The 72,089-nt window shown below is 46.9% G+C and overlaps 1 protein-coding gene across 1 annotated transcript; it reads right to left on the reverse strand.

Annotated features, from left to right (window-relative positions):
• Window positions 1–16,647: 16,647 nt before the first annotated feature.
• LOC146857268 (uncharacterized) lies at window positions 16,648–25,466 on the reverse strand. Its single transcript, XM_085647778.1, has 2 exons — window positions 24,929–25,466; window positions 16,648–18,935 (listed from the first exon to the last, which is right to left on the reverse strand). The coding sequence occupies exons 1-2, from the start codon at window positions 24,959–24,961 to the stop codon at window positions 17,580–17,582; spliced, it is 1,389 nt and encodes a 462-aa protein (XP_085503904.1). The 5' UTR covers window positions 24,962–25,466; the 3' UTR covers window positions 16,648–17,579.
• Between the last annotated feature and the right edge of the window lie 46,623 nt (window positions 25,467–72,089).

A 72,089-nucleotide genomic window follows, 5' to 3' on the forward strand; every position in this document is an offset into this window, starting at 1 on the left:
GCTAGATTAATTTAATTTTTTTTAAATGATGGAGGTACGAGTGAATGAAAAGATGCATGAAACAAAGATGCACTTGTCACAATTAATCTTCGATCTAGTGTGAGAACCATTGTCATATTGGATTAGATGGGATCTGCTGTTTAAAGGAATTCAGTAGAATAGTGCACATCACAACATAACATCCCTAAATGCAGTTGATAGTCTCCTTTATGTGGTGGACCCCAGGTACTCTGTATATAGACTGATTAATATAACAGGGGAGTTTGGTAGGTTTGGGGGATTTAAAAATCAAGTGGTCTAAATCAGTCCTATTCCAATTACATCCTGCTTGGCTTGCAATCTAATCCCTTTCCAGTCTAAAAAATAAAACTTTACATATCTGGGCATTCAGATGACAAGAGGTACAGAATTTATTGAACTGAAACGTTGGAAAACACTGAAATTTTTTATAGCAATGTGATAGATTGGGGGAGGGCATTTTCCCTAATGGGTAGCGTGTCATTTTATAAAATATGAACCCTCCCAGGCTTTTTGCATATATTAGAAAATATCACATTGGGTGCAAGAGGTCGTCTTTAAAAAGACAGATGAGACACTGCATTCATTTCTGTGGAATGGTGGTGCACCTAGAATATCACTCATGACTATCGGAGATGGGGGGATGGAGGCATAATACCATTGGGTTGAGCAGCTATTATTGGCTCACTCAGATGCTGGAGGTGAAGTAGTGGGAGTCTTGGCCACAGCAGAAAACCTCCTTTAGAAAAAAATTGTCATGCATTGAGATAAGGAATTTCCTGCAGCATGGTATGGTAGAAGGGATGTGCATCGGCTTCAGCAACATCAGACTCACCCAGCTCATCACAGAACCAACACACACAGCAGAACACACACTGGACCCCAACTTCATCAAAAGCAACAGCATCAAATACAACTCCACCACACAACGTGCATGGAGCGCCCACTCCATGATCCACTTCCAAATCAAAATACCTCAAGTCAACACCCCTACCGTTTTCAGCACTCCAAGCCTCAGCTGGGCCATATTCACAGAAGCAGACTGGCTCAGCGCCCTCAGCACTGATCAGCTTAGCCCCACAGACAACTTTGACAAGGACATCAATGTTAGAAGGGCGCTCTCCGGGGAGTCAGATGGTGTCAGACTGACCACCCCGAGAGCCACCGTTCCGTAGGAAAGTAGCCGAGCGCCGCTGAGAAGCCTCTTGGGCGAGGTCCTCCCCCTATGATCGTACCAGCCAAGCAACCCCCACCACCACAAAGGGACACAACAAGTGGATCAATTCTCATAAGTCTTTATCGGTAATAAAGGCAGGTCTCCGTGGCAATATTTACAGGCGGATTGAGGGATCCAAAAGAGTCTCAGGGTCTTTTTAGGAATGGGGTAGCGGAACAGTCTCGGTACCAGCCCCGTACGGGGACACCCTGCGCCCGGCTCTCAATCCTCGAGCTGGGGGGGTTCCGGGAACCGGGACGTCGTCCGCAGGGCTCGAGGGTGTGCTTCGGTGAGGTCGAGCTGCGACAAGGTCAGCAGGGCTCCGGTGGTTACTCCCGTGAGGTCGAGCCGCGACGAGGTCAGCAGGGCTCCGGTGGGTACTTCAGTGAGGTCGAGCCGCGACGAGGTCAGCAGGGCTCCGATGTTCCGTCCGTGAGGTCGAGCCGCGACGAGGTCAGCAGGGCTCCGATGTTCCGTGAGGGTCTTCTTCTCAGCAAGGGGGAGCCGCGACGCGGTCAGCAGGGCTCGAGGGTCCACGTTCCAGGCAATGAGTCTCTCCCCGTAGGGTCAGCCGCGATCGATCAGCAGGGCTCTTGACTCCAGGATACAACTACCGTCCTGGTTTTGGGCTGCCCCAGATATAGGTCTGGAGCCCTTTGATGTCCGGACCCTCGCGCCTGGGGGGGGTCGGAGGGGCCGGGAGGAGAGCGTCCAGACACCCAGCGGGGGGTGGAGCCAGCGCCCAGGGAGGCCGGAGGGCGATCGAAACCCGGCGTCGGGGTATGGCTGGAGGCCCCATCGAAACTCTCCTCCTCCTGGATCTGTGGAGTGGCCACTCGACCCCCTCCGGTCAGGTCTGGGCGCCTTGAGGTCAGGGCTTCGCTGGGACCGAGGCCGGGGGCGGGTCGTGTCGCGAAGGCTGGAGGGTAGCGGGGTACCATCCAGGGGGACCCCGAAGGGTTGGGGTAGCCCCGTTTAGTCTGGTAGGAGGGTTCGGGACCACGCCACGAGGCCGGGTCCAACAATCAACAACTGGATCAAGAACTACGTGGACTCCCACGCACCCATCTAACCCAACAAGCATAGTAGATAAAACAAGCAGGCCAGCTGGTACACAGAAGACCTTTGAGACACCAAAGGACACTGTAAACAGCTAGAAAATAAATGGAGAGCTACCCGTGACACCACTGACAGAACTACCTACGAGGCTGTGCTCAGACACTATCACCTGTAAATTAGAGATACTAAGAAAAAAGCACTAGTAAACCGCATCGAAGGAAGCTCCAACAGCTGTAAGGAGATCTTTTCGATCGTCAAGGATTTCACTTCATGCTCAGTCCATGTCAACAACATTACTGCCTCCCAACAACTCTGCGACAACCTATTTAATTCAACTTCTTCCACAGCAAAATAGCAAACATCTTCAGCAACTTCACACACCAACCCAACCCCAGGAAACTCATTTCCAACCTACCCACCACCAGCCAAGATGGCCACCTGACCGAATCGTCAACCCCCACCAAAAACAACACAGCGACAATTATGCAGACCATTCACTCAGGGGCCCCATGTCCCCACCACATCTACAACATGGGAACATCACTAATCAGCACCACATCAACACCTCCATCACGTCCGCCACTTTCTTAGATGAATGAAAACTTGCAGAAAACAACACCCTCCTCAAGAAGCCCACAGCCGGCCTCAATCAACTGAGCAACTTCCGACCCATATCCCTGTCCCTTATCCAGGCAAAGTGACGGAAAAGGCCTTTAACAAGCAGCCCATGAACCACACCGAACTTCCCCATCTTCTACACAATACACAATCAGGATTCAGAAAGTACCATAACAGTCATCGTGGCCACCGGCAACATTCGAAACACCCTGAACCGAGGAAAACCAGCAGCCCTCATCCTGCTCAACCTCCCCGCGGCCTTCGACACTTTCTCCCACAACACCCTCATCAGAAGTCTCCACCAGATTGGCTTACAAGGACCTGCTCTCACATGGATCTGTGCCTCCTCACAGGAGGTACCCAAAGGGTCAGGCTACCACCCTTAACATCAGAGACCAAGAAACTGATATGTGGTGTCCCCAATTGATCATCCCTCAACCACAACCTTTTCAACATGTACAAGACACCACTTGCCAACATCATCCGATCACAAGACATGACCATCATCTCCTACGCTGATGACACTCAACTCTTCCTCTCCCTGACGGACAAGACAAACACCACAAGAACCAACTTCACCAACTGCATGACCATGGTAGAACACTGGATGCTAAACAACTGAATGACACAACTCCAAGACGGAAGTACTGGCCTTCGGCAACAAGCTCTCGCTATGGGAATCCACCTGTTGGCCACCAGAGCAAGAACCAACACCCACACCCGCAGACCATGCAAGAAATCTAAGAATCATCTTTCTTAGATGACAAGCTCAACATAATGGCTCAAGTCAACGAAGTGTGCACCTCCTGCTTCCAAATCCTATGCATGCTGCGAAAGATCTTGCCTCTGAACATCAGGCAGACCCTCACACAAGCACTCATCAACAGCAGGCTGAACTACGGCAACACTCTCTACACCGGAATCTCCAAACAACTCCTACACAGACTCCAGATCATCCAGAACGCAGCAGCAAGGCTCATATTTGACCTCTCACGACGCACTACATCAGACTGCACCTCATAAAGCGCCACTGGCTCCTCATTCACATGCACGGTAAATTCAAACTTCTCACACACATATAAAGCCCTATACATCACAGAACTAGAATACCTGAACAGCTGCATACACTTATACCAACCTACCAGACACCTACCCTCTGCCTCACTCTCACACACTCCCCACACCCGCAAAAGCAACAAAATAGGTTTCTAATTCTTCTATATCGCACCCAAGACAAGGAACGATCTCCTTCAACACCAGACCCACCTCCTCACTTCTTGAGTTCTGCCAGAAGCTGAAGACCTTGCTCTTCATATAAGCACCTTGGGAACAAACACCAAGCGCCTGGATAGCCTCATGGGTATTGGTGCACTATACATATCAACATAACACAGCATAACTGATCAAACTCTCATTGGTAAATAAAAATAAGAAAAAAGCACATCATTTTGCAGGCAAGTGCATGCAAATTAATCACACCACTGGCAATCGCTCAGGTCGTATCCCAATCTGTCGTTTTTCGCCCGCCATGCCACCTCAGTTGGGACCGAGCCATAATTAAATCAGTCTTGACCCTGTTTGTCATGGGAACAGTCCAACCTGAACTGCCAGGCCCTTCCTGAACAGGAACACAAGCAACCTAGGGACAGGTTTTGCCCTAGTTATGGGCAATTCGGCCGTGTACAGTTTGTTTACAGTGACACAGTGTGCACAGGACCCACGTCTGGGTAGACCCGTGCCTATACCTGGCAAAAAAAGTCCAGTCCTGGATTGCTTGTGTTCGGTTCAGGGAAGCCCTGGCCTGGCAGATCAGGCTAGACTGTTCCCTTGAGGAACAGGGTCAAGACTGGTTTGCATATGGCTGGTTCCAAACTACATTTATTAAAGGACAGGTTTGCACCAATAAAAATGTGTTTAGACTTAAAGGGCATTAGTGAAAATAAGGTGGCAGGTTAAATGGCCCAAATTTGGAAACATTTGACACTCAAACACTGGCGATGGCAGCAGCATGATTTTTTATAGGAGCGCTTTGGTGGTCCTCTAGACAACCAATTAAAATGGCCTTATTTATCCACAAACCGGCGTTGAATAAACGTCTCTTTCCCGTCTACGTTGAGCGAAAAGGCATGACCAGAGAGGGAACATACAAGAGGGCCGTTTGCGATTGTTTGTGATGTGTTAATTATATTTCCCTCGAGGATTTGAGTTATGGAATTGTGGATATTTTAACAAGGCAAACACACACCCTCCACATACAAATAACAGACATCTTGTCCTTTTACTCCAAAGTTGTTATGGATATATTTTCAATGTTGTCTTTAAAGAAAATCAATGTACACATGAGTTTTTTTTTTTACTTTCGGCAGTAAAATCGCTGAAGAGTACACCCAAGTATTAACCTCTAAAGAAAGTTCAGAAGCGTCGATTTAAATAGCTGAAAAATATTAAATCTCCGCCCTAAAGAAGATTTGAAATCTATATTGAGGGCGACTCATAAAAGATGGAAAGAAAGTTGGTGGTAGCTCGTTTGAAATCTCCGACCTCCTTTCTGCACCAGGGACAGTTCTGCGAACTATTGTAAATAAAAGAGCAGCAGATGTTCAGTGATTGAAGAATAAAGCCTACTTAGCACCATTGCTGCTCCCCTCACCAGAGGCCCCTTGAAGAGGCGACGCCCTCCGCCCCGCCTCACCTGAGCATCGCTGCTCCAGGAAATCCAGCACTGGCGCGGCCCATAGGGGGCTCCGCAGGAATCCGAAGACGCTCTCTACCACCCATTCTTCAATATCCGCCATGGTGGTTACTCCAAGGACCGGGCGCTGCCCTGCAGCTCGTAAGAGGCGCAGGGACAGGAGGTAAACAAACCCCACACGCGCCTCTGCTCACAACCACTCCAGCCCAATTGGACTGCAAACGCTTGATTGGGTCGCTACGGCAACGGACATCATCGAAGGGCTCTCGCGTCACCGAAACGGTTTATTGGCTGAGAGAGTGCAGACTGCAGAGCATCAAGTATTAATACAGCGCATGCGCGAGCCTACTCTACGGCTACATTATTTCAGGTTTTGACCTGCACGCTGGAGTTGTTTTCAGGGGGTGTTTGTGGTGTCTAGAAGATATTTGTGTACAACATTATTTTACGGCTTAAGGGTAGCTTTAACCAGGGTTTGGACAATCGGCATTGTGCGAAGCGTCTCCGGCTTGCGCTACATGTGACTTGTTCACCTCTATTTTTGAATCTGAAAATCTTTCAAATTAGAAACAAGGGTCATATCGGCCTCAGGGGCAATCTGGCAGTACCCTAAGAGACAAGCACACCGCCGCCTTTCTCCGAGGTGAAAGCATAAATGCCTCGGAGAAAGGCAGCGGCATTTTCGGATTCGGGGGCATGTTTTCGGATTCGGGGGCGTTTAAACACACCCATCGAAAAGTAACGAAAAACACGCCCCCGAATCCGAAAAGGACAGGGCCTGTTCGGAGAGACAAAGCCTCTTCTCCAATGGCTGGCCAGCATTTAAGAGGCCAGCCAATGGAGAAGAGGAGAGAAGAGGGGCGGGTTCAAGCCCCTCTTCTCCAAAACATTAAATCTCCGGACTTCCGGTTCTGCCTTCGGCAGACCGGATGGTCCCGAGACCTAAAAATGGGGTTTTGAAAGCTGACCACATGCTCGTGCGTGTGGTTTTGCTTTTGCCGGCATCCATTGGGTTTTGCGTGTTTTAAAAAAAAAAAAAAGGCACGCAATTGGGCGAAGGCGGGCGCATGTCCCGCCTTTGCTCCGCCCATTCCCGTCCGTGTCTAGCACAGCAGCAGCGCGCGTTCACCTCGCTGCCGCTCTCTCTCACCCCAGCTCCTCTGTGGTGCGCACTCACCACTGGTTTCCTTAGTGTATCTTGTTTTCCTCACTTCGACCACTGGTTACAGGACATGCAACTTCAGGGCATGGTGTCATGTGGAGGCAGTAACGTGTATTCACTGGACAGGCTGCCACAAGGGAGGGAGGAAAATGCAGTAACGGGAGAGTGACTCAGGGAGGCGGCAAAGTACAGCCTCAGGAAAGGGTGTAACAGGGTGTCTGGGCAATGCAGCCACATGGAAGGTTGTCTTGGGGAAGGAAGCAAGTGTGTGCAGCTGAAGAACAGAGTGGCAGAGGGGGGCAGGGGGCTTGCAGCTATAGAAGAGAATGTCACACCGACGTAGAAGTATACCGCTATGGGGCAGGGAGTGACCAGAAGCAAGGGGTATGCTGTCACAAGACATGCTTGCACATGGATTTGTGCATGTCCCATAGAACATCTGTAATTCCATAATCAGTTTAAAGTTTTTAAGTATATTCCCAGGGATCCAGTCCTTTGTTCTTGCCATTTTACTAACAGTGCACCAGTCTGCAGCTCGGCGCGCGAGTGATATATGAACGTCACCTTGTGTCACCGCGTGCAGCATAATTTAGTCAAACGTGCTGTATAATTGCAATGGACGTGCTTATAATGTAATGAGAGAGTGTAGCTAATGAGGATGACCTTCTCAGGGAATATTTGGGTGGATGGGGACACGTTATATGCGTGCCTAGTAGGAAAGATGTGTTCCCTCAGGGCTGTTTGTTAGCCAGGATAGCTGATGACTCCTTCCTCCATATACCCCTTGAAGTGGCCTCTAGGTCCCCAGCCTACTTTGGGGTAGGGAGTTAAGATGAGGGGTGTTTCTGTGGCCTGTATCGCCAGTCCACTACTGTAAGGGATGCCCGGAGTTCGAGGCCGTAAAGGGCTTGAAGCTGCTCTGTACTCTTGCAGCCATCCTGCTAAGATACTGCTTCCTGCTACGTCTGCACCAGTAACCGTGGACACATTCAGACATCAAGAGCATAGTACCCCCAGGGGCACCCCGCTGTCCCCCCTCCCCCAAATTAGGTTACCCAATGACACACACGAGACAGTTGGAGTTGGGTAACAATGCTGCAGGTTTATTACATAATTCCAAGATATGTAATGGGTGGGTTATCTTACGGGCGATCCAAGGGCAGGCAACCAACTGGGTCGCCTGCCCGCCTGATGAGCCGGTCAGCGCGGGAGCGATGCCCGCCAGTGCTGCCCTCCAGGTGATTCTTTCTACGATCACGTGCCGTTGGTAATTCTACTCACGCCCCCCCTCTCGGGGCGGAGCGTCGCATAGCAAGCCCCCGGTTGTTCAGGCCCACAACCGCCCGCAGGACTAGCGGGGCGCCGACACGGCTTCCGGGACCTCTCTGGAGGCTCCTCGTTTTGGCTCAGGCACCCCCTTTGGTGCCGCGCAGAGGTACCCTTTGTACCGGCCTGCTTCCAGATCGCCCTGTAACTCCGCCACAGCCCTGGAGGCGGCTTACCGTCGCAGCCAGGGCCCCCCACCAACCCGCTATAGTCTTACCTGCAACCTTTCCTATCTAGGGCTTCCTGCAACTAGCTGGAAGGGAACCATCCTAGCAGAAAGAAGAGTTTGAAATTCTGCCACCTCATAGACAGTGTGACAGCGCTAGCGGGACTCAAACCCTGTGGGATCCCTTATGTCCACAGGCCCTAGACTTACCAGTGAGCTATAGCTCCTGGTGTTGTAGATGGCCCCATCTAGGTCCCCAAGGCCCCAGTCGCTATCCTAACCGGATAGGGTCCGCTGCAAGAGAGGACCCGATGGGCCTGGGGAGATGCGCCAAGAACTATACGTGCCCCATGCGGGCAGGTTACCCTCTTCACAATTCTGGGCCTGCCCTCTATGGCTATGAAGGCGAGAAGGGTTTTCATTAACCTTTGGCCAGTCCCCTCTGATTGCTCAACCTGGAGCACAGGAGTGCTCCTGGCTGCCAGCACGTGACCATGGGCAAGGGGCGACTCTTGCCCTTGCCCACCATCCCTTATTCCTTATGGGAATTATGCCCCTACAGATCCCTCAGTGATGAAACCCCCTAGGTATACCAGCTACGGGAATCTGTCTGGCTTTAAGCATTGCGCGCTGTCGGTAAAGTTCAAGCCTTGAGGATTGAGTAAGTCCTACTACGCCCCTCCCATCATGCTTCCCAGTAGGAGGGTGGCGGGGGGGTGCCCCCCACTAACCCAGAGCATCCCCAGCGGTGCCAAATTCCTGCTCCATTGAAGTAGAGATTTAGTGCACCCTGGCCGTGACAAATGTACTATTGACATAATGTCCCCTTGTGTTTGCCCCGCAGACACCCCAGTTATTGGGATAGCAGCACCCTATGTTGGCAGGCTGCGCCCCTAGCGCGGTAAACGTGCCCGTAAACCCGGATCCCAGACTCCCACCGCTACAGTACGCGACCAGTGAATCCGGTGGGGGGTACCCGCAACCGCAATGGTCCCCTAGACATCCCAGGGAACGGAGTTGCTGGAGAGCAGATGCCTGTTACCCACACGCTGATACTTTATCTGTTGCTGACAACAACGACACACGAACCAAGCCCCCCTTCAGCAAAAGGTTGGAGACGAGGGACACGTGGTCACGTGTGGTCAGGATCGGACAGCGCGACCCTTGCCGTGAATAGCACTTTTATATGCGCGAACTCGACCCGAAGGTATAGGAGCGCTGTGCATAAGCACCATATTTACACCCATATTCGGGCACTGGAGTGAGATCATATGGCGATATTCACTGATTTACTCAGCGTCACCCACCCAGCGTGAACTCGATCCGGAGGTAATGGCGCGCCGTACGTGAGCACCGTATATACATACATCATCGGGCACGTGGATATTAATTAACTTATCTGCCCGGAGTCACAGCGTGACCCGCCCGAAGGTATTGGATTGCAGTACATGAGCCCCGTATTGGCATACCTATTCGGGCACGGTGGATTAGTGATTAGCTCCAACCGTAAAGCGCGCGAAATTATTAGAGCGCCGGACACTAGCACCGACCAAATAACCCATTCGGGTGCAGGGGGTGTCGTAATGCCCGGAATCACCTGATGCGCGCGAATGAGGGCACGAGCAAATTAATACCTGCACTTGTATCATGGACTTCATTATAGGAAGCCAGCCCATACACGTTGCATATTTATCTAGCGTGAACTCGACCCGAAGGTATTGGAGCAAAATCTTGTGCACAATGCCTGCTCTTGTATCAAGTGTCTGCCGTATAGGAAGCCAGCAGATACACGTTGCTTAAATATTTGTATAGCGCGAACTCAACGCCAAAGGTCTTGGAGCGCTTTACATGAGCACCGTATCTACATTACACCATGCAGGCACGGGTAGCGTAAGCGATTCGTACCATATAACACAATCCCTGTGCCAAATCACGCGAACACCGCACCCGATTAACCATTGAGGTGCGGGGGGTTTAGTAATGCCTGCAATCGCGTAATGTGAACAATGCATGTACTTGTGTAATGTATCTGCCTTATAGGAGGCTGGTAATTACATGTTGCATATTTATCTAGCGCGAACTCGACCGGAATGTAATGGAGGACTTAACATGAGCACCGTAATTACATTACACCTTCAAACAGGGGGTGCTTAAGAGAATCGTACCATATTACACGCTCCCCGTCCCGGATCACGCGAGCACCGCACCAGATTATCCATTGAGGTGCGGGGGGTTTAGTAATGCCCGCAATCGCGTAATGTGAACCATGCATGCACTTGTATCATGTATCCGCCTTATAGGAAGCCAAAAATACAAGTTGCATAAATATATAGCGCGAACTCGACCCGAAGGTATTGGAGCGCTTTACATGAGCACCTTATTTACATACACCTGCGGACGCGACCTCAAGGGGCGGAACCCCACTTCCCTAAACCAGCGTTCAGCTTGCAGTCGTCGGACTACCCCACCTCTGCAGGTCACCCCACCTACGCACGCAGCCCACTGCATGCCCCCCCGCCCTCAACGGCAGCCTAGCCGACGGGAGGGGGCGATAACCTTATCCAGGGAGCGCCAAGGGGGTGCACCGCCCGCGATCCACGGGGACCCAGGCAGCTCCCAGCCTTGCAGTGCTGGTGTATTAGGGCCGTGAACCGACGCTAATCTCCTAACGGCTCCCCCGGCGCGGGGCGTGCGGCTTCTTTGCCGTCGCACCCCCATTCACTTACTTTGCTTGCGAGGGCCGCCGCCATTGAGAAGTATGCCCCGCGGGCGAAAGGCCGACGGACACACGATACAGTGTGCAATGAGCGTTCTACCCTACACTGAATCACGCTGCGGCGACGCTTGGGCAGGGGAAAGTTTAGACCTTGCCCGCGAAACCCCCTGAACCCTAGTTCGATGCGGCCGCCAACCATTATCTCGCTGCGGCCGATGCATAGGCAGGAGGAGGTCTGGAAGGCATTGAATTCATTCAACCGTCCCGTGCGTTTCCTCACCCTTCTATCCTCCCCCCGCCTTCACCCCGCAATAGCACTTCCTCAAGCATGCCCACGTATATAGCTCCATCTCAGTGCGCCCTGCCAACGGTCCCGAGGCGGAGGGGAAGTGCCGTAATGTCCTGGGAACCTAGTGCCTCCCCCCCCCCCCAATATTATTTATTTCATGTAGGTTTGAATAGCGCGAAGGTATGACGGCGCTTTACATGAGCATCGGTTACAATATTTATTTAATGTAGGTTTGTACAGCGCGAAGGTATGATGGCGCTTTACATGAGCATCGGTTACATTATTCATTTAATGTAGGTTTGCACAGCGCGAAGAAATGACGGCGCTTTACATGAGCAGCCATCAAAATATTTATTTAATGTAGGTTTGTACTGCGCGAAGGTATGACGGTGCTTTACATGAGCATCGGTTACCTTATTCATTCAATGCAGGTTTGTACAGCGCGAAGGAATGACGGCGCCTAAAATGAGCACCGGTTACATTCCGACGCGGGGAGATTAAGTGATTCACCCAGAAGCACAGGATGTGGAGTCGACCTCTAGGCTCGAACCTTGGTTTCCTGCCCCAAAGTCGAAAAACCAACCGTCAGACCACAATCGCTCTCCTACAAGGCACGATGCGGACGCGGGCCCGAGACTCGAAGACCCCGCCCCCCGGATTGAAGACATGAGCCACGGCCCTTGTAAAGGTTTGCTCTCTAAGCCTTTATTCGTTATCGAGCCGCCGCGCAACCCGAAGACATTGTAGCGCACAGCCCCGTCATTAAATCAATATTTAGGCACGGGATTCGCCCCGAATCACAGAATGCGGACGCGGGCCCAGGATTCAAACGCACCAACCCGATTGAGATCGAGAACCTGAGCATGCCTGTATTCGTTATGTAGCGGGAAAACAGGCCGCAGTTATTGGAGCGCAGCAGCAGCGTAACGTATTAAACATACATCTTTAAACCGGGGGAGATTAAGTGATTTGCCCCGAAACCCAGAATGCGGACGCGGCCCCGAGACTCGAAAACCCCGACCGGATTGTGTTTGAGGACCTGCACCTCAGACCTTGCAATCAGATTCCTTATCATTGTTCATTATCCAGCGGGCACTCGACCCGAAGGAATTGTAGCAGCGCCGTATCTACCTATATATTACTCCACTGGGAGATTACGTGATATGCCCCGACTCACAGAATGGGATGCGAGCTCGCGGTTCGCCCCCTCTTTCTTTCTGCACCAGAGGTGGCCGCGCGGCCGACGGACCACATCCCTTTCCCCTTCGTTTCCGGTAATAACAATCGTCAGCATCACCAGCCTCAGCAGCTCATTGGACGCAACCCCCCCCGGTGGGCTGCGCTTCCCCCGATGCAACGAAAGGACGCGACCCGAGGCCCGCCCCAAGGTCTCCAACGCCCAGGAGCAAGCAGGCCGCAGGGGCCAAACCATCGACACAAGAGGCCGGGGCCGCAACTCAATGGCATCCGCCCCACGAAACTGCCCCATGCGTGGCCCGCACTCCCCAACCTCCGCAACGGTCCGGGCGAAATCAAAACAGCGCGCTCTTTAGCCCAACCCCGCCTCCCCAACCCCCCATGCCCCCATCTTGCATCCCCTCCGCCCGTGGCGATCCTCGCCACAGGGCCCCGTCGACCTGGTACTGTCCAGGGACAGGGCCGGGGCGGAGTGGGTGCTGCAAGACTCACCAGAACAAGAAGCGTGAAGGCGACGACGATCAACAGTGCCGCGGGGGCCGGAGGCGCATGAGGACGGCGCGGACCGATGCTGCGAGGTGAGGTCAAAGGCGAGGTGGGCGACAAAGAGGTCGCCAGTGAGGGTGGGGGAAGGCTAAATAGCCTCCCCCTCACACCTGGGCCAGGAAGTGACACGCATTGCGCGTCACTTCCGGCCCTGCCAACGGAGGGGGGCTCTGGTCTGCGTCCCCGCCCCCCCCACAGGGAGGGGGTGGGGAGGGGTGACCGGTGCCCCGGGGCCACTAAGGCGCCGACCGCCGAGTGGCGGTCAGCGGCAGAGTGCTTGGAGCCCCCCTCAGGGCAGACTACTTATGGACATGGCACTCCTCAGTTAGAGGCCCACAAATGTGGACTGCCAAAACCCCTTAAATGAGAAAAAGAGACAAGTGATACTAGCTTCTGTCATCGGACAGGTGAGTCAGAACTACCCTCCGTATGTAGAGTAACGACAAAAATGATTTGGACAAAAGTACCTGGAATTTGTAAAATAAGAGCGTGACTGTAAGCCTTAATATCATTCCCTCGCTCCAGTACAGTCCAGGTAGAATTTGAGATTGTGTGAAGGCACAACAAAGGCCCCTTTGCCTTTAGCACCTCTTTCAATAGCCCATCACGCACCCCTTTAATATGTCATGACTGACCTTTAAGAGTCAAAGTTTGCAACATTTTACCCCCGTTAAAAAAAAACTCTGTGTGGTAAACCTCCCCACCCCCTTCCGAATTCCCTTCCTCCTTGCACTCTCGCTGCAGTTAGACTCTGGACATTGGAGGGTATCAGAAAGGCAAGTGGGTGGAAGCGGTAGGAAAGTGGGTGGCAGCCTCCATACCATTCAAAGGACACCTTCCAGTACTGGTAACACACTTACAGTACCTCTCAAAAATAATAAGTCTTTGTCACCATGAATGTGCTGGCTCTCAAGTATCATTTATTTTGTACTAATTAACCAACTGCACACCTTTACATCTCTTCAGTCAGCAGACATCATGGAGGGAAGGCCTGTTTCTTCATTAGCTGCCTGTCTCTCCTTTCCCTACACAGTACAGGAGACTCCTAAGCCCTAACCCCCCCCCAGCCCGCCCCCTCCCCATTCCCTTTCAGTCTGAAACAACCTAAGCTCAGCATTAACAGTTCAGGTTGTTTTCTTTTTAACAAAAATATTTGCAGAACTGGACAGTGGAACCAAATTAGCCCTGGCGAAAACCTACCCATCTCCAAGACCCGCACAATGTTTTTCTCTGCCACAAACAAAGCCTTGCACCTGGTGGTCCACAATGATATGAAAAATCACATTCCCATTTTGCCTATCATCCGAGGGAGGATTCTAGAGGAAGTGAACAGTACTAGCCATCATCGAATGCCTAAAGTGTAATGGCAAATGCAGGAGCTTTGTGGCAGTACAAATCCACTTATCAATACCACTGTGGTGGATGAGGAAGTGAATAGAAATCAGGGTAATTAGGACAGGCTGGGCGAGGGAGAAATTCAGGGACGGAAGGTGTAAGGAAGTTAGTAAGGCATGGCAAGTTGTACCTATGGTTGCTACACTCGCTCGAAGGACTGATCATCTGCACTTATAGTTCACCTTGCAAATAGCAGACACAATCGGAGGGAACATTAGAACAACATTTAACACAATTACACGCCTAATAACCTGTACTTTAGCCTTTACAGCCTTCACTGTCTTGCAAAGACCACTGTCTGACTTTGCCAGTGGTTATGTGCCTTATGGCCTGGTCAAAAGTGCACATTCTGATGTAATAAAAAGGTTATCAGGGCTTCAGGTATGGCATGATTAAGTCATTTCAAGCCCTGTCACCATCAATGGGCTTCCTGTAAAATGCAAATAGACATGGATGTACCGATGGGCATCAGAAGGGGTCAATGGAGTCTGCAGACTATATTTTGGGACACTCTTTTGTCCTTTGCCCCCTGGTAAAGGCTGTGACCACGTGTCAAATCAACATAGACTCTATCCTCTACAAAGATAGTGAAATAATTAACACATTAGAAAACAAGCATTTGCAATGCAATACGACTCGCATTATTGCTAAATAATGCAACACCAATAGCTCAAACTTTAATAATGCAAGACCTATTGCATTGCAAATGCTTGTTTACTATTCTCTTTTCTGGGGATACAATTGATGAAAAAAGCTGACTCAAGGCCCAGAGTCCACGCTCAGGCAGAGTCCACGCTTCTGCCTGTAACAAGAAAAGTAGCAAAGAACACGCTATGGGGCAAAAAGACCACTGAAAGGATTGACGCACCCTTCAGATTCTGGGCTGCAATTCAACTCCAGGGTCCAGATGGATATGCAACAAAATTCTACAAATAATGTAGGGGCATGTTTGTTTATTTAACCTCGAGCAAAACATTTGTACTATTTACGCCTGACCGATTCTATTAGATCTACAGATTAATACACCTTCTTAATGGCAAAGTCTGGTAAGGACTCAACTCGAGCCCAAATCACATGTGGGATTTTTTTAAACACCGAGTTAAAAATAAACAAATTCTTCCTTCCAAATTAAATATTAGAAGGCATGCAGAGGCATACAGTAATATTGTAAGAGTCAAACCGTTGAGCCCGGATGCAAATTCACCAGTCAAACCTTGTGCAATTTGTTCCTGCAAAAAGACTGGTGTTCAGGACAATTATTGGGACTACTAATGATGCCTGAATGTTATTCCCTCTTTCATGTAGGGGTGGTGGGGCTTTAATTCCACTGTATTACTACACCCTGGAATTGCAGTTACCAGGTGCGATGATAGGGATGCTGTTTCCCGTGCAGGCTGGAAGGTGTATTCTGTGTAGGGCAGGTAGACCTGGGGTGCTGTAATGGCTGGATTTTCTGTTTAGATGGGATCAGCCCCCAGGGGCCCCTGTGACCCAGCCAAAACGTACTCACCTTCCCTTCTTAGATCATATTTACAATGGGTAGATATAAAGATGAATATACAGGTCGCACCTAAGAATGGGGAATGACAATATACATATATGGATTTTCTACAATATCTTATTCACATTAGTTGGCCTCGCGGTCGCCCTGACCCAGACCGTTCTACCCTAGGGCAGATTTGACACGCAATCCGGCGTGTCTACACACGGGCCTGCAGAACCCAATGCTCCCTTTTCCCAAATTGTTCGCGATCCTGCGAAACTTACACGGCGGTATCCCTCCCGCCGCTCTCACTTACACACGGGCTGCAATCCGGCAGTCCTACACGCTGGTAATCCTCCCCAGCGCTCTCATTAACGCCGCATATCAACGACGACCACATTCCTATGAAACGTTATTAGGATGATATCTCAGCGATCTACTTAGGATAAAACTAAAATAATAACTTTGGATATGGATTCAGATTGTATAGTGTACTCCGTGCTTACGACATCAAAGGTCCACTCACTCCCTCCTTATTTGATAACTATTCGTCTGATCGGGATTTCTCATCCGTTCGTCTAAACAGTGCTCAACTAGGAGCATCATTTACCAAGATTGAACACAAGAACCAGGTACACGATAATTCTATATGAATTAGGGCATTTATTAACCATAAACATAAATCACATTACTATGCAGCATTACATTTGCACAAGAAATAAAAGGGAAAGATTAGGGTGCACGCACTATAAGAATCAGTCGGACTTCACCTGGTTAATGGGAAATCGGGACTCGGCAGTCATCTAGGCTCCTGTCTCGTCTCTGGGTCCTGGCTCGCCTTGCAGTCACCCTCAGCCGTCACAAGTACACGTCTGCACTGATAGGCTCAAACTCGTCTGCTCTCCCTCAGGACCTCGGAACCTTGCTGTTAATTAGCTACCGTCTCTCTCTCTCTCTGGGTTAGTGCGCTCCGCGCCACTTCTCGTTCAGTCTATCTTCAGAGAGTTTCGGTCTTAAATCTTTCTCCGACTTCAAAGATGGCGACTTGTCCACCATGAAAATGAATAATGGCAGAGATGCTAACGGCTAGATGCCGCCTACGGACTAACTGACTGAAAGACTAACACCTTTGCTAATATCACAAGCCCGTTCCTTCATGGAAATTCACGGCCAGTAACCTGCCGCCCACCAAATTCTTGTACCTCCCCGTACCAAGGACACTTTCCCAGCTGGCCAGCCTGAAGTTGTGTCTTCGGAGTGGAGAAAAATACATTCCTTCGATAAGGGTCAGCCTGAACCGGTTCTCTCCAAGCGAACAACAGCTTGAAACTAAAACATCACTTTTAACCTAGAAAGCCTTCTCGAGCTACCAGGCAGAAAGCAAAATGGAGTCTGTCTCGCTTAAGGCCTACGGAGCCCATAATATGCATAGCTCCATGAGAAACAGATCGGCATGTTAGCAAATGAGTAAATCATGACTAATACTTATATATCTAACCCCTCACTTAAATTCATAAGCCTTACTCTAAGAGAAATGGCACGAAAATGCCCTTATATCTGTCCCTGTTTATCGGCCTAATCCCTATGCTATGGGGTAATAGGCTGGAGTCACTCTCCATCATTCTCCTTCTCCAGAGAGCTGGCAAAAAGACGGCCATAACATTACACCCCTTGACTCCAGTCTATTAACCAATAACTAAACGGAGCGAACGTCAGTAGATGAATAATATGAAACAAAACTAACTGATCTACGATTTTTCGTAAGTTTAAAAAATTGTAACAGGGAGGGGACACACTGGATAAAGCAGCAAATCGCTATAAGGATGCAGACAATAATAATAACCCCTCCCAAAATTTGTCGTAAAAAATGCATGTCAGGGAGCCAGTTAAAAAGCCAGTCAAAGAAACCCTGATCTATGTGTTCCTTAATTTCTGCAGTCAAGTCGTGGAGTTTATTAATATGGGACTGGATATCTTTAGAATGGTCAGACAAATTAAAACAGCATAGACCTTCAAAGTCAGAGCAGTCATGCCCGTGTTTTAACAGCAAATAATCGATGGCCGCACGATTTTGCAAAATAGCTCTACGTTCACCTTGGGAATCTAACAATAAGTCTGACAAAACAGTAGAAGTTTGGTTGATCGACTTGACCATCCAGCAGGCCATCTTGCCTATTGTTTTAGCATTATAAACGGCCAATGCAGGAACACCAATAATAGAAAAAGCTAAACCAAGATATTCTGAACTGGAAAAAAGATGAACAGAGGAATCACAATCTTCATGTAAGGACATCGAGTCACGAACAATACGGGAATGTGAAGGAGGATGTGAAGAAAACATTAGCAAACTTAATCTAGTGATGGCACACGGGCCACCAGAGATATTCGCAGGAATATAGGGCCAAGAGGAATTCCCGCATGAAAAGAGCCATCCAGCTGGTAACAACATTGAACGATAATGGCTAGTGGCAACAACTAAACTTTTGCAAGTCATATTGTTCTTCACTGAAAAACATGAATTAGGAAGTCTTTTTGTACAGAGCAAACGTTGATGAAACGAAAAAGTAGTAGCGGCTTGGAGTTTCAACCGCAGACATTCAGAGATGGCCTTAGGATTGCAGGTCATCATAAAGCAAAGGTCACCAGGGGCAATATTAAAAGTAGTAATTCTGGAATTAATAAGGACATCCTGGTCTGGAAGAAGAGTACATGAGGGGCAAAATTCATGGGCCAAGAAGTCGCCCAAAATGACATTAGGTCGGGCATTGGACACATTAAATACATGATGAAGGGTTTCAGTAGATGCAGGGACAGCAACCAAACAGGTCGATAAAATGTCTGTAACTGATTTCATGGGGGTAAGGCAAAAATGCGGAGAGTTCGTCACTCGCTTCGCGAGTGTGATCCAAAAATTGGAGGACTTCTGCCACGCGGATCGCGTGGCTCTTGTTATCCCATCACTCGGCGTCGGTAGATGCTCTCCTCTCCCGGCGTAGCAAGCCAAAAGGAGTCCAACGACGACACATCCTGCAGCAGCAGTCCAAAGAATGATCTGAAAGAATACAAACACAGGCCTTAATTATTCTCGTAAATAACATTTGTCAGCCGGGACAGTTTCCCAGCCATCTTTCCCTGGCTTCATCACCAGAACGGTGTTGTCATGACCGGTCGCAATAATATCAGCCTGTTCAGGAGGATTTTTAGGCGATTGCACCCATATTTTAGCTCCAGGAAGATCAGATGATCCGAAGCCGTGTTGTCCACGTACAGTTAGCAACGTTGGGGCAGAGCCTTTTTTGATCTCACCACTGAAGACAGGCATAATCAATAGCTGAGCAACACGGTCAGACTTTTTGATAAACAAATCCATCTCACTGCTATTAAGCAAGAGAATCTTAATCTCTCCCTGATAATCACTGTCGATCACACCACCAAGGACTTGAACACCTTTCAGGGCCAGGCCAGATCTAGGGGCAATTAATCCAAAACTACCGGCAGGTATAGAGACACCTATGCCAGTTTCAACAATTATTCGATCTTTTCCTGGGAAGTGTACATCATTTAAAGCATGCAGGTCGAGGCCTGCGGAACCTGGGGTTGCTCTACAAGGAGCCAAAGCACCGGGGGTAATTTCCCAATATGTGACAGTGGTAGCAACAGAATTAGGTTTCGCATCAACACGTGGAGGAAACAAACGCATCAAAGGAGATTCAGCATGCAACAAAGGACGGTTATTCAGAATTAATAAAGCTTGAAGTAGGACATCTCTCCACTGGCTGTAACGGTCATCAGTCAACTTGCGCAACTGTTCTTTCAACAAGCCATTCATTCTCTCAATCAGTCCTGAAGCTTGTGGATAATATGGAACGTGAAATACCCAGTCGATATTGTTTTCCATACAGAATTCCTGCACCAATCTTCCACGAAAGTGGGATGCATTGTCTGATTGAATTTGGAAAGGGACACCATAATATAAAATAATCAGCTCCAGGGTTTTAATGGTATTTACTTGGGTAGCATTCTTGCAAGGAAAAGCGACCAAAAGGCCACTATAAGTATCAACTACTGTACAAATGTATTGACAATTTCTGCTCATAGGGAGCGGACCAATATAATCAATCTGCCAAATTTGGGCGGGCAATTTACCTCGATATAAGTGACCTCGAACAATTTGAGGCACCTCTTTCTTTCTAGAGTGTTGGCAAATGGGACAATGTAGAATGGCATCTTTAATTAAAGAAAAGGGAATATGAATTCCTCTATCAGCAGCCCACCTGTTAGTGGCTTTCTCTCCAAAATGTCCTGCCTTCTGATGGGCCCATTTCGCCAATCCCGCCAAATCAGAATCTTGCATGTCAACCACTGCCTCAGAAATTTTAGACTGTTCATCTGCAATGTTATGGAAAAATTTGTCAAGGGAATCTATTGGAGTATGAGCATCCACGTGAAAGATTGTTACAGTACTGTGCGGAAGCAGTTCCCAAATGTCTTGCCACAATTCTTTACCCCACAATTCCTTGGAGTGCAATTCCCAATTGTGCGAGTGCCATGTAGGCAACCACACCGCTAGTCCATTAGCAGTGGACCAAGAATCAGTGAAAATATGACATGTACCTGGTAACTCCTGTTTCAAAACTTGGTAAACTGCATAGAGCTCAGCATACTGACTACTCTTACCGTCTCCAGTTGTGCTCAATAATTTTTGTGTAATCGGATTGTAGGATACTGCTTTCCAATGTCTTTTGTCACCAATAAATTTCGCAGAACCATCCGTAAACCACACATGTTTTCTATCCTCCACGGACAGATCATCAAATGATTTACCCCACTTCACAGGGGACTCCTGCACTACGGGAACCGAACACTCACTTTCAGCCTCATTGGAGGGCGCCTGCGCCACTCGCTCATGTAAAACCGCCACACCTTTCGGACCCACACGTGCCCTGTCCTGAATGTACCATTTCCATTTAATCACACTAGCCTCCTGAGCATGTCCAATTCGATGGGACTTCGGTGAACTCAAAACCCATTGCATGATGGGAATTTCAGGCCTCAAAACCACAGCATGGCCTAAAGTCAATTGCTCGGTATCCACCAGAGCCCAGTAACAAGCAAGCAACTGTTTTTCAAAAGGTGAGTAACGCTCACCAGCCTCTGGCAATTTTTTGGACCAAAAACCTAATGGCACTTTTTGTCTGCCCTGCTTTTGCCATAAACTCCAATTGGCATACAGACCTTCCACGGACACATTCAAATCAACATCACCGTCACTCACAGGCCACAAATCCAAAGCATACTGAATAGCTTCTTTAGCCAAAGTAAAAGCAGTCTGTTGAGGTTCACCCCACTCAAACGCATTCTTTTTACGAGTGACTCGGTACAGTGGAGCCAAGATTTGACTCAAATGGGGAATATGTTGGCGCCAGAATCCAAACAACCCAATGAAGGACTGCGCCTCTTTCCTATTTCTGGGAACAGCAAAATCAAGTATTTTACGTTTAACTTGTGGGATCACCTCTCTGTGACCCTCATGCCAATTTATTCCTAAAAATTTTACAGCTTGAGATGGAGTTTGTAATTTGTCAGGATTGATTTCCCAACCCTTTGCTCGCAAACAATCAATAATCTGATCCAAATGAGACTGTACCTGGTCTCGTGTATCACCTTGAATCAAAATGTCGTCAATATAATGACAAATCTGAACTTGGGTATTCGTGGGCACTTCAGACAAATGTTCCGCCACCAGCCGGTGACAGATCGTAGGACTGTGTACATAGCCTTGAGGAAGACTTCGGAATGTCATTTGACGTCCATTCCATGTAAAACTGAATTGTTCCTGGCATTCGGGGGCAATTGGAATCGAAAAGAATGCATTAGCAATATCGATAGAAGCATACCATGTACCTGGATGCTTTTGAATTCTCTCAATCAATGTGACAATGTCAGGCACTGCCACAGTCAATTTAGGTGTATGTTTGTTCAATTCTCGATAATCAACAGTCATGCGCCAAGAGTTGTCACTTTTGCGCACGGGCCAAACAGGATTATTCCAAGCAGATGTGACCGGAGTAATGACTCCTGCGTCAACCAAATCCTGAATCGTAGCTGTAATTTCTTCATGACCACCTGGGATGCGATATTGTTTTTGAGAAATCACTTTCGTCGCTAAAGGGATCTTAATAGGTGGCATGCGTAGACGGCCAACCCGTACGGGTCTGGTCGAAATGTACTGTCTAGTACCAAACTGATAGTAACCATCATCCAAATGCAAAGTCATACCTTTCAAAATGTCAATTCCAATAATATATTCCAAGAGTGGCACAACCAACACAGAGTATTCTCTACGAGGAATCCTACCAATTTTAATCTCAAGTGCAGTTTGAACTGCGGGTGTTTCTTTGCCACCCAGGCCGGTAATTGTGAAAGATTGTCCATGAAATTTCTTTGACTTACCATGAATTAAAGTGGCCTCCGCCCCAGTATCAACTAACGCTCGGGCCCTTTGGATATTACGATGTTTCCAAAAAATCTCAATATCTACATATGGTCTGTAATCTCTGTGGGCCCACCTGCGTACCGGAGCTTGACCTATTTCCTAGTCATTTTTCCCGCGTTCCGTCAACCAAGACAGATCAGGGTAGATGTTTTCAGTTTTCTTCGGTATCAGGATTTCTTGTTCATATCCGTCTCCAGTACGAAACGGATTAGTATCATGTGCAAAAAGTTGTGAATTACGGTCAGAGGGTCTATTACGATCCTCCCTCCTTCGTATATCAGGGGAATAACTCCTTGCATCCCTATGTCTGCCAGAACCACGATCATCCCTTCCCCTGTCACGATCATCCTCTCTCCCCCTCCCATCACTACGACGGGGGGAACCACCACGTTCTTGGCGCCGGTCATCACGGCGATCAGAATTCACACGTCGTCTCTCATCACCACTGTCATCCGAACCACGATCATAATCATTCTTTCGCACACGACGGGCACCTTCCTTCCGATCCAAACCACGCTTACGAAACATATCCCATAGGATATTATTAGGTTCACCATCGATCTCTACTCGTTTGACACCATCAGCAATGAGAGCAAGAAACATGTCACGTCTAGAGAACTTATAGTCCCCTCCAGTACGACCCTCAGGTCGGGGTTGTCTTTCAGGTTTAAACCATTCACCCAGCTCACCAAGCTGACGAACAGACTCAAGCACAGCAGACAAAGGATTGCCAGTTTGATTAATCAACAATGTCATCATGACCTGCTTGTAAGCAACAGGAGAAGTACGTATAATGCGGTTACGCACGGAAGATGTTAACAAACCATCCAATAACCTGTCAGCAGTACTAAGGAAGATACACGTCTTCATGACTTCTTCCTTTAAACGTTGCGAAGCATCGCGCAGAGTGTACCACGGCTTTTCGTCAGAGGGCCAATCAGACTCCGTTGGATATTTATGATTACAGCCATCAGACGCAAGCTGGAGCAAAGAAGATTGGACATTACCATTAAAATTTCGAAAATGGTCCTGAATAGTAGAATCAGAACTCAAAGAGCAAAATCGTAAGCAATCAACAGCATCGAGCATAATACCGGAAGCGCCAAGCTCATAAAGACGCACCATCCAGGTAAGCAAGGCCTCACCAGGCCGTTGTTTAAATCGTTGCAGGATATCACTAATCTCCTGCTGAGTAAAATCTTCAAGACAGTCAAGAGCGATACCACCCGGATTACCAGGGGCTTGTTGTAATTTCCGTCGAAAGATCGGATGAGCAGAAACTGCGGGAAGAGCTTCCGAGGAAGCCCGCATCTTAGATTTAACAGAACAATCAGGGCAAGCTACGTCATCCGCACGGGAAGAACGAGCACGGTCAGAATCGGGAGTCAAATCAATGCATGAAGCAGATTTACAATCACGTCCGGAGCGAGAAGACTCGCGCTTGTCACCCTCCTCCGCCGAGGAGTCAGAAGTATGAGAATCCCAGATATTACCGTCCCACTCATCGGGGTTCCAATCCATTCCAGCTTTCGCTACAAGCATACGCACTTTGCGGGACGACACGCGCCCACGACGATGTTTATATTTATATCGTGCAATACGGACCGCAGCTCTTTCGGCAATGGTCTGATATGTTTCAAGTTTGTCGGCAAGCAGTTTATTTTGACAACGTAAAAGAGTATGCGCATTTTGCAACTCAACACACCGTACTTCCGTATCTTTAAATTGTTTCTGTAGTCGAACAAACTTCTCATGTAAAAGTCTGTATGCATTAAGAATAATCCATCCTCTGCGTCCTAAAATAGGAAGCTCATCGCCTTTCACTATTGGCGCCTTCTGTAGGCATGAAATCACATCGGCAGGCTCCGCCTGCTCCAAGCATGAAGACCAATTTTCACTCAAACCAGTAGAATCAGCCCACTCACGGGCTAAAGCCTCATAAGGCGTAGACTCCCAGCCGGGAATCTGAATCGGTAATTTGAAAACCGACGGAGATTTTTTCGGAAACATATTAACACGCAAAAACAACAAAACAACAAAAAAGTATATACACAATTATAAACAAAATTTTATACGTACAAGCCGAGCGCAAACCAACAAGATCAAAACAAAACAATGCACACAGGCTTCGTAAACAGTTCGTGACGCCAGATGTAATGGCTGGATTTTCTGTTTAGATGGGATCAGCCCCCAGGGGCCCCTGTGACCCAGCCAAAACGTACTCACCTTCCCTTCTTAGATCATATTTACAATGGGTAGATATAAAGATGAATATACAGGTCGCACCTAAGAATGGGGAATGACAATATACATATATGGATTTTCTACAATATCTTATTCACATTAGTTGGCCTCGCGGTCGCCCTGACCCAGACCGTTCTACCCTAGGGCAGATTTGACACGCAATCCGGCGTGTCTACACACGGGCCTGCAGAACCCAATGCTCCCTTTTCCCAAATTGTTCGCGATCCTGCGAAACTTACACGGCGGTATCCCTCCCGCCGCTCTCACTTACACACGGGCTGCAATCCGGCAGTCCTACACTTCACCTGGTTAATGGGAAATCGGGACTCGGCAGTCATCTAGGCTCCTGTCTCGTCTCTGGGTCCTGGCTCGCCTTGCAGTCACCCTCAGCCGTCACAAGTACACGTCTGCACTGATAGGCTCAAACTCGTCTGCTCTCCCTCAGGACCTCGGAACCTTGCTGTTAATTAGCTACCGTCTCTCTCTCTCTCTGGGTTAGTGCGCTCCGCGCCACTTCTCGTTCAGTCTATCTTCAGAGAGTTTCGGTCTTAAATCTTTCTCCGACTTCAAAGATGGCGACTTGTCCACCATGAAAATGAATAATGGCAGAGATGCTAACGGCTAGATGCCGCCTACGGACTAACTGACTGAAAGACTAACACCTTTGCTAATATCACAAGCCCGTTCCTTCATGGAAATTCACGGCCAGTAACCTGCCGCCCACCAAATTCTTGTACCTCCCCGTACCAAGGACACTTTCCCAGCTGGCCAGCCTGAAGTTGTGTCTTCGGAGTGGAGAAAAATACATTCCTTCGATAAGGGTCAGCCTGAACCGGTTCTCTCCAAGCGAACAACAGCTTGAAACTAAAACATCACTTTTAACCTAGAAAGCCTTCTCGAGCTACCAGGCAGAAAGCAAAGTGGAGTCTGTCTCGCTTAAGGCCTACGGAGCCCATAATATGCATAGCTCCATGAGAAACAGATCGGCATGTTAGCAAATGAGTAAATCATGACTAATACTTATATATCTAACCCCTCACTTAAATTCATAAGCCTTACTCTAAGAGAAATGGCACGAAAATGCCCTTATATCTGTCCCTGTTTATCGGCCTAATCCCTATGCTATGGGGTAATAGGCTGGAGTCACTCTCCATCATTCTCCTTCTCCAGAGAGCTGGCAAAAAGACGGCCATAACAGGTGCTCAATCTAGGAAGCCCAGATCTCGCCAATTTACAGGGTAATCGTCAGCTATGTTAAATGGGTCACATTTACATTCACTGTGTGTTGACTGATTTTATGTTCTGCAAATTTGGCACAGATCCAGCCCACCTTCACTGTACATCTCAAAGGCAGATGCACAGCGCTTCTTAACTCTGATGATGCAAAAAAATTAAATATTGAAATGCTTGACCAGTAGGCCCGAGAGTGTGCTGCCCACGGTACTCAATCTCCACCAGAGTGTGTTTGGTCAGGCACGGAAACACTTTGATAAAACACAGTAATCAGTGCCATTCACTGCAGCTGTGACAAGCCCAACCCATTCATTATCTTAGGTTTAGACACTAAGAAGTTGGTGGATCACATGAATTAAAAAAGATGTAAAACTGATGCTTCAAGTTTGGATTTGCTGCCAGTTGTTCTATAGATACCCTGGAAATTGTATCAGTATTAATATAGTCTTTAGGTTGAGAACCTCCCCCCTCAAAGTTGTCTGACAACTACCCGACAGGAATGCCTACTGCTATATGTATAGCTTAATGTGCCAATGCTCGCCACTTTGCGACTCTTCCTGCACCATGGGCTCCGAAACTTCCCCTAAGCTAGGGTTCTTCGCTCCCAGATTGGTCCACTCTTCACCATCCCGCACTGGTGGAACCGCCTTCTCAGTTCAGACAGCAAAGAACAATAAATCGATCCCTACTAGAGTAAGAAAAATTGACACCCATCTCCAATTCTGGAGTGGATAACAAACCTGTCTCTACCCACGCAGTAAGTGCTCTGTTCTAGCCAGCTCCTATATAAAGTGTAGGTAGTAGCATGAGCATCTATTCTCACACTATTCACTAACAACTCAAGTTTTGTGCAGCCATGTCCCCACACTGTTCTTAGAGCACGGCTCCAAGCATCACCTGAAGTACCTCATCCGACAGCAACACCATTCACCCATGCACTCTGAAAGGACACCCGAAACGCATGGCAAATGGGAGCACTGCGCGGTCCATCAGCGATTTGAAGTGCTACATATACGTTACAATGTAATACAAAATCATCACAAGGTGATGCGTAGATTGTATTTGACGCACAGCAAAATTAATTATATTTTTCTCTTACACTAAATTATGCTGGAGAAAGTGTAGTGTAAAAGGTCCCATGGTTCAACTCAGGTGCATCTGCCACAGAATAATTAGAATTCTGGTAAGAGATACTTAGCCTACTCCTACTAAACGATGTAGTGAGGCTTCAACAACCAGTGACCTTAAAAGTAATCATCCTGGGGGATAACAATCATGATGTTAGGTACTCACTACTCTGCAGATCAAACACACATAAGTTGCAACTATTGGTGGCTGTCAATATTTCAATAGCTTCCTACTAGAGAACAACAAGAAGGAACCGACATTGTTTGGGCAAACAAAAAGTGAGGGATGGAAAGCTTGACTTAATCGCATCCATTAGTAATTATTCAGGGGCACATTCCAGTCTGGTTTTTAATTTACTTATTCTGCTAACCCAGACAGGCAGCAGGCATATGCAAATCAGACTTGCGCCTGCTCTAGTAGGAACAGTCCAGTCCGAACTGCCAGACAAAGTCCCCTCTAGACAGGAACACAATCAATCCCAGACTGCTTTCATATTGCAAAGGGATTGGTCCATATTTGTAAAGTAGAAGATCATGACTTCCGTCGCCAATAACTAACATAATAATCCTAACCCCTGAGTTTACCTTAATGCCAGTGATTTCACGTCCTCCCTTTATGAGACACTTTGATTCACTGAATGTGGCAAGTCTGCATTTAATGCACAGAATTGACCAAAGCTGAATACTAAGATAGTACACAGGCCTAGCTTTACTAGTCAACTGGGGAAAACCAAAGACACCTTGCTTCATAAACTGCCTGCTTTGCATCCGCTGTCTGCATTATCTGACCTTATACAACCTTTTTACCTCTGGTGTTATTCAAAACAATTTTGTATTTTAATACAATTATATGTATAATTAACTAATTTATAGGGGCTTTCTGCCAGCCATCTTAATCCATTGATATGTTATCATGTTTCTCACATTTTCTTGTACCCACAACAGCAAAACGTATGGGGCAGTGGGCCAGCCCACTTCAGCCACTGGCTGATTTCACTGTGAGTGACAGCATTTTGACCTTTTACAAGCAGCACATCCACATACAAAATAGTGCCAGGAAATAATATGGCAATGTATGCCTTTTAAAGCCAAAACAAATGTTTACTTTTAGTCAATTTATTTAAGATTGATGAGGACCCAGCAGCATCCCACATAATAAAGTTTAGCAAAAACAATGACAAAACAAGCATTGACAAAGTCAAAAGGCTGGTGGTTAAGGCCGACCTATTGGCTTTCCCTATGCTTGTTTATTTGTGTACCAACTCTTGTAGCAATATTAGACCACTTAAATAAATTCATGAAATGTGAATCTTAAGCAATGTTTGCATATATCACTTTAAAAATAATAAGAATATAACTAATATGGTTCTGTGTTTTCCAAAATACCAATCAGAGTACCTTCTCCTTAGCCCTTCAATCCTTTGTAAATCTATGCCTCTTGGGCATCAATTCAGAAAATACAATTGGTTTAGAAGCACTCTTCAGCAGGCCAGCGTAGTAAATGCTGAGGGTTTTTTCTCTGGGGTTTCTAGCAAACCATTCCAATTCACCCAAAGTGCCTCTTTTTCAGTGGCAGGCATATACCTGTTGTTCCCCTCCCCTAACCACAGGTCCTGGAGGGAGAAAATAATGGAGTTTAAAGTGTTTGGGGAATGCCACATAGAAATTAGAACATTTACCCTACAGATTGCTGCATATTGTGTTAGGCTTTTCACCTTCAGAGGTGTCCTGCTGGCAGCAGGTGAAATTTCCAGGTGAAACACTACAGTTACAGTAATCCAGCATCATATCATTCCGATGGGGGTAGCAGTAACTTCCGCTACCGCCCCTATCGGAATTATCAGGCCGCTCGTTATGAAGGCCCCAGAGTCTGCCACTGTCTGTAAACCTCTTTCACCACCTTGACCATCATGAGAAAGCGATCCCCTCCATTTACAGAAAAAGATTCAAACAAACTGACAAAAAGTCAATAATATTATCCACATCAACCATGACTCGAAACATCGAACCATTTTAAGAAGACCACCATCCATGTCTCATCCTGGACGTGCGCAGGCACCAAGGCCGAACTCAGCAACAATCCAATGTCTCCAGCGCCGCTCAATAGTGCCGATATATGCAACCTCCCCCCTCAAAAAGAATATAGCATGCACAGCAATACAATAAACACACAAGACATGTTTGTTGGAAAAACATTTTGCTGCAGGTTTTATTTCATACAAGAAATATATGCCAACGTGGTGGGTTAACTTATGGGCGATCCAAGGACAGGCAACGGTGACTAAGCTAAGCTGCCCTGCCCACCTGATGACCTAACTGCACCGTGGCCAACCCAATCGGTGCTACCATTTTGTGGGGATTATCCCCATTAAATACCGTGGACCACCAGCCCATCTCTTTACTCACACCTTTTTAGGGGCGGAGCATGTCCAGGTAAGTCCCCGGTTGCTCAGGCTTACAACCGCCTGAAGGACTAGCGGGGCGCAGTCGCTTTCCTCCAGGGTCCTGCCATAAAGACTCCTGGGGTTGTTTGGCTTCTGCACCCCTATTGTGCTCCTGAAGAGGGTACCCCTATGTACCATTCAGCCTCCGGAGAGCCCTGTAACTCCGCATGCAACACAAATGAACAAGTTAACAAACAGTGTGACCAGGAGGAACCAAAAGGACAGCCAGATGGGCGGGGGCAGTTATAAGTACATCGCCCCAAACCTCCGATGCGCCGGAAATGACGCAGAATATGTGCCAGACTTTAGACACTTCCCGGGGGTCCACACGACTGGATGTGGAGATGTGCCTAATGTGGCACTAAGGTGGCTGCCCTTTTGAGCGGGCACACTGCATGTGCTGCGGGCAGTCTCACGCCGAGTCTGACTGCCAGATCGGGAAAAGAGATCTGAAATTGGTACAAAGGTGTGGAAGATTGAGGGATTTAAGCAGCGGCGTTGCCAGGTGTGATGATGGACTCATATGCTCCAGCTGCATCCCTCTAGGTCTGTTCGTAGGCCCACACCACAAGATGGCCGCTATTACAGAGAATCAGTGCTTGCTAATGCAAAGACTCTTGAGTAAACATCGAAAGAGTACAAGGAATGAGGTTAACACCATTACACTTTCCCCTGATGTTCTCAAACCATAATCAGATATAAATAAATCTCCAGCCACATAAGGCAGTGAAGTGGGATTGTTGCAGGATGACTGCAATGTATTCGATTTCATCTATTATCTTACAACCTGTAGAAGCCATGTGCAAAAAAAGTTACTAATCGCAACGGACATTAACGACAAAGCTACAACAAACATTACAGAATAAAAACATTGATTAGTCACTGCAAACACATCCACATCATTTCATATATGTAATGTAGCCAATGAAAAAAGGATCCGCCAAAAAATGTAAAGCCAATGCAGTGAAATGCCTGGTGTTTCATCCACTCTTTCCTGAAGTTACCAAGGCTTACTCCTCTGTCACCTTAGCAGAGATACTATTGTTTTATCCCTTAAATGCAAATGGTATGCCCCAGAAAGGTTTCCAAAGTTATACAATAGAATGAAATATCACACATATATTTCTCCTTTTTTTTAAGCCTCGACAAGAAGCAGCAACATATATGACAGTCTCCTCCTGGAAGCTGCAGAGCATGCACTGCGGATTTTACTTGGCATGCAGCCATTTCCTCATGACTGCGAAAATACCCACTTGTTGAAGGATGAAGCATAAGCTGTCCAACTGGATGTCACTCTCTAGCTGCACCAAACTCCATCCTGCCCGTCATCTTAGCTCTTTGTGATTCGCACAAGTTTCAGACGATTGCTCCTATTCAGATACATCAATGCTCCCTCAGCTTTATAAAGCTGGATAAACACTAATTTGTTCACTCTGTTCTCAACCCCTCACAAATTCGTTCTCCCCAGGTTCCCTTCCAATGACCTTGGCCTATTGGGAGAAAAAAAGCACAGCCCACGAGTTTAGCAGAAGGTCAGCTTGCCTTTTTTCTAAAGAATCAGTAACCGCCCCATTAGAAGGAAAATATCCAAAATTAGGTTTACTTGATGGCAGAGCATTTATTGCACTGTTAAAAGGTTGAGCAGCGTAAGCATTCTTAGGGCTCGAGTTACAAGACGCAGCAACCTATGTGACATTCCACAGAGGCCTACTTTCTTTAGACGTTAATGCCCTTCCTCCGCTGGAGGGGAAGACAAGTTAGAACTAACAGTTGATCATTGTACCTGGTCAGGTTGAAGCTTGTTTTTACTAATTGTCTAGGACACATGGTCTTAGCAATCAAAAACTGAATTTGAGGCATCGTTTTCCCAATTTTAGCCTCCCTGTGGGGGGGGGGCGAGAAGAGAGAGAGAGAGAGAGACAGAGAGAGAGAGAGAGAGAGAGAGAGAGAGAGAGAGAGAGAGAGAGAGAGAGAGTATATGTATATGAATATATCTGTGTATATATATATTAGCTATAGGTAGGTAGTTATAGTTAGGACCTAGTTTCCATAGGAAAAGCATTTTTATTCTGCTAGTAACGTTGCCACCGTTTGATGAATCTCCACTCACTTTTCAAAACTAGTGGGCCAGTCACTTCATATGCTGTCTGGAAAGTTTCAGGGTGATTTGTCAAGCTGGGGCAGAGAAAAAGGGAGGGTCCCAAAATATGTTTTCACAATGCGAGTTCCCATAGGGATATTAGACACAACCACAGCCCGAACCACTGAACAGAATTACACCAAACTCAGTAGAAAGCTAGATCTTGGTCAAGAAACAGTGCATTTTGTAATTTGGTGTACATCTGGTCACTTGTTTTGGAGCTCTTAAAGAAACAAGATTTATGTATATTAAGAGACTGGATCAACCGCGGATCCACCGCAGTGGATGCGTGGATCCACATGCCAACAGCAATGCCGTGAGTGGCTGGCCGCTACATCAGAGAAAAGTTGTGGTTGCCATGTTTTGAATTGTGACACAGTTCCCAGGGTGGAAATAAAGTATAAATAACATATAAGGGGTCAGGATAGAGGTATCATGACCAATCTTCTCTCTAATTTTTTTCCTCTGTGTGTGGCAGTGTGAGGTCTCTGTGCGCTCCAGCCACAGCAATGTGTGCCAAGAACCCGACCGCATGTGTGGGTGCAGCAACAGGGGTTCTGACACTGGAGTTCCTGTTTGATTGTGCAGATAAATGACCTAGGTACTGGAACGGAGGAGGCCTGTTTGATGGGGCAGGCAGGGCCGGACTGGGAACCCAAAGTAGCGCTGGCAATTTTGCCACACTGGCTCCCACCAGAGGTGGGGTGGAGGGGGGGCAAGTGTCAAGCACTACTGCTTAAACCCGGCCCCCAGCACTGGTGCTTTTGTTACTGAGGGCCCTAATTGCAGCATCGCTGCAAAACTGCCCCCAGTAACACAACTGGCCCCCACTGCTCCATAACTGACCCCCAGCCTTCCAGGCAAACGCCTGATGCCTGCTAAGGCTTGTCCAGCCAGGGGGGTGGCCTTCATATTGGTGACTGGCGTACAATGGTTGTGTTATGTTTGAAATGAGAAAGTGCAGTGCAGAGCATATGCAACCACGAAAAAGCTACACTAATAAATATATTAGGAAAACAGGGCAACTGGCCTCATTCCACAGTACCAGTGAACCTCTTCTTTACTAACTAACTACACAGTGGCAGCTCAGGGATATCTTAAGGACTTTGTGCGCCCTCGGCCAAACGTATTTTGAGGGCCTCTGTGCAGATCAGCTTTGAATTTATGATCCAGTTTAATCTTTCTCGTGTCCTTTTGGCCAGATCACAAACAGTGCACAGACACACTGGTTCAAATTCCAAATGTGTTTATAGTTAATATTCAGGGATAGTGATGTATTTTTTCAATATTGTAACACAGTAGAAGCCCACTAATACTACTGCAAATAATCACTGACATCCTCCCATTTCTCATATCCGAGATCCTGTTTAAATCTAAAATAAACATTTTTTATGGATGCTGCATGAAACCAAACCACATTTGTCAAAAAAATTCTATAATACAATCTCACACATTACCCAGATTAAATAAATGAAAGGAGAATGCTTTTTGCAATAATCTGTTTAAGAATTATTCAAGGTCATCAGAGCAAGATTCTGCAGAACAGAGCTGGCTCTACCAAGGCGAGGGTTACTCCACTCTTTAAAACTGATAATCATAGTTCACTTATCCGCTCTGAAGATGGTTTCTTGGATACGCAGGGGGGAAATGTACACAGATGTCCACCATGTGTGAATTCTGAGTCACTAATATATGTTAGTGATTCTGAAAGCACGCATGGTGCTTTTAGGCCGGCTTAGGGCTTTAAGTGGGATGAAAAAACTGGGGGGTCACTCAAAGGGACATGCCTGATGTACTTAAGGCGTGGCGTAAACACGTAAGCTAAACATCTTTGCTTAGCATAGTGTGCCGCCCGACCGTTATTGTGCTGCCTCTATCATTGCATCCAGATATATAATACAATAAGTAACATTATACCTACAACAACCAAGGACTATTGACTTTGCAAATGGTTGTTAGTTGCATAGGATTAATAAGCAACAACTACAGCTTTGTTAAGTATATTGAAAATGCCTCAGTTCTAAAATGATCTATAAAAAGTCCTCTGAAGTTACACTAAAGGCTTTCAGCAGTTGAGATTTTTTTTTACCCTAAGGGTGAGGGCAAAAAATGAAGAGCCTGATTGGGACCTGTCAGAGCACTGGCTTAAAAACTCAGCATTAGCAGGACCCAGCCCACTTAAAGCCCTGGGCTTGCTGCATGCTTTTTGTTAATAGAGTGTGGCTGAGGGCAGATTGTGTGCATTTTTGAAAGTATACATGTTAATTGCAACAATTAACATGAATACTTTAAAAAATGTACACAATCTTCCCGCAGCCACGCTTTATTAACAAAAAACATGCAGCATGTCCAGAAGCAGGATGTGTGCTTTCAGAATCACTAACATATCTTAGTGATTGTAAAATCACACGTTATGTTTTTAGGTTTGCTGCATGTCTTTTGTTAATAGAGGGCGGCAGATTACGTGCCTTTTGGAAAGTGTTCATGTTAATTGCAGAGCCTGACATACTAATGCACGGGACTGCATTTAACATGAGAACTTTCAAAAAGTCACACAATCTGCCGCGCTCTATTAACAAAAGGTGTGCAGCAAGCCTAAAAGCACAATGTGTGCTTTACACGTTGTTCTTTTGTGCTGGCTGCATTTTTTTTCTTAATAGAGCACGGCAGGGAGCTGTTTGTGGACCATTGTGAAAATATTCCTGTTAATTGCAGCACCGTCATGCGCTGCAATTAACACAAAATATTTTCACAATAGCCCACAATCAGCCCGCAGCCAAACTCCATTAAGAGAAGACCTGCATCAAGCCCAAAAGAACGACGTGTAAAGCACACGCCATGCTTTTGGACTTTCTGCATTTCTTCTCTTAAAGGAGCGCGGATGCGGGCTGGTTGTGGGCCATTGTGAAAATATTTATGCAATTAACAGGAATATTTTCACAATGGTCCACAAACAGCCCCCAGCTGCACTCCATTAAGAAGGAAAAACAGCAAGTGCAGGAGCGACCACAAGCCGGAAATTACCATTTTTCGCGCCGCTCCTGTTCTAAAAGCGGTGACGCGAATGCTCTCCTGAGGTGTGCTGTGGATGCGCGCTCTACGCGAGGCACTGCGTGCTCGGGGGTTCAGACGTGGGCGCGGGCGCGCACGTTGCTGGGAACACTGATCATGACCCCATGGGACTGATTGAGCGGTTTGAGGGGGAAGCTCATAGGCAAGAAATGTTCCAAAAATGTTTTCTTTTTGGCACACAAAAACCTTGGATCCACAGCGGCGCTTATCACAGTCCCCCATGTGAATCCACAGCGGATCTGCTGATCCAAACCCCAATTAAATCATGCATACAACCACTCACACATTAACACAACCACTCACACCCACTCACACATCCATACAGTCACTCACACCCCCATACAGTCACTGATACATCCACTCTGAGACCCAGAGAACCACTCACACTCACTCACAGAACTTCAAAGGCACCCACATCCCACCCACCCACAAACTCACACACCCACTTACACACCCACACAATCACTCACACACCCATGTATCCACTCACACACCCACTCAGAGACCCAGAAAAACTCTCACATGCCCAACTCAGACACCCATAGACCCATTTACATACTCATACAACCACTCACACACCCACTTACACACCCATACAGCCACTCACAAATCATCAAAACCACTCACACACCTACTCACACCCTCACACACCCACTTACAAACCCACACATTCACTTATACACCCATGCAGCCACTCACACACCCACTCACAGACCCAAAAAATCACTTCCATGCCTTCTCACAGACCCACGCAGCCACCTACAGATGCACTCACACATCCACACAGCAATTCACATACCCATACAGCCACTCACACACCCACTCACAGACCCACAAAACCACTCACAGACCAACACAGCCACTTGCATACCCAAACAACTACTCCCTCACTCACCCATACTGCCACACCCACTCACAGACTCATGCTGCCACTCACACATGCACTCACACACCCACTCACACACCCACTTACAGACCCAAACAACTGCTTACACATCCACTCACACACCCATACAGCCAGTCACATACCCACTCAGACCCACAAAACCACTCACATGCCTACTCACAGACCCATTGTCATGTGTTCTATACAGGGCCCATTTTGGTTTTCCTAATGTTAGCTTAACTGTGCACGACACAGGCCGCATCAGCTTTGCACACATTACTATATAAACATGTTTTGCTTCTGTGCCCTATTATATTTTGACACAGAACCTGCAGTTGTTTTCTCATTCTTTTCTTCCCTTGGATTTAGTCTGAACAGCAGACAAAGTCAAATAACAATGTCCCTGGTTATTTTGTTCGGGTCTAGCACTCGCACCTAGACACAATAACAGAAATGCAGCTGTTGTTTATGAACATGTGAACCTTGTCATATAGGTTTGCACAGCAACATAACACAGAAAGAGAGAGATAGGTTTTTCCTGAGAGAAGATCATGGCTGTATCTGAGATTTAGAATATTCATCTGTGTATGCTAAGGTACAGGGTCCGCTACTAAAACCTGAGATCTTTGCTGCATAATCAGTTTGCTTTTGTAGAAGTTGTGTGGGGTTATGCTATTCTGCCTTATATTATGACAGCGCTTTTCATAATATACGGTTTATTGACAATGTTGATGGCATTTTTGCTAGGCAGTTGTTTTCTGATTGTGGCACATATACTGCATTCTAGAACACAATAGTTTAAATAAACATTTCAAACATCCTTTGTATCTCTTTCATATCTTATTGTGGATGAGTATGAGTGTGTGAGCGGAAGGGAGTGTCCTTTCACGGCAATCCCTGAGATTTTCAGTAGTGTTGTGTTCTAGGGTGCCAATTCACTTGTTCCTCTGGTTAGGAGTAGGAGGGCAAGTGAGACACTATAGCTAGTCAGACTTGGGTTCATGGTACTGAGATAGTATGGTGACTCAGTCCCTGTCTCCTGATGTTCTATGGTCCCAAGCATAGTTCTGTTCTTGTGCAGGAACACCACACAACCACTCACTTATGCAATCACTCACCCACTTACAAACCCACACAGCCACTCACACACCCCTTACACACCCATGCAACCACACAATCACCCATAGAGCCACTCACGCACAGATCCACAAAACCAGTCACGCCAGCTCACAGACTCACACAGTTGCTCACACACCCACTCACACACCCATGTAGCCACTCACAGACCCCACAGCCACTCATAGTCACTCACACAGCCACTCGCACATCCACTTATACACCCACATGACTATGCACACACCCAGTCACTCACACACCCACTCACAGACCCACAGAACCACTTACACACCCAGTTACCCACACAACCACTAACAGACCCACTCAAACTCATACAGCCACTCACACACCCAGTCACAGACCCACAGAGCCACTACAAACCCATAAAACACTCACACATCCATACAGCCACTCACACAACCACTCACAAATCCACAATCCCACTTACACACCCACACTGCCACTAACACAACTACTCCCACAGCCACTTCCACCCCACATATAGCCACACAAAAACCCAAAAAGTCACTCACACAGCCACTCACACAGGCAGTGATACACTTATAGAAATTAAACTAGCATATTTTTGCATTAAATATGTTGTTGTTTTAATTTTGAATGTGTGCTTTTGTTTAGAAATGCATCTGCGGATCCATAAAGTGGAAACAAACAAAGAAACACTTAGTACATTGCATTTATAGAAAGACTACATAAGTTACCATACCTTCAGTTTTTAACTTTTAGTTTTAAAATATATAATATGAATGAATGTGGGAATAAAATGTACTTATAAACTTCTGAAAATTTATATCAGTAAATTGAACTTATGGGTCAAATTGTAGTACAATTTATATTTTAAAAAACTGTGAAATTCACAAACAAAACCGAAGGTTACAGAGATTTTATAGTTAGGAAACAGCATTAAAAAGTAGAAATTCAATAAAAATAAAAAAAAGGTTACAGGAACGTTAGAGTTAGGAAATAGAAGTAAAAAAACTAGAAATTCACTGACAAAAAACAAAGGTTTCAGGGACGTTATACATAGGTTCAGATTTAACATACACAAAACATAAAAAATCATTAGTTAGAGTTACCTGAGCTAACTATAACTTACACCCCCCTGCAATATACTGCTTATGACCTCATATATTACATCTCTCATGACATAGTCAGTGACATCACTGATGACATCTTAAATGACATTACTGATGACATCACCCAGCAAATTAAACTTCATTATAGTTAATAAAATACCATTTAACATTTGTTTCAAATAAGAAAATGAGAAAGCTGAAATACATACAACAGAGTGGTCACCTCAACCTTATCAACTACTACACTCACTTATCACTCAGGAGAGAATTCTGAGTGGATAGTCCTCTCTCTTCTAAACCACTACTCTAAACACTAACGAACAAAGTACAGGCTAGTCTATCGCAAACTGCAGCACTCAGTAGTACAGAAAGAATTGTAATTTAACCTATGCAGAGGCTCAGTATATATCTGTCAGTGTCAGAAACTTTTATGAAGCATTCACACTTACTGGATGATGTCATCAGTAATGTCATTTGAGATGTCACCAGTGGTGTAATCAGTGACGTCACTGACCATGTAATGAGTGATGTAGTATGTGAGGTCATAAGCAGTGCATTGTGGGGGCAGTATTTATAGTTAGCTCAGGTAACTATAACTGCTGAATTTCTATGGTTTTGTGTGTGTAAAATCTGAACCTAACTATAATGTCCCTGCAACCTTTGTTTTTTCCAGGCAATTTCTAAGGTTTTTAAATTAAATTTCTTAACTGTAACGTCCCTGTAACCTCTGTTTTTTGTCATTGACTATATATATATCTATTAACTGGAAAAAGGCTAAAGTGACGTTAAATATAAGTCAAAGTGTCAGTTAAAATGTAACATTTTAGAGTCTAAAAACAACAGTCACCAGTTATAGTTAACCATAATATCTATACCTCATGCCCCAGCAATGCATGGTGTTGTCATCAATGATGTTATTTTAGATGTCATTAGTGATGTTAACAATGATGTCATAGAACATGTCCTGAGTCATGTAATATGTGCGGCATAAGTAGTGCATGGCGAGGGAACGAGTTATAGTTACTTTAATTAAGTATAACTGGTGAATTTCAGTGGTTTTTAGGCTTCAAAATGTAACATCTTAACTGAGAATTTCAACTAACTATAACAACATTTTTATATTAGCTTTTTTTCAGTGAATTTCTGAGGTTTTTTTTAAATGTAAAGTAAGATATTAATACCATACCTAATTAGAACGTTACTTTAACCTTTGTTTTTATCAGTGAATTTCCGATTTTTTAAAGATTTAACATAGAGTAACAATACAAAGGGGTGTCATTTTAAGTAAGGCAGACATATAGGTTTTGTTAAAGAGCCAGAATGCTAAAATATAAAAGGTAGGCCTATTAGGTTTATCATCGGGTGGGCACATCAATTTCAACATATATTAAGTAGTCCAATTGACTTTGTCAAAAAGTCACCACAGTAATTTATCAATAATCATAATCCAAGGCATTCCTTCTAAATACAAACACTACAATGCAACAAAAATATTTAAAATAAAGTATTTTATTTAAAGCAACCATAAACATGCTCTTGAGTATTTCTTTAACACACTTCAGACCACAAAATGCAGCCATGAGACCAATCACAAAGGGTGCCCATGATCCAGCTGAAGAGTATACAACTCCAATTCAGAGTGATTCAAAATTATGGTAAGGTCTCCTAGGGTTATGCATTTAATGACCCAAGAGACTTTAAGGGTTTTATTTAACATTTCTGGGAGGCTGCTGCATTCCCTGCTGCCCCTCCCAACACTTTTGTAAATCTTTGGAAGAGCCCTTGCCCCTCTTTGGAGCACCACAACAACTGCAACGTTCTATACAAAGCCCATGCAGAGCATCATGGAGCGCTCCCAGGGGAAAGCAATGAAAATGTATGTGAGGGGGCTCGCTGCTTCAATATTGAAGTGGTGAGGCCACAACCCTTTTTATTTTTATTCTGGTTGCCCTGGTCCTTCCCAGGGCACTCAGAGGCAAGCTCTCTTTTTCTTTTTTGAAAGCGGGCTCCTGACATACACCTGACTGGAAGTAGTGCTTTTTGTGGCCGATCTTAAGCTCTGACCGGGGTGTGCCATTGAAATAGTTTTTGATAATCAGTAGGCCCACCCCCACATAGGGCTTTGTGAACCAGGCAGAGTGCTATGAACTCTGTTCTCTGTTTGACGGGGAGCCAATGTAGTGTTCTAATGGCACCAGAAATATGACCATTTTCAGGAATGTTTAGCAAAGTGCATGCCGCTGCATTCTGTAAGGATTGAAGTTTAGAGAGCTGCCATTTGTCAATGACTAGGTACAGGGCATTACAATAGTCTATGCGGGAGAGAATAGGGGCCACAACAACTGTTTTCCTCAGGTCCATAGGTTAAAAAGGCAAGATTTTATGCAGCATCCTTAAAAGAAAATAGCAAGCAGATGTAAGCTGGTTAATCTGAGCTGAGAAGTTAAGCTTGGTGACACACAAGAAACCAAGGTTTCTCACCTTAGTGGCCGCTGATGCTGGCCACCAAGATTGGGACCAGATAAGGGGCTCGTCCCAAATTCCATGACCTCGGTCTTGTTGGCATTCAATTTGAGGTAATTCTTATGCATCCATTTCATGATGTGGCTTAGACAGCTATGAAATCTGTCTGCCACCGAGTTGGTCATCGTTGAAATGTAGATAATAATTTGGGTATCGTCTGCATACGATACAAGTGAGAAGCCATGGTTCCCAATGAGCTTGGCTAGTGGAGTAACATATATGATGAACAGAGTAGGAAAAGGGCGGACCCTTGTGGGACTCCCCCAGGAAGATGGAAATTTCCTGATTCTAGGGTGTCCCAGCACACCCTCTGTTCTCTAGCTGAGAGAAAGGAGGAAAGAAGGGTGAGTGCGGAGTCCCCAATTCCCACTGCCTCCAGCTATCACCTAAGTATGGCATGATTTACCGTATCGAACGCGGCTGCTAGGTCAAGTAGGATTAGGATGGCTCTGCCCCCCTTATCAATTTGCTGGTGAATTTCCGCAGTAGCCATAACTAAGGCAGACTCCGTGGAGTAGCCATGGCGAAAGCCATGTTGTGTTAGGTGAAGAAGATTATTGGTGTCTAAATATTCCATGAGCTTTAAGTTAATGGCTTTTTCCAGAACTTTGGCTGCTAAGGGCAGACATGCAATCGGGCGGTAGTTTGTAACTTCGAGAGGGACCAGGGAGTGTTTCTTTAGAATGGGTCTGACGCATGCTTTCTTCCAAGACGTAGGCAAGACACCCGTATTAATAACATTGTTCAGGATGGGGGCGAGCGTAGAACTGACTTTGTTCGAAACCCCATGGATGATGTTTGTAGGGCAGGGGTCTGTTGGGGAGTCTGACTTGATCGCCAGTAATATTTCATTCACCCTGTTGATAGTCTGTGGGGAGAAACAGTTAAGGTGACAGGTGATAGGTGGAGGAATTTCTGAAGCAGATGGCTGAGGTGAAGAACAGCCAGCATTCAGCCTTTCTTGCTCCTGGTATATTATTTGGACCTTGGACTGAAAAAAGGTGGCCATTTTATCAACAAGCCCTTGATCAGGAGAGAACCCACTGCCCTGTTGAAGTTTGGCTAGTGCATTGACAGACTTGAAGAGCTCTCTAGCTGAGCTTCTGAACACCTCAATTCTCCTGGTGTGAAAGTTATTTTTTGATCTAATAATGGCTGCTTTACAGTCTGTCAATGCTAGATTGTAGTTCTTTTTGGCCGACACACTATAGTCCTTCCGTCATTCAAGTTCTAAATGTCGACACGTGGATTTGAGCTCGAGACTATACCATGGGGCAGTAGGCTTCTTCCTGCGTTGTTTCATTAATCTTTCTGGGGCCAATTGATTAATAGCTGACCTGATCCAGTCACCATAGCTCTCGGCTGCCACGTTTGAGTCAGCAGTTAAGTTGGGCATATTGTTATCCAATAGTTCTGTAAGCATCTCAGAACTAACGTTGAGCCAGGACCGCCCCTTCATTGGGGGAGGGAGAGGGGGCGAGGAATTATAGTTAGAATTAACATTTAAGTTGAAGAAGATGGCCCTATGGTCAGACCAAGTAAGCAGCAGGTTTCTATTGATGCTGATGGAGGGGTTATTAGTGAAAATCCCATCTAGCATGTGGACAGCCTTATGGTTAGAACCTGATACAATCTGCGTCAGGCCAAAGGCTTCAACAGTGTCTATCAGTGCAGCACTATAGGCATCTTCCCTGAGTTCTAGATGATAGTTGAAATCCTCTAGTATCGTAAATGTTGGGGAGTCTAAACATGATTCCAGCAGGGACTGTAGATCTTGCGCAATCAGGGATTTAGAACCTGGCTGTCTATAGAGAAGAAGCCCAGAAAAGGCTAACACATTCTTGACTTTGATGTTTGTTAGACCTGGCACCTTGGCGTTAGTCTCCCTTCCACTTTTTGTTGCTGTGCCTCATGTGTTTTGCTGGTGTTAGCTGCTCAGAGCACTGTGCCACTGCCAACCAATGCCACAGTGCAAGTGCTCCCTGTGTAAATTGCTATGTTGATTGGATTCCATGATTGGCTTATTTGGTTTACTGTCAGACTCTAGTACAGTGCACCAGGAGTGCCCAGGGCTTGTAAATCCAAATGCTGCTTGTGGGCTTGCAGCACTGGTTGTGCCACCCACAGAAGCAGCCTGGTAAAAGGTGTCTAAGGTCTGCCATTGCAGAACCTGCGTGCAGTTGGATATTGTCATGCTGACTGGGCAAGTGCACCCACTTGCCAGTCCCTAAACCTTCCCTTTACTTCATATAAGTCACCCCTATGGGAGGCCCAAGGGCAGGGTGCATTGTAAGCATAAGGTAGGACAAGCCCTGATGTGTGTGGCATGTCCTAATAGTGAATTACAGCCATTTTCGTTTTTCACTATTGCAAGGCTACCTGTTCTCATAGGCCAGAATGGGCTGTTAGAATTATTACATTCTATGATCCTAACAGACCCAGAGAACATGGTAGAAACTCGAGTTTAGTATGCCTGAACTCAGAATAATAAAGTACATCTTTTAGTAAAGTTTATTTTAATATTCTGTGTTTGCTAATACCACTTTTAGAAAGCTGGTATTTGTTTGCCTAACCATTTCAGCCCGCCTCTGCTATGATGTGTATCTGCTGTCTGGTTTCTGTGAGTGACAGGGCTGGGGGATCCCAGAGGGCAGGGCTAGGTAGCCTGGTGGTGAATAGAGAGATTTACATCCAGATGGGTGGGAGGAGTACACCTGGACTCTGAATAGGGCTGTGCTCTGCCACCACAATGCTGGCTCCACCTCCTGTGGAGCGTCTGATGTCTCTGCCCTGCACCCTAAATGGAAAGTCAGAGACATGTCAACAAAGTGCTCAGGAATTGGTTCTGGCTGGGCAAAGGCCCCTCTACCCTAGAGGAACAAAGGAATTAGGGGTATAAGTATTGGGACCCTGCTCCCAAGAAATTAGATGCAGATTTGCCAAGAAGAAACCTCTGCCTGAAAAGAAGGAACTGGGAAAGCTGAAGGAGGAATACTGTCCCTGACCTGGGGGATTGGCCTGCAGTGGTTGCCTTGCTGCTGAAGGAGAGGAGAAAGACTCAAAGACTTTACTTTTAACTTGTGCCAAAGATCTCCAAGGGCTTGTGAGTGAGCTTGCCCCCTAATCGAAGTCCCACGACCAGTGGACTTCAACCGCCTTGAGGAGAGCTGCAGGAAATGCTGTTTTCCCCATAGCGCTGAGGCAGGGAGCTGTGTGCACCTCGTAAGACCTGCCCGAACTCTGTGAAACCCCGTGCCACGCCGTCCGCCTCAAACAACGCGACTCTGAGCCCAGCACACCCGGCCGCTGATGTCAAGCCTACACTCGCGCTGACAGGTGAAGTACGGTTCGCCCATCCGCGTCGTACTGGCTGCCTCGCACCGCGCCGAAGGACTGACAAGCACCCCTCCCAAGGTACGGCTCGTACGCCGCAACATAACAAGATCGCACCGCACCAGGCACCATCCCCTCAAGTAACACGGCTCTGAGTTCCCAACGACTGCACTGAGGCCGTCTACAAGCCGTAGCTTGCACCATGACAGGAGGACATCACCGCGTGCACCTCTTTCTTTTACATCGTCCCATCCATGCCGGACACATCCAAATTAAGGTACTGTAAGCAACTCGCCTTGCATCTGCGCGCACATCGGACCGAAGCGTCCGCTGCGCCGGTTAGACTCTTCTGGGCCGTTTCATCACCGGAAGAGCCCGACAAAGGGTGCGAAGCGCACAGAACTCTAAGATAAGCATTCTTAAAATCAGAACTCGTGATTGCTGACTGTATTGTGGATTATCCTTGTCGTTATATGGTCTTGTGCTAAGTCTTACATAAAAGCTAAACTATTTTTGATATAATACACGCGTGGTGTCCATTTGTGGTGTTGTCACTAAGTTACTGTATGTGGTCACAAATGCTTAACCTACAACGCCTCTGAAATAAGCCTTGACTGCTCGCACCAAGCTACCTAGAGGGTGAGCAGGGGTTATTTTCAGAGGGTAATCCCCTTGTCCTGACTAGAGGAGAGGGTGCCTGCTTGTCACAAGTACCAACCTGTGCCAACCAGAGACCCCCAAATCTAACATTGGTGGTCAGTGGTGAGGATCCTGAATTTGTATTTGTGATTCATGTACAGTGATTGGTGAACACTACTTAGTGAGTCAGACCATAACGCAGCCACGTACTGTTTTGATTCCTGTTTTGCAAGAGATCTCCATTTTTGAAAAGTCATGCCTGGTTCAGTCATTTTTGAGAAGGCGCCATCTGTAGTCGCTGAAAGCAAAGAAGTAGAATGGGAAGAGGAGAGACTAGAGAGCTACACCAAGGCCCAGCTGAAGGGCTTCTGCAAAAAGTTCAAAGTTCCCCATGCTGGATGCAAGGTCAAGACAGATCTACACAAGGCGCTGAGGGCCTGGATTGAGTCAAGGAAAGACCCTGAGGAGTTGGTGGAAACTGAACAGGCAGAGGGCAACAGTAGCTTTGGCAGAGGCCTGTCACCAGAGGAGTTGGCAGACAGGAAAGAAACCAGGATGCATGAAATGGAGATGGCAAAGCTCAAATTGAATGGGCAACTGGAGCTGGAAAGCAAGAAGCTGGCTCTGGAAGAGAGAAGAATCCAAATGGAGCATGAGATGGCTTTGAGGGAATTGGGTCTAAAGGCTAAGAGTTTAGAGCTTACTCCCTCTGGTGGCAGCACACCGCCAGTGCAGGTAGAGTGTACATACCAAAGGAGGTGGTTAAAGAATTTTTTAAGAATGATGACATAGAGCAGTGGTTCAAGGCCTATGAGGTAGCCATGTCTTCCCACCGGGTCCCTGAGAAAGATTGGGGAGCGGGGTTGTGGGGACGGTTCCTGAGTGAGGGGCGGGACAGACTGCTGGATTTGCCCTCAGACGTTCATAATTCTTATCCCCACATGAAGGATGCTTTGATGACCAGGTATTGGTTAACTCCTGAATTGAATAGACAAAGGTTCAGGGGTTGCGCAAAAATTCCTAACAGTACTTATGTTGAGTATGTAACTTTTTTCTGCAGAGCATTGGATGGCTGGGTGAAGGGTTACAAGGTTGATGATTTTCAAGGGCTTCTTGATTTAATTGCATGGGAGCACTTGTCCAGTAAATGTTTTCCTGAGCTACGCCAGCACCTGATTGATAGTAGGCTGACTAACCCTAGGAAGCTTGCTGAGGAGGCCGACCGCTGGGTCAGTACCAGGGTCCACAAGGGTCACGTGGGAGACTCCGCCAAAGGTGGGCAGGGTCCCCAGCAGAAGAGTGGGAGGGACAAAGGAAAACAGAGGGAGTTCCCAAGAAGGCCCCAAAGTAATCCCCAAGGGAACCAAGGGAAAGATTCTCAGCCTCCCCCACCTCCAAAGCCGACCGGGGCCCCGACAGGTCCCCCTGTTCCAAGAGGGCCCCCAAGGTGCTACAAGTGTGGTAACCTGGGTCATTTTGCCTCTGATCCCAAGTGTCCCCTGTTTGGTAAACCAGCACCCACTAGTGCTCCACCCCGGCAGATGGCTAGTGTAGCCTTAGGGGAGGAGATGGAAGTCCAAGGTGGGTGGGGTCCTGCAGAAATGTCCCTTGTCTCTTTAGGAGACCTTGAGGTGGTCCCTGAGAACCAACTGCCCAATAACACTAAGAAATATGGGCAGTGGGTGACCATAAATGGCCAAAGGGTGGGGGCTCTTAGAGATACAGGAGCCAGTGTGACAGCTGTCAAGTGTCACCTGGTGTCTCAAGAGCAGGTTGTCCCACATGCATTTTGCCGAGTTGTGAACGCCGACAACACTGAGAGTCAGTGTCCAATAGCTCAGGTTCCCTTTGAGTGGGGGGGGGGGGGTCTCTGGTACGCTTCAAGTAGCTGTGAGAACCGCCATGCCTGTTGACTGTTTGTTGGTGAACGATTTGGGGAGCTCGCCTTGGGAAAAGGTGGAGAAGAGTGCTCACCTCAGGATGGTGGTCCTGCCTGACTGGGCGTGCATGACCACCCGGTCAATGGCAGCCAGTAGGGGTGCTCAAGAGATCCTGGAGCCTGAGAGGGAGGCCCAGGGACCGGCCGTAGAGAGAAGAGGCAGGGGGCGCGGGAAACCGGACCCTGTCGTTCCCACGGTCCAGGAGGAAGCAGACCTTGAGGGGGATGCCCTGGAGCCTACAGGGGAACAGATAGCTGAACTGGGGGACCTGCCTGAGCTGACCCATTGGCAGCAGGAAGGAGGCCCCTCCAGGGAGGAATTCTGCAGAGGGCAGAAAGAATGTCCTTCTCTCGAGGGTCTGCGGCAGCAGGCTGCTGACCAGGCCAACGGTGATCGGTCTGGAACACATTTCATTTACTGGGAGAATGACCAACTATATCCAGAGCCTAAGGTTGCTGAGCCTGGGTCAGCCCGTGCGCTGGTAGTACCACAGAGCTTCAGAGCCTTCCTACTGGGGCTGGCTCACGATGTACCATTAGCAGGACATTTGGGGCAGGACAAGACCTTTGAAAGGCTTGTCACCCACTTTTATTGGCCCCAAATGCGCAAAGAGCTCAGACGCTCATTGCAGGACCTGTCAGACTTGCCAGGCAAGTGGAAAGAGTGGGAGGAAGCAGAAGGCTCCTCTCCAGCCATTCCCTGTGATCAGTACCCCATTCCAGCGAGTGGGAATTGACATTGAGGGGCCCCTGGACCCCAGGACAGCCATGGGCAACAGGTTTATCCTGGTCCTGGTGGACCATGCCACCCGGTAACCGAAAGCCATCCCTCTGAGGACAGTGACAGCCCCCGTGGTGGGACGTGCACTGATGGGAATTTTCTCCCAAGTGGGATTCCCTCTAGAGGTGGTGTCTGACCGGGGTACCAATTTCATATCCAAGTATATGAAATCACTTTGGCAAGAGTGTGGTGTGACCTACAAGTTTATCACACCTTACCACCGCCAAGGAAATGGGTTGGTTGAGAGATTCAACCGTACCCTCAAAGGCATGATAATGGGTCTGGAAGGACCCATGAGGCGTAAGTGGGACGTCCTCTTACCATGCCTTCTCTTTGTTTACCCCGAGGTGCCATAGAAGTCTCAAGGGTTCAGCCCCTTTGAGCTCCTGTATGGCCACCCAGTGAGAGGACCTCTAAGTCTGGTCAAAGAAGGCTGGGAGCAATCTCCCAGGAAACCTCCACAGAATGTATATAGCTACATGCTGGCCTTAAGGAACCAGACTAGGCGTTTCAGGAAACTTGCTGAGGCAGATCTGGAAGCCAGCCAGGAGGAGATGAAGCGGTGGTACGACCAGAACGCCACTCTGGTAGAGATTCAGCCTGGACAGAAGGTGTGGGTCTTGGCCCCAGTGGAGCCTTGTGCGCTCCAGGATAAGTGGACCGGCCCCTTTGAGGTTGTGGAGCGCAAGAATCCTGTTACCTATTTGGTGGACTTGCGGTCCCCCAGGAACCCCTTGAGGGTCCTACATGTCAACCGCCTTAAGCCCCACTTGGAGAGGTCTGAAGTGGGCATGCTCTTGGCAACAGATGCTGGAATGGAGGAGGAGACTGAGCCTCTTCCTGACCTCCTGGCAGCCACAGAGTAAGATGGGTCAGTGGATGGAGTTAACCTCTCTCCCACCCTGACCCCTGAGCAACAGAATGACTGCCGCCAGTTACTGGGACAGTTTTCTGATCTGTTCTCCCTGGTTCCTAGTATCACAGATTGGTGCGTCCATGATGTGGATACAGGAGACAGCTTACCTGTGAAGCACAAGGTTTACAGAGTTACTGACAGGGTCAGGGCTTGCATCAAAGAGGAGGTCTCAAAGATGCTTGCACTTGGGGTGATTGAATCCTTCAGCAGTCCTTGGGCCAGCCCAGTTGTCTTGGTCCCGAAGGCTGCAGCTCCGGGTGCCACACCCGAACTCCGGTTCTGTGTGGACTACAGAGGACTCAATTCAGTCACGAAGACTGACGCGCACCCCATCCCCAGAGCTGATGAGCTCATTGATCGGTTAGGGGCTGCACGGTACCTCAGCACGTTTGACTTGACGTCTGGGTACTGGCAGATCGCCTTGACTGATGGGGCCAAAGAGAGGTCAGCATTCTTCACACCAGATGGGCATTTCCAGTTCCGGATTATGCCCTTTGGGATGAAGAATGGCCCTGCCACCTTTCAGAGGTTGGTCAACCAGGTGTTGGTTGGGCTGGATGAGTTCAGTGCCGCCTACCTGGATGACATTGCAGTATTCAGTGTCACATGGGAAGAACATCTGCGCCACCTCTGGGAAGTGTTGTTGGCACTGCGAAAGGCAGGCCTCACGATCAAGGCAAGCAAGTGCCAGATCGGGCAGGGTTCGGTGGTGTACTTGGGACACCAAGTTGGGAGCGGCCAGGTGGCGCCCCTTCAACCCAAGATTGAAACCATCCTGGCTTGGGAACCCCCCAAAACCCAGAAAGAGGTGAGAGCCTTTTTAGAACTCACAGGATACTACAGGAGGTTCGGCAAGGTGTATGGCAACATTGTTGCACCCTTGACAGAGCTGACTTCCAAGAAGCAGCCCAGGAAAGTGATTTGGACCGAGACCTGTCCGAAAGCGTTTGAGGCCCTGAAAACTGCCATGTGCACGGCGCCCGTGTTCCTGGCCCCCAACTTCTCCAAAGAGTTCATTGTGCAAACAGACGCTTCAGAGCATGGTGTAGGGGCTGTTCTCTCACAGATTACCGAGGAGGGCTTTGACCAACCAGTAGCCTTCTTCAGTATGAGGTTACTTCCACGGGAACAGAGGTGGAGTGCGATCGAGCGTGAGGCATTTGCTGTGGTCTGGGCACTGAAGAAGCTAAGACCCTACCTGTTTGGGACTCACTTCCGGGTTCAGACAGACCACATGCCCCTCAGATGGTTGATGCAGATGAGGGGTGAGAATCCAAAGCTGTTGAGGTGGTCCATTTCCCTCCAGGGAATGCTGACGGTCTGTCCATATTTTTCCGCCTTAGTGATGAGAACTCCCTGGGGTAGGGTAGTTCTCCCCACATTTCAGCTGGAGGGGACACATGTTAGACCTGGCACCTTGGCGTGAGTCTCCCTTGCACTTTTTGTTGCTGTGCCTCATGTGTTTTGCTGGTGTTGGCTGCTCAGAGCACTGTGCCACTGCCAACCAGTGCCACAGTGCAAGTGCTCCCTGTGTAAATTGCTATGTTGATTGGATTCCATGATTGGCTTATTTGGTTTGCTGTCAGACCCTAGTACAGTGCACCAGGAGTGCCCAGGGCTTGTACATCCAAATGCTGCTAGTGGGCTTGCAGCACTGGTTGTGCCACCCACAGAAGCAGCCTGGTAAAAGGTGTCTTAGGTCTGCCATTGCAGAACCTGCGTGCAGTCGGGTACTGTCATGCTGACTGGGCAAGTGCACCCACTTGCAAGTCCCTAAACCTTCCCTTTACTTCATGTCACCCCTATGGTAGGCCCTAGGGGAGGGTGCATTGTAAGTATACGGTAGGACAAGCCCTGATATGTGCAGCATGTCCTAATAGTGAATTACAGCCATTTTCGGTTTTCACTATTGCAAGGCTACCTGTTCTCATAGGCCAGAATGGACTGTTAGAATTATTACATTCTATGATCCTAACAGACCCAGGGAACATGGTAGAAACTCGAGTTTAGTATGCCTGAACTCAGAATAATAAAGTACATCTTTTAGGAAAGTTCATTTTAATATTCTGTGTTTGCAAATACACTTTTAGAAAGCGGTATTTGCTTGCCTAACCATTTCAGCCCGCCTCTGCTATGATGTGTATCTGCTGTCTGGTTTCTGTGAGTGACAGGGCTGGGGGATCCCAGAGGGCAGGGCTAGGTAGCCTGGTGGTGAATAGAGAGATTTACATCCAGATGGGTGGGAGGAGTACACCTGGACTCTGAATAGGGCTGTGCTCTGCCACCACAATGCTGGCTCCACCTCCTGTGGAGCGTCTGATGTCACTGCCCTGCACCCTGAATGAAAAGTCAGAGACATGTCAACAAAGTGCTCAGGAACTGGTTCTGGCTGGGCAAAGGCCCCTTCTACCCTAGAGGAACAAAGGAATTAGGGGTATACGTATTGGGACCCTGCTCCCAAGAAATTAGATCCAGATTTGCCAAGAAGAAACCTCTGCCTGAAAAGAAGGAACTGGGAAAGCTGAAGAAGGAATACTGTCCCTGACCTGGGGGATTGGCCTGCAGTGGTTGCCTTGCTGCTGAAGGAGAGGAGAAAGACTCAAAGACTTTACTTTTAACTTGTGCCAAAGATCTTCAAGGGCTTGTGAGTGAGCTTACCCCCTGAACGAAGTCCCAGGACCAGTGGACTTCACCCGCCTTGAGGAGAGCTGCTGGAAACGCTGTTTTCCCCGTAGCGCTGAGGCGGGAGCTGTGTGCGCCTCGTAAGATCTGCCCGAACTCTGTGAAACCCCGTGCCACGCCGTCCGCCTCAAACAACGCGACTCTGAGCCCAACGACCCGCACCAGCGCCGTCAACGAGCCGTAGCTCGCACCGTGACAGAGGGACACCGCACCGCACTTCGTTTCACCCCCCCTTCGAGCCGCGCTGATCACAGCACACCCGGCCGCTGATGTCAAGCCTACACTCAGGCTGACAGGTGAAATACGCTTCACCCATCCGCGTCGTACTGGCCGCCTCGCACGGCGCTGAAGGACTGACAAGCACCCCTCTAAAGGTACGGCTCGCACGCCGCAACATAACAAGATCGCACAACACCAGGCACCGTCCCCTCAAGTAACGCAGCTCTGAGTTCCCAACGACCGCACTGAGGCCGTCTACGAGCCGTAGCTTGCACCGTGACCGTAGGACATCGCCGTGTGCACCGCTTTCTTTTACATCGTCCCGTCCGTGCTGGACACATCCAAATTAAGGTACTGTGAGCAACTCGCCTTGCATTTGCGCGCACATCGGACCGAAGCATCCGCTGCGCGGGTTAGACTCTTCTGGCCCGTTTCATCACCGGAAGAGCCCGACAAAGGGTGCAAAGCGCACAGAACTCTAAGATAAGCATTCTTAAAATCAGAACTCGTTATTGCTGACTGTATTGTGGATTATCCTTGTCGTTATATGGTCTTGTGCTAAGTCTTACATAAAAGCTAAAAGCTAAAAGCGTGGTGTCCATTTGTGGTGTTGTCACTAAGTTACTGTATGTGGTCACAAATGCTTAACCTACAACGCCTCTGAAATAAGCCTTGACTGCTCACGCCAAGCTACCTAGAGGGTGAGCAGGGGTTATTTTGAGAGGGTAATCCCCTTGTCCTGACTAGAGGAGAGGGTCCCTGCTTGTCACAAGTACCAACCTGTGCCAACCAGAGACCCCCAAATCTAACAATGTTAAACGTCATAGCTTCGGTACCTGGCAGCGAAACAGGGGCAAACACTATGTTTAATTCCAATCTGTAAATAATGGCGATCCCACCGCCCAATTGTCCCAATCTGGGTAGGCTGGCTAGCGAATAACCCCAAGGAAGCGCTATCACCCAGTCCGGTTCTGAAGAGGCGGTGGCCCATGTTTCCGTGAGAAACACTACATCGGGATTTGTGGATTGGAGAAGGTATTCCAATTTGTATTTGTGTTTGGTTGCAGACCTTGCATTAAGAAGTAGGACAGTAAGTCTGTCCCCCTCAAGTTGTGGGACATTGTAGGTGGCAGAAGAGGCCTGGGCGGAAGATATGCCTGGGAGGTTACTGTTCTTAACTCTCTGAACTACATTGGTTTATTGTCCTAAAAAGCTAAGAGGTGGATAGGAGACAGGGATGCTAAGTTAAAAGTAAAAAGGCCAGGGGTCCTGGCGCAGGGAGCAGTCGGGCGCAGACGGACTTGCCTTTGGCACACCACCTGCGCGTGTCGTCTACGCGTCCGGCTAAGCATGGGCTAAATGTGTTTACCCCAGAAGTGGTGAATGGGATAGAGCGCCAACCCCCAACCACTAAGATGGCGGCCATGGAAATAGCACAACACTCTCTCCGCACAATCGGGAGCCCCGCGGGACCTAAGGCACAGGTAGGCAGTTGGCAGTAAAAGCAGGGTGAACCTTAAGAGGATTTTTAAAATCAGCGTTAAATTGTGACATGCATAACGTTCAGCACAGCAAGCGGCGCCTCACTCAAGCTTGCGACCACTGTGCGTCCAGCTCAGCATGTGCTAAATGTGTTTCCCCCCGGAATCAGTGAATGGGCTAGAGCGCCAACCCCCACCCACTAAGATGGTGGCCATGGAAATAGCACAACACTCTCTCTGCACTATCGGGAGCCCCCGTGGCAGTTGGCAATAAAAGCAGCATGAACCTTAAGAGGATTTTTAGAATCAGAGTTAAAATGCGGCATGCATAACATTCAGCAAAGCAAGCAGTGCCTCATTTAAGCTTGCGTCTGACTCAGCATGGGCTAAATGTGTTTCCCCCGGAAGTGGTGAATGGGCTAGAGCGCTAACTCCCACCCACTAAGATGGCGGCCGTGGAAATAGCACAACAGATGTGGTGTGAAATCCTCTTGTTTATTGTTATAAATATTGTATGGTCATACACTTACCATTTGGTGTGTAAGATATTATTTGCACAACACAGCCATAGCTGCATTTCACTTGTGTTTTATGTGAACTCCAGAGTTTTTTTAAAATATACATTAAGGTGTTATGAACAAAACTAACCATAACTTCACTTTTTTTTTATTTTATTTTTTTAAAACCTTTATTGTTCCATCAGGGTGTACACTGCTATTCAGCCAACAACCCGGAGGCAGGCAGCGTGTATACAGAGCGGTACACCGCCAGTGCGGATCCATGGCGTACACCAGATTAATACCAGGAGGGTTACAGTTTGCAATATGTAACAACAACAACTGGAAGCGTGAGTCAGCAGGAGGCGACACATATCAAGAACCAATATCTCTGCCATCACTACCCCATGTTCATCTATTGCAAAGCCTGCACAAGCACAGGGCAAACCCGCCCAAGGACAAACACAAACCGGTCGTCAGACCACTCGCAACGGGGTGAGCACCTCCACCATGTTCCGGCCCCGTCACGCAGCCCCACACCCTCCGCACCATATCAACAGTCAACCAGCTCAGTCGCTCAGTCTTCATCATTCGCCTCCGTCCCCGCCAGCCAGTCCACAAGGGGCTGCCATATATCAACCGGTCGTGAGCGCTGCGGCATCTGGTCCCAGTAGGTGGTCAATTGTTCCCTACAGTATACCGCTGACTCTATCCAGCCTGATAGTTTCAGGGGAGCCTTGCGCTTCCAGTGAATCGCTATTTGACGCTTAGCAAGCAATAACAGAATAGCCACAAGTCTACGCGATGTGTTAGGTATATTTTTCACGAATCCCAGAAGGGCCACAAGCGGGTCGGGATCCAATGTCACACCCACCATCCGCCCCACGATTCTGCAGACCTGTTCCCAAAAGCTATGCACCGGGCCACACATCCACGCCAGGTGAAAGAACGTAGCCTCACTCTCGCCGCATCGCCAGCATTTCGCGTCAGTCTGTAAACCTATCTTAAAGAGTTGAATAGGTGTACAATACGTCTTATGCAAGTAGTTAAAGTGGACCAGCCGTAGTCTGTAATTAGGAGACAGGTTTTCAAGCTGGATGCAACAATATTCCCACTGTTTTTCTGTGACAATTATGCCAGCTTCAACCTCCCACGAAGCCCGGGAATCCACGTGCGCAACCGGTGTTGCGCATTGAGTGACCCTGTAGATGCGCGTGATCAGCTTGCGCGAGGAGGAGTTCGATAGGACATCCTCCAGTGCCGCCAGCGTCGGCGGAGCCTTCGGGAACGTAGGGTATCTATGTTTACATGCCGACCGCAACTGATAGTACAACAGGAGCTCCGACGCCGTCGGTGCGGGCGCCGCCACCATGGCCTGCATTGTGAGAAAAGTATCGTCCGGGTACAGATCGCCCGCCACCCTCAGACCGCATGCATGCGCCCGACGCGTCACCGCCGCATCAGGTAATGGACCTAATAATGGGTTTCCCTCCAGCGGCATGCTCGGGGCATATAAGTCAGAGGTGCCTGCGCGCTACGCAATGTTCCACCAGGCCCACCGCACCATTTCAATGGTGTCGATGTCATCCCGGGGCCGCCTGTATCTCTGATACACCGCTGTCCTCAGAGGGCAAGGTGTAGCTATGTCCATCTCAATTGCCACGTGGGGCTGGTAAGGGAGCGGGTGATGCCAGTAGTGCAGGTATTGGGCCTGTGCACTATATGCATACAGCTCAAAGTCCGGGGCTGCCAGCCCCCCCTGGCGAAATGGGAGCGTGAGAAGATTCCAAGCTACACGGGGCTGCCTGCCCGCCCAGACCAGTTCAATCATGGCCGAACGGAGGCGGCGGAAGAAAACCTTCGGTATAGGCAAGGGAAAATTCACGAATAAATAGAGAAATTTAGGCACTACAACCATCTTTGCGATGGCTATGCGGCCCGTTAATGATAGCGGCAGCGTTTTCCATCTCCTCACTTTGCTCTCCAGCCAGTTCATGGCCACCCCAAAATTGGACAACCAAATGTCTTGAACTGAGCGGCTCACCCGTATTCCCAGGTATTTGACCTCGTCCGTAACCCAGGCGATCGGGAATTCCGTGGGGCACTCGAGTGTGCCATCCGTCAGTGGTAACATCACTAATTTCGACCAATTGACATCTACGCCGGTGAGGCCACTATAGCGCACCACCTCCCTCATCAGCGGGTCAAAGTTTTCCTGTGGGTTCAGCATGTATATGGCGATGTCGTCAGCATATAGTGATATGAGCAGCCCGCGCGATGTGAAGCCAATACTACGATGGGTGTGATGCTGTCGCATGCGAGCCGCCAACGGCTCCGTTGCAATAGCAAATAGCAACGGCGACAGTGGGCACCCCTGCCGGGTCCCTCTGGTAATGGAGAAAGGGGCAGACGTCTGTCCGTTTACCTGCACCCTGGCCGTCGGATCATTGTAGAGTATGCCAATGCGCCTGGCAAATTGTGGGCTGAACCCCATGCGGGTGAAGAGCGTCCGGAGGAACTTCCACTCCAGAGAGTCAAACGCCTTAGTCGCGTCCAACAGCGCCGCCGCGGCCTGCACCCTTGGATCCAGATAATGCAAAAGGCCAAACAGCACTTGGAGGTTGTGCGATGTGGAACGACCCATCACAAACCCCGACTGGTCGGATAGTGCTAACCATAACTTCACTTTAACTGTTTTTCAATTATATTTTTTAATGTTTAACTGTATGTTTATTTTGTGCTCGGAAAACATTCCATGACCTCTAACCATAAGGTTGGCAAGCAGTTTCTGAAAACTGTTCAATCCCAACACTTATGATCAATATACTCTCCCCTACTACTACTCCCAATTGGTTATCATAAGAACGCCAGGGATGTTTCTCCCCTCACTCACACAGAATTCGTCTGGGTAGTTTATTCATATTTATGTAAGCATCTGAGTGGTATCTAGAACTTTTGTTTCTGGAGCATTTGGGAAACCACAAGCCTCATTGCTTAAAAGGAAGGAGAGTTCTCTATAATTACAGGCAACCAAGTGTATAAATGGACATTAACGCACTTCAGACGATTTTAGTTTCTCTATTGCTAGAGTTAACTTTTCCATGGCAGGGTATCCCATATTCTGGCCAGCCAGGTGGAAAATGCTGATGGCTTGATCTTCCCCCATAACGCCAATAGGCACTGAACTGCAGCTACTAGAGCCATAGCCAACTCTTTACCCCTGAGTGACTTCAAAGACCCTATTAAGTTCCCCATGTGCATCATTCCAACCAATATATGCCCAGCTTGGCACAATGCCACAAGAAATGTAGTAGGGTGCTCACTGTACCCAAGCCTCTCCAGCACTTGTCACCCCTGAATGTGTTCCATTTGCCAAACTCCTCCAGTGTTCTATACCAGTAGGTCAGGATTTTATGTTGTGTTTCTCGTGTCTTACATTGAGTTAAAATAAATGTGCAAGCCCTACCGTAAAGTCTTTCCTATCCCCTGTGAGACATTTCCTGTCCAAGCTCTCTTTCCCAATACTTTTGGCCTCGTGTTTTATCAGTATGAGGGTGCTCTAAGAGAAACCGGTAGAGTGTAGACATAAAAGCCCTATCATGGGGTCCCCCTTGAGTCACTTTTCTAGACCCTTGACCGGTCTCGAAATTCCTTCTTTCATTGATTGATGGAGAATCCAGTGGCGGAGTTGACTGTATGTGAAACGTTCGGTGTCAGGGAGAAGGATTTGCCGTTGGAGCTCCTCAAAAGGAACAATTGGTTAGTTCAAAAAGAAGGAGCCTACCAAAAGGCATTTCTTCTCTCACCAAGCTTTAAAGTGCAAAGTTGTTGAGGCTAATGTGAAGTCTGAGTTGCATGAGAAAGGAGTTAATAAGGAGGGTAAGAAAGTAAATCCCAGTCTCTAGGTGATTATGTTCCAGATAGCTAAAGTGACCCTGTGATGGGTGATGAATACAACACCCAGTTCATTGTGATTCCTTCAGCCGGGGTACTTGCTCTAAAGATATTCCAGCTATTAGGTGGCTTACAAAGCACCACTGGTTCGTTCTTTTTTTTTTCCTCCATTCCACCAAAAATCTTAGTTGAGTCACGTGGAAAAAAGATAGAATGATTTGGCTTTCCAAGCATCCTCATGTGACTAGTTTGTACAATGTCTGGTTGGCAACTGGTGATGGTTTATTCTGCCAAATGTAAGAGCACATCAGGCTTTGGATTTGCTTGAGTATTAAGGGTGGATTCAGAAGGGCACTCATCTGGAACAGATAGAGGATCGAAAGTAGGATCCTCATTTTTATCACAGCAATTCTCCCCAACCAAGAGAACTGCATTGTATACCATATTTGGCAATCCCTCTTCATATCCACAATGACTTTAGAATATGTCAAAGCCACTTCTGGAGCGGTGGTGCAGCCTATGTGCATCCCTAACTATTTTACCCAGTCTGAAAAAAAGAGTTAGGTATGATTTGATGTGGGCTTTCTGATTTTTCGGGAGGGGATGCAGATGAAGCACCTGACTTGAAGTTACGTTGATTTAAAAATTAGGGGTAGCTTGAAATGTCTGCAATTACTCCAGCACCTGGGTTATGGATTTCAGGGGATCTGTTAAGGAGGGCTTGATGCTATCCGCAAACAACTTAAGTTTAAATGTATCTTTGCCAGTGCTAACTCTCATAATTGCGTCTAGTAGCCCTCTGTATTAAAATCGACTGCGTTGTTGTTACTTTCACTGTTATATTACACTCTTATAATTTGGGCTTTTGGTATTTTGCCTTTATCTAGCTTGGAATGCAAGGCTCCAATCTCAATGTATGTAGGACCCACACCACATATGTCCATTTGACTCTGTCAAATGCCTTTTCTGCATACAATTACAGAAGTAGAACATTCCTTTATTTCCTTTGGCATTCATGAATATATGGAGTAGTTTCTTCATATTGTCTCCGCATTGCCTAATGGGAATGAAACCCACCTGATCAGGCTCCATTATGCTAAGGAGGAAGGGTCCCAGGCCTACTGCCAAAATGGCAGTGACTAGTTTTACGTCAATATTTAAAAGCAAGAGAGGCCTAAATGATGAACAACAGAAAGGGTCATTTCATGGCTTTGGGGTGAAATCTACAGCTGCTTCACACATGGAAACAGTGAGGGGGCATATCTCCCCTATGTCACTGAAGAGGAGCAAATGTATTGGTGCTATTTTAGCACAATAGAGCTTGTAAAAATTAGCAGTGTACCCATCTGGGCAAGGAGATTCCTCAGATTTAAATTTTACAGTAGCTGCTATAACCTCCTCTACAGATATAGGAAGGGAAGGGGATTTTTCCAGTGCTTCAGAGGCTGCCACAGCAACCAATCTTCCATGGGCAGCCAAAGCACAATGCACACAATCTTTAAGTATGTGCAGTTGAGGTACTCTTAAGACTTTTTTTAGGATTCAGGCATCCGGAGGCCCCAGGATGTGTGAATTCCATGACAGAAATTATTTTTTATCAATTAATTTTAATGTTTGAGGGGTGGGTTCTTTTGATTTCTTCCTACATAGAGCCAGGGATCAGGGTATGTTCACCTTTCACCCTAATTTTTATTTTCATTGTCTCCAATGGGGTGCGCTCAGTGCACTGTGTAATGTAATGTTGGATGCAACAGAATGTTTCTGTTGTGGCCATGTAACTAGAGAACGTGTAGATTTGTGGATCTGAAAATTGACCATGGAAGACGGGAACAAAAGCTCCCTCATCCAATGGCATGCATTATTATTGCAAATAGATTTGTGGATCCTTCACAGATTCGCAAAGCTGAGGAGGGCACACAAATCAATGGAACAAGATTTCTCAACATTCTAACCATTCCCAACACTTTTGTAACACTCATTTCTTTAAAACTATTGAATGGATTTAAACCAAACCAAGCAAATGCACACCTCTGATTAAAGTTCTATCTTAATGCCAAGGTTGGTGTAGTTCTGATCATTGTTTTTTCTGTAGTTGAGTTAACATTTTCCTACCAAAGTTAAAATGGAAAACACTTTTTACCCTCTTTTCATTTCCTGACTTTCTTCAGATGGATCTTCATGAAATTTAATAGGCTGAAACCTTGCCACTTCCGCCACTTGACTGAATAGTTTTACATACATTCATCCAACGACACCAAAGCTATAGGGAAAGCAAAATATGCTGCAGACTTTACATGCACGCACTCCAACATTGCTGGTGGCCCCATCAGTTGTATCTGGCCGGCTCCACAAAAACAAAAAGAAAGTCCAGAGAAGTTTCTGGATTTCAGTCAATGGTATAGCAATGATCTGGTTATAGATGTGCACTTGAGTGAACATGCATAAAATGACAGGATTATTAAATGGGGTATCTGTGATGTTGTAAATATGAGATATTGGCATACAGGCGAGAGTAGAAAGTGCCCACATGATAGATGTGAAAGTGAAGAATCAAGTAGTAGTTTGACATGCATTGTTCATTTTGAATGTGCGACCACCAATCTATGCACATATTCTGAATTTGCAGCCTGTAGCGGTTTTAAAATCTACCTTGATGAAAATTGAGGTTTTCAAAAACTGGCTGAGGAAGATCCCCAGTGGGGAGCAGAGGGACGGCAACTGCTCTCATAGAAGTGTATCCGCAGCTAAAATATTTGCTGGGGATAGTAATGTTCAGAAACAGCATGGCCTGTCACAAGGTCAAAACCAGCGAACCCAAAGCTTCTAAACTGGGGAAACACCTTTCCATCAGATGACAGTAAACAATCCCATAATATATCCACAGCTTTCTGCAGCACACAGTGGTACTGCCTACGCTCCCACATTCATACAATAAACACATTTTTACGTTGGGCTCTCAAACAGGAGACCCAAACCTTCCAGTAAGATGGCCACTCGATGGCCCAGTCAATGGCGGAACTATTAAACAGGGAAACATTCCTAAGTGAATTGCCAGATGATCAGTCACTCTACTGCCTCCACACGAAAGCGGATGAGCACATGGAGGCCTGTGCAGCAAAATGTGCAGCAGTTCTACGAGTTGAGGTCTACCTTGGACTTGCCGTCCTCCCAGGGTAGACAAACTTTCAATTAAATAAAGAGAAAGCTGGTAGTACACATGAAGTAAGAGTTGTGGTTCCTGGTAGTTCGAATATCACCATAAAAACCTACTGGAGGATAAACATGACCCTGTGGGGTGTACAACCTTTATGGGAATGGTGTGTGCCAGAAGACCTGAACATAGTGCAGTGCCCAGTTAATGAAAAACACAAGAGGGCCCCTGAGTGAACAAATAACAGGCAGAGAAAACAGGGTAACAAATGCATAAGCAAAAAACATAGAAACACTGCCTGATCAATTACATTGGTGGAGTATCTCACCATACTACAAGGATGCTTACAAAGATATGACTACACTAAACAATATATATTTTTGATAAAACTTTGAATGATGACATTGATGATTCCTTACATATATACCATGACTCTGAGATGATTTTGTAAGCATCCTTGTAGTATGGTGAGATACTCCGCCAATTGAATTTATCCGGCAGTTTTTCTGTTTTTTTGATAGTGCAGTGCCCTCCAAGCCTGAGGGTCTAACTAAGACACATCTTGAGGCCTCTTCTTATGCTCGAGATATATTTTTATTATGTCATGGTGAATATTGGCATACTAGTCCCTCTAGCAGTCAAATATTGCATAGGTATTCCAAAAAGAGTAGGCAGGATTGTGACATAGTTGTGCATTTCTACTTCCTACTCTGAAAATAGTGCTGTCGTCTCCTCGTTGTTCCTGTATGACAAAGGTGAATGGGTGTATGCACATTGGGATGTGGGAGTGAGCACGACTACTTCTGCTGTTGTCTCCAGGCCTCACCAAACATGAATTACCCCTCTCCTACTCCATCTCACTCTTAGCCCTCCCTGTGCTAACCGTTCATATTGCTTTTCTCCATTGGCCGACCTTCTCGCCATGTATATCTCCTTGTTTGCACTCCTTTGTCTTCCCTGTGGGCCTTTCATGACATTAGGGTTTTCCAAACAACATATTGTGCTTTATTCCCTTTTCTCTGTTAAAGAGCAATTGGCTGTGTGAATTGATTATTTTATGACACCCCAGCAGCAAAACTGGACAGTGGACCCAGAATATGAGTCAAAACAGAAATGCTGCTCTAGCTGGGTGCATTGGAGGGAAGAAGCGAAGATCAGCTTGCAGCAATGCTGGAGGTGGAAGCCGCCACCGAGGAAGTGTAAGGTGGGTGAACAGCTGTGAAGAGGATAGTGAAGCCAGGATGGGGTGTAGTGTGACTCACACTGGCATCAGCAGACCCAGAGATCCACCATTGCTGTCATTCCTCATTTGGGTATACGTTGGAAACATATTGCCATATTTTCTCTTGTTTCAATAAACTATTTTACAAGTGGGTCACGTATGTCCCGATAAGCAAACTAGTGAAGATGCAATGCCACTTGGGCTGGAAACCCCTGCAATAAAAGACATTAGTTTGAAAATGTGCATGAGTGTGTGTAACTGTACCCACGGTGCTACAGCAGCAGAACTAAACTCAAAAAATCTTGTCACTTGACAAAAGCAAACACGAGTGTATTTCTCAAAGCAGCACAGTTGCAGGGGCCATTATATGGATGTAGCTGAAGCGATTTTAAATTCAGATCAACATATTATGGACATAAAGCACGCTCTGACATGCATGAGGATACTGAGATGGGAAAAACGCACTACGAACTACTTCACAAAAAATATAACTAAACAAAGAATATGCCAAAGCTTTGTTTCTGAAAGCAACAGGACGAGAAAGGAAGAGGCGTCTCTGCGACTTACTGTTTAAATGCCATTTCCCAGAAGAGCACAGGGTTCACACACGTACTGTTGTTACTGTATATTCACAGAGGCCGATTGATGTGACTAGGCAGGATATAGGAAAGGCAAGTCATCTCTCCCACTGTTTCACACATCCTGTTTCCAAAAGGCTATGGGAGACACGGATCTATTGCCAGGGCAAAGCAAAACACCTGTCATATATTGAGTGCCAGAGTTAGTTCTTACTACTTACCCTCTCAAAACAATGATGTAAACACTGACTGGGGTGGTGCTTACAAGGGGTTACAGAAATGAAACATAATGAATGGTTGTACGATGTTACCACACAAGTAATACCTCGTGATGTTTACAACACATGGCAATCGTTGACCTTTAGCACAAATCTTCGTGGTATTTATTTACTCATATATTACACAGTGGCAGTCATCACAATGTAGTTACAGTTAGGACCGAGGAAATGTTTGTTTTGATAATGACTTTGGCGCCGTTTGACGAAGCTTAACAAAACTTTCTAAATAAAGAAAGAAAAGTTCACTCACCTCGACTCCTTCCTGGAACGTTTTGGGGTGATCTGTTAAGCGGTGGCCGTGGAAAAGGAGGGGCCTGCACCATGTTCTCCGCATGCAGTTTCCCATAGGAACTTCAGACAACACTACAGCCAAAAAGGCAGCATGGAATACCAATTTTAGCAGAAAGCTAGATCTTTACCCAGAAAGTGTGTTTTTTGTGATTTGGTGTAAATCCGTTCAGTAGTTTATATATGTGTGTATACACAAGCACACATATATATGAATATATATATATATATAAAAGCTCAAAGTACCCAAACGTACAAGCAGCACTCGGGCCTCAGCTGCACACAAGGAGCCTTGATAGGCAAGCACGCCTCCAACACAACAATTCCTTTTACTGTTCAAAACTGCCCTGGATGCCTGACGCGTTTCGAAGTGTCCCCACTTCTCTTCAGAGGCTTTGGCAGTTTGGAAAAAGCGCTAGGGGCACCACCCCCTAATTGCATAGATGCACGCCCTGGATGGGCTTGTGGGACTTGTAGTGCCTCACGTTGCGCAAATGTTCAGCTGGCAACCTTTCAAGCCCACAGATGGGCCTCGCTGTGCGTGATTCGTGCAAAATCCATACGCTGCTGCCCCACGATATCGGCCCATTATTAAAGACCGCATGGCCCCCGGTTCTCTCAGGGTGGTGATCCTCCCGCGGCAGGGTCACCGCGTAAATATCAAAGCTCAAAGTACCCAAACGTACAAGGAGCACTCGGGCCTCAGCTGCACACAAGGAGCCTTGATAGGTAAGCACGCCTCCAACACAACAATTCCTTTTACTGTTCAAAACTGCCCTGGATGCCTGACGCATTTCGAAGTGTCCCCACTTCTCTTCAGAGGCTTTGGCAGTTTGGAAAAAGCGCTAGGGGCACCACCCCCTTAATTGCATAGATGCACGCCCTGGATGGGCTTGTGGGACTTGTAGTGCCTCACGTTGCGCAAATGTTCCGCTGGCAACCTTTCAAGCCCACAGATGGGCCTCGCTGTGCGTGATTCGTGCAAAATCTATACGCTGCTGCCCCACGATATCGGCCCATTATTAAAGACCGCATGGCCCCCGGTTCTCTCAGGGTGGTGCTCCTCCCACGGCAGGGTCACCGCGTAAATATCAAAGCTCAAAGTACCCAAACGTACAAGGAGCACTCGGGCCTCAGCTGCAAACAAGGAGCCTTGATAGGTAAGCACGCCTCCAACACAACAATTCCTTTTACTGTTCAAAACTGCCCTGGATGCCTGACACGTTTCGAAGTGTCCCCACTTCTCTTCAGAGGCTTTGGCAGTTTGGAAAAAGCACTAGGGGCACCACCCCCTTAATTGCATAGATGCACGCCCTGGATGGGCTTGTGGGACTTGTAGTGCCTCACGTTGCACAAATGTTCAGCTGGCAACCTTTCAAGCCCACAGATGGGCCTCGCTGTGCGTGATTCGTGCAAAATCCATACGCTGCTGCCCCACGATATCGGCCCATTATTAAAGACCGCATGGCCCCCGGTTCTCTCAGGGTGGTGCTCCTCCCGCGGCAGGGTCACCGCGTAAATATCAAAGCTCAAAGTACCCAAACGTACAAGGAGCACTCGGGCCTCAGCTGCACACAAGGAGCCTTGATAGGTAAGCACGCCTCCAACACAACAATTCCTTTTACTGTTCAAAATTGCCCTGGATGCCTGACGCGTTTCGAAGTGTCCCCACTTCTCTTCAGAGGCTTTGGCAGTTTGGAAAAAGCGCTAGGGGCACCACCCCCTTAATTGCATAGATGCACGCCCTGGATGGGCTTGTGGGACTTGTAGTGCCTCACGTTGCGCAAATGTTCAGCTGGCAACCTTTCAAGCCCACAGATGGGCCTCGCTGTGCGTGATTCGTGCAAAATCCATACGCTGCTGCCCCACGATATCGGCCCATTATTAAAGACCGCATGGCCCCCGGTTCTCTCAGGGTGGTGCTCCTCCCGCGGCAGGGTCACCGCGTAAATATCAAAGCTCAAAGTACCCAAACGTACAAGGAGCACTCGGGCCTCAGCTGCACACAAGGAGCCTTGATAGGTAAGCACGCCTGCAACACCACAATTCCTTTTACTGTTCAAAACTGCCCTGGATGCCTGACGCGTTTCGAAGTGTCCCCACTTCTCTTCAGAGGCTTTGGCAGTTTGGAAAAAGCGCTAGGGGCACCACCCCCTTAATTGCATAGATGCACGCCCTGGAAGGGCTTGTGGGACTTGTAGTGCCTCATGTTGCGCAAATGTTCTGCTGGCAACCTTTCAAGCCCACAGATGGGCCTCGCTGTGCGTGATTCGTGCAAAATCCATACGCTGCTGCCCCACGATATCGGCCCATTATTAAACACCGCATGGCCCCTGGTTCTCTCAGGGTGGTGCTCCTCCCGCGGCAGGGTCACCACGTAAATATCAAAGCTCAAAGTACCCAAACGTACAAGGAGCACTCGGGCCTCAGCTGCACACAAGGAGCCTTGATAGGTAAGCACGCCTCCAACACAACAATTCCTTTTACTGTTCAAAACTGCCCTGGATGCCTGACGCATTTCGAAGTGTCATCACTTCTCTTCAGAGGCTTTGGCAGTTTGGAAAAAGCGCCAGGGGCACCACGCCAACTCGGATTTGGAGCCAGACGCGGAGAGGGGCAGCCATACATTGCGGTTATATTTTCTTCTACCCGGAGGTAAGGGAAGAGCTCTCTACGGGTCACATATTGACATGTGGCTGTTCTTATATTTCGATTGGGAGTCATTAATTTTGACAGTTAGACTAGCATTGTCTTATGCGGAGACTTTTTATCTCTCTGTTTCAGACGGGGTAAGAACTCTAAAATACTGAGCACAGCCGATATCTTGAAAGCATATACCCTGCAGATTCCTGCCCCCCCCGTTGCTTGATTTTATGACCTGGAATTATCGTCATACTTGATATATGTATACTTTCTTGACATATTTTTGTCAGTAGTCTCAATACTCTGCAACCATGTCCTTATACATGGATATTAATAGCTACGTACATTCTCTTCCTGGTCTTGTATATTACAGATTTTTGTTTATAAGACAGTGTTCAGGTCAGTGTTTCTTGACTTCCTCTTCACCGTGTTAATATATCACTTGAGCAATATATACCCATAGCTAGTTAGCATATCATTAGCACTTGCCTTTATATTTCTTGTCCATCCTCATTGACTCTTTCATACCGCATGAGATATCTGGAATACATCACAGGGAACGTACCTCCATCACATATAGAATTTTTTCACATATGACAGCCACATGCTAAAGTTATACATGCTAAGACACTCACCTACTGATATGATAAGGCTAGTACTCACCCGATTTCACGGTGCAAGTTAGTACACTATAGTCTTGTGATACCACCACCTGCAACCTATAATGTTCACACCTACCCTGGGGGCACATTTGTTTACGTTGTTAAGAAATGTTTGCAACATCTTTAATAACATTTGGACTAATGTGGATTACCATATCAATTTGTACCTAGCCGTGAACAAGTCGCATGTACCATATAACTAAAGGCGACGAAACACGTGTTGGCTCAGAAACCACTGTGAAGACTGTGAAATCATTATGAAAATGAAAATATTAAACTGAAGAAATTCACAAGAAAAAGACGAAGATTTACTTTTTGTGCTACATGCTGATTTGTATCATTATCTTTGCCAACTTTATTTCTGCGTGTGCTTGGGTATCCTCATGCTAACTTTGTGTTGTCTTTCGCGACAACTGTTTAGGGAGGCTGGTGGTTCTCCCCTACCTTTAGCACCGTAACTAATTTGGAACCTTACAGATACCAGGTGTACTCACCATATGCGCCGATATCGTGGGGCAGCAGCGTATGGATTTTGCACGAATCAAGCACAGCGAGGCCCATCTGTGGGCTTGAAAGGTTGCCAGCTGAACATTTGCGCAACGTGAGGCACTACAAGTCCCACAAGCCCATCCAGGGCGTGCATCTATGCAATTAAGGGAGTGGTGCCCCTAGCGCTTTTTTTAAACTGCCAAAGCCTCTGAAGAGAAGTGGGGACACTTCGAAACGCGTCAGGCATCCAGGGCAGTTTTGAACAGTAAAAGGAATTGTTGTGTTGGAGGCGTGCTTACCTATCAAGGCTCCTTGTGTGCAGCTGAGGCCCGAGTGCTCCTTGTACGTTAGGGTACTTTGAGCTTTGATATTTACGCGGTGACCCTGCCGCGGGAGGAGCACCACCCTGAGAGAACAGGGGGCCATGCGGTCTTTAATTATGGGACAATATCGTGGGGCAGCAGCGTATGGATCTTGCACGAATCACGCACAGCGAGGCCCATCTGTGGGCTTGAAAGGTTGCTAGCTGAACATTTGCGCAACGTGAGGCACTACAAATCCCACAAGCCCATCCAGGGCGTGCATCTATGCAATTAAGGGGGTGGTGCCCTAAGCGCTTTTTCCAAACTGCCAAAGCCTCTGATGAGAAGTGGGGACACTTCGAAACGCGTCAGGCATCCAGGGCAGTTTTGAACAGTGAAAGGAATTGTCGTGTTGGAGGCGTGCTTACCTATCAAGGCTCCATGTGTGCAGCTGAGGCCCGAGTGCTTCTTGTACGTTAGGGTACTTTGAGCTTTGATATTTACGCGGTGACCCTGCCGCGGGAGGAGCACCACCCTGAGAGAACCGGGGGCCATGCGGTCTTTAGTTATGGGCCGATAATGTGGGGCAGCAGCGTATGGATCTTGCACGAATCACGCACAGCGAGGCCCATCTGTGGGTTTGAAAGGTTGCCAGCTGAACATTTGCGCAACGTGAGGCACTACAAATCCCACAAGCCCATCCAGGGCGTGCATCTATGCAATTAAGGGGGTGGTGCCCTAAGCGCTTTTTCCAATCTGCCAAAGCCTCTGAAGAGAAGTGGGGACACTTCGAAACGCGTCAGGCATCCAGGGCAGTTTTGAACAGTGAAAGGAATTGTTGTGTTGGAGGCGTGCTTACCTATCAAGGCTCCTTGTGTGCAGCTGAGGCCCGAGTGCTCCTTGTACGTTAGGGTACTTTGAGCTTTGATATATATATATATATATATATATATATATATATATATATATATATATATATATATATATATATATATATATATATATATATATATATATATATGGGGAACAACCTTTACAACGCAACTTTTACAACGCACTACCTTTACAACGCATTTTTTACAACGCACAATCCATTACAACGCATGACATTACAACGCAGGACACTACAACGCATTTCTAAATACTACCTTTACAACGCATTCCATTACAACGCATACTACCATTACAACGCATACCATTACAACGCATAATATAGTAATATACTATCCAACACTTACCCTACTGTTGCACCCCCTGGAGTTAGAATAGTAATTTTTACCCCTATACTATCCAACACTTACCCTACTGTTGCACCCCATGGAGTTAGAATAGTAATTTTTACCCCTATACTATCCAACACTTACCCTACTGTTGCACCCCCTGGAGTTAGAATAGTAATTTTTACCCCTATACTATCCAACACTTACCCTACTGTTGCACCCCCTGGAGTTAGAATAGTAATTTTTACCCCTATACTATCCAACACTTACCCTACTGTTGCACCCCCTGGAGTTAGAATAGTAATTTTTACCCCTATACTATCCAACACTTTCCCTACTGTTGCACCCCCTGGAGTTAGAATAGTAATTTTTACCCCTATACTATCCAACACTTACCCTACTGTTGCACCCCCTGGAGTTAGAATAGTAATTTTTACCCCTATACTATCCAACACTTACCCTACTGTTGCACCCCCTGGAGTTAGAATAGTAATTTTTACCCCTATACTATCCAACACTTACCCTACTGTTGCACCCCCTGGAGTTAGAATAGTAATTTTTACCCCTATACTATCCAACACTTTCCCTACTGTTGCACCCCCTGGAGTTAGAATAGTAATTTTTACCCCTATACTATCCAACACTTACCCTACTGTTGCACCCCCTGGAGTTAGAATAGTAATTTTTACCCCTATACTATCCAACACTTTCCCTACTGTTGCACCCCCTGGAGTTAGAATAGTAATTTTTACCCCTATACTATCTAATACTTACCTTAAATGCAATTTAATATTATGCGTTGTAATGGTATGCGTTGTAAAGGTAGTATGCGTTGTAATGGATATGCGTTGTAAAGGTAGTTTTTAAAAATGCGTTGTAGTGTACTGCGTTGTAATGTCATGCGTTGTAATGGATTGTGCGTTGTAAAAAATGCGTTGTAAAGGTATGCGTTGTAATAGTATGCGTTGTAACGTCATACATCCTATATATATATATATATATATATATATATATATATATATATATATATACTGTTTACGTTCTGGGTAGTGGTATTATTAAATAGAAAATAGGCGCATATGGTGAGTACACCTGGTATCTGTAAGGTTCCAAATTAGTTACGGTGCTAAAGGTAGGGGAGAACCACCAGCCTCCCTAAACAGTTGTCGCGAAAGACAACACAAAGTTAGCATGAGGATACCCAAGCACACGCAGAAATAAAGTTGGCAAAGATAATGATACAAATCAGCATGTAGCACAAAAAGCAAATCTTCGTCTTTTTCTTGTGAATTTCTTCAGTTTAATATTTTCATTTTCATAATGATTTCACAGTCTTCACAGTGGTTTCTGAGCCAACACGTGTTTCGTCGCCTTTAGTTATATGGTATATGCGACTTATTCACGGCTAGGTACAAATTGATATGGTAATCCACATTAGTCCAAATGTTATTAAAGATGTTGCAAACATTTCTTAACAACGTAAACAAATGTGCCCCCAGGGTAGGTGTGAACATTATAGGTTGCAGGTGGTGGTATCACAAGGCTATAGTGTACTAACTTGCACCGTGAAATCGGGTGAGTACTAGCCTTATCATATCAGTAGGTGAGTGTCTTAGCATGTATAACTTTAGCATGTGGCTGTCATATGTGAAAAAATTCTATATGTGATGGAGGTACGTTCCCTGTGATGTATTCCAGATATCTCATGCGGTATGAAAGAGTCTATGAGGACGGACAAGAAATATAAAGGCAAGTGCTAATCATATGCTAACTAGCTATGGGTATATATTGCTCAAGTGATATATTAACACGGTGAAGAGGAAGTCAAGAAACACTGACCTGAACACTGTCTTATAAAGAAAAATCTGTAATATACAAGACCAGGAAGAGAATGTACGTAGCTATTAATATCCATGTATAAGGACATGATTGCAGAGTATTGAGACTACTGACAAAAATATGTCAGGAAAGTATACATACATCAAGTATGACGATAATTCCAGGTCATACAATCAAGCGACGGGGGGGGGCAGGAATCTGCAGGGTATATGCTTTCAAAATATCGGCTGTGCTCAGTATTTTAGAGTTCTTACCCCGTCTGAAACAGAGAGATAAAAAGTCTCTGCATAAGACAATGCTATTCTAACTGTCAAAATTAATGACTCCCAATCGAAATATAAGAACAGCCACATGTCAATATGTGACCCGTAGAGAGCTCTTCCCTTACCTCCGGGTAGAAGGAAATATAACAGCAATGTATGGCTGCCCCTCTCCGCGTCTGGCTCCAAATCCGAGTTGGCGTTAAACGTAACTCGGCGTGTTTATCTTAGACTCGGAAGTCACATGACCGGAAGTCGGTTGTGTGTCTATATCCAAGGTATAGCTAACAAAGGCGCCATATTTAAACTGGTCAAGATAAATGGTTTTAAGGTGTCCGACTTTCCTAATACGAAAAGTGCCACTCCCGTGTGTTAGTAATCAAAGGGGAAGTGTTCCGTGTGCGTCTAAAATATAATTCTGGTAAAAGGAAACACCGCGTGATTTGGTGTACGAAGGTAAAAGAGGTTGAATGGAGCCACTGATAATCACCACATTGGATAAGTCGTTTCCAGTTTACACATAGCGGTATGTTCAGGCTTTTCATTTATAAGGACTCCCAGAATGTTCAAAGCCGGGAAATACACACTTTTTCAAAATATATTTTACCAAGTGGCGGTTGTCTAAGGGTAGTTCTAGTTAGGTCAGCGTTTCCATGGGAAATGCCTTTTTGTTTTTCTAACAACTTTGGAGGCATTTAACGAATCGTCACAAAACATTCCCCAAACTTTCTCTTTTTGCCTAGTTTGCATAGAAAGTTTCAGGTTAATTCTTCAAGTAGGGATCGACAAAAGGGGGGGGGGGCCTAAAATGCAAAATCCTCAGGCATTTTCCAAATACTTTTTTGAACAGTGGTACTGCAAAAACCGCTGAACTGAATGACACCAAATTTGGCAGGAAGCTAGATCTCGACCCAGAAAGAGTGTGTTTTTTTTGGTTGGTGTAAATCTGTTCAGTAGTTTTTGAGATATTAGGGTAAAAAATATTTGCACGTCTGGATGGTTGGGTTCGAGAACCTCTTGTGAAAGTCCCTCAGATTCGATGTAAAAAATGTTGCAATTGTTCCTCGGGGCTTGTTTCCCCTTGAGCCAAAACTTGCAGGATGGCAGCATTAAAAAAATAATAATAAAATGGCGGCCGGTGGCTGCTGTGAAAATCAAAGGGGAGGGGAGGTGCAGCCCCCCTACCCAAGCCTCATCGAGGTCCTGTGGACCTCAGTCCCCAGGGCCAAAATGTAATATAAGGGAGAAGGTCATGTGGGCCCCTCCCTAGGCCTATTATGGCCCTGGGTACCTCATCCACCGGGGAGACTACTTGAGGGAAAAAAAGGGGCGAGGGTGTGGGCCCTCCCTCCCCGAGCGTGTATATACAAATACATGTTAATATCTGTCAGAGGAGGGAGCCTCAATGGGCCCCGGTGACCCCCATCCCCTCGTACCAAAATGTAAGTATAGAAGAGTGTGGGCACATGGCCCCTCTTCCAGAGCCTTAAAAGGCCCCTGGGACAACATACCCCAGAGCTGGCTTATACACTGTGTCCCGGGCAGCCCACCCCCAGAAAACAGTATTTTTCCTTAAACAAGTGTGCTCCCAATGGGTTGGAGCAGACCTTTGTTTCCCTGCCCACGGAGCAAGCAGCTGTTCGAGGGAGTGCGAGCTATAGTTACCTTAGGGCTTGTGTTATAGTTAGTAGATATAAGTATAACTGGTAGAGTTCAGTGGGACGTTGAGTATAAAATATTATGTTGTCATTGAATCTTCCACCCAACTATAATAACATCACTTTAAACTTTGTTTTTTTCTGTGAATATATAGGAATAAATACCACAAAAAATGTAAGGTAAAGGTAAACAATGTAATGCCATGTGTTCTAAATGTCAATGCGTAGTATTGCATGTGTGGTAAAGGCATATGTGGTAATGACATACAACCATTCATTGTGTTACATTCCTCTGATCCTTTGTAAGTACTGTGGGGAACTGGAATTTTATTTTAGTTGTCCCCCCACTTTTTAGCTACTAGATGCTGGTTTTCGACTCGGACAGTGCACTGGCACTGACGCCTGCCACCCAGACCTCAGTGCCAGTGCTTTTTGGGTAAAACACGGTGATGTCTAATTGTAACACAATTGGCAAAGGCCTTTAGCACCCATGTAGGTTTCTAGTAAATGGTACCCCTGATACATAGGGCAGTGGTACTATAGAGGGTCCATAAGGGCTGCAGCATATCTTATGTCACACTAAGGGACCACACACAGATCCCACACAGACTGCCAGCACAGGCTGCATGACATGGTGCAAACCATGACATGGCACACTCTTTTGTGCCATGCCAAAGTCACTGTATTTAATATGTCACCCCTACAGGAGGCCTTTAAGCCGCCCTAAGGCAGGGTGCATTATGTTTTATGTGATGACACATCTGCATGAGCAGATATGTCCCTGTGATGTCTTGTTCTATTACTAGATATTGCAAGTGAACAGGGAAGCCATCTTAAGGTATGTACTGGGCACTGGTCAT

Source organism: Triturus cristatus, chromosome 3_2 (assembly GCF_964204655.1).
Source record: "Triturus cristatus chromosome 3_2, aTriCri1.1, whole genome shotgun sequence".
NCBI lineage: Eukaryota > Metazoa > Chordata > Amphibia > Caudata > Salamandridae > Triturus > Triturus cristatus.

Excerpts from the sequence above, each read along its gene's own strand:
- LOC146857268 (XM_085647778.1), bottom strand. The coding sequence starts at position 24,961 with ATGACTGCCGAGTCCCGATTTCCCATTAACCAG. Across the intron at positions 18,936-24,928 it reads CCCGATTTCCCATTAACCAG|ATCATTCTTTGGACTGCTGC; the intron begins GTGAAGTGTAGG and ends GTATTCTTTCAG.